Source organism: Necator americanus (assembly GCF_031761385.1).
Source record: "Necator americanus strain Aroian chromosome Unknown Necator_2022.05.29.01.07, whole genome shotgun sequence".
Lineage (NCBI taxonomy): Eukaryota > Metazoa > Nematoda > Chromadorea > Rhabditida > Ancylostomatidae > Necator > Necator americanus.
This window is the reverse complement of record NW_026986548.1, coordinates 46,465-107,412: the sequence shown is the minus strand read 5'-3', so window position 1 is coordinate 107,412 and position 60,948 is coordinate 46,465. Positions and strand designations below refer to the sequence as shown.

The following is a 60,948-nucleotide window of genomic DNA, read 5'->3' as shown; positions in this document are numbered from 1 at the left end:
GTTTTGTTCTGGATTGAGAGATCCTTTCAGATTGCCACGAGAAGAGTTTTGCGTTATAAAATAGAACTAACATAATCTGTGCAATTATTATGGAGATAAAACATTCCTAGAACTTCTCTCTTTCTGTTTTTTCAGCAACCGCAACCACACGATTAGGAAAAGAGTGATTCAGTTCATTTTCTTCAAAAAAAGAAACAAATCTTCCGAACACAAAGAAAAATGGAGCAGCAGAGTTATGTGTGGCCGAAAGAATTAGACGGTTTCGTTGAATTTTCCAGCAAGGCGCCGCCAAATTCGAGCGCATTTCCGTCCGCTCAAAGAAATGCTTCAAGCCGGACGTATGAGGTAAAAACAAGAACATTTCGCTTCTCCAGGGACAACATAACAATGACATGCGGTCTGCTTGCATTCCACGAATCCACCACTATACAGCTGAGCTACGGGATATGCGGCAATCGGTAGTTTTTCACTCCGACCGTGGGAACACTTGTTTCTGCATTGACATCCGTTTATAATAGATTTACTGTTGTTGCGGGAAACGAAACGATGCACTGGAGATGAACTACAGCCTGGGTTAGCTATCCGGATCCTCACGAACACTAGAAAAGTGCGTGTGAAACGAAGGACGAACATCCTCCCACAGCATTTCCCAGGATTTCTACGGATTCCTACAGCTACTGGTCCCACTGGAAGAATTAGAAGCTGATAAAACAACTGCTAGAAGTTGATGAGCCGTACGAATGATTCCTACGCATGTGAGCGAGTTCACAGCAGTACATTCCACAATTTGAATGAGCATGTTCATGTGAAATGCACATGCATGTGGAAATACTGAGTTCGCTAAGAATTTCTTGCTTGTGGTTTGTTGTAGTTTTAGTATTTTATTTGTTCTACTAGCGTATTTCAAGAAATTTCCACTAGGAACTATTTATAGAACACATTTTACGTGGACTATTCGTTGGGCGCCGCAAACTCGTGTCTTTCATTTATTTCTATTTTAAATTTATTAGGGAGTGTATTTTGAAGGGGTGATGCAGTGATTTATGCTTTCGTTCTACACATTGCGCCTCTTTCGAATCCACAGTAATTGGAAAAAAATAATTTTACCGTGATATTCTGAGAGCTTCGAGTGCAGAAAAATATACTTTCTGCAAGGATTTCGCTATGGGCTGGTTGTGAGTAGGGCATCGTCAGGAGATGATGTAAAGTTGATCTCTTCGCCCGGCGGCCAAAACCACCTCAGTATTCATTCGTCGCGTTGAAGTCGAACAACACAACAAAAATCAAATCAGGACGGAGACGAGCAGCAGGATGCTCACTTCCCTTGTTTTGCTGAGCACGCGCGCATGAGTTAAGTAAGCTCGTGGGCACCACCGACATAAACTTTAACACTTTCCCCTCAACACCAATGATCAGAGAGGAGGCGATAGTGTCAGGAACTTCCGCTCTTCGAAAAATGGACAAAATCAGCTACCAACTCTACTCTATCAAAAATCTTCAGAGTCTAAACTTTGATAGAGGAGGGCAAGAGGCAGAAGAGAAAACGGAAAAGATCTGGGCTTATTCATGTAGCTAGAGCGGTGTTTTCCTTAGGAAGAAAATGTGAATTTCAGGAGAAAAAAGATTTTTCTCATACTAGTTCGATTCAGCTCAAAAAGGAGGAATTGTGTACATTCCTGGCCTCGCCAGAAGTTGTAACTATGTTAGGTGATGTAAAGGAAAATATCGTTGCTGAAGAAAATCTTTCTGAAAAAAAATATTTCTAACAAAAAACAAGGAAACATTTTTAGAAACCATAGAATGACAAATACTTCTCCACAGAATCACAAGAAAAGAAAACTACTTCGACTTTAATTAAATCGACATTGGTACTCACAAACTTTCTCACATGATTTAATTCCGTATACGAAACAGTTTTTCCGGAAGAATCGCATACAACTTGGGGTAGCATGGGAAAAATCAAAATTCAGCGCTACGATTTGCGTTCCGGGACCAGGAACTCTGTCACGATAATTTCACGTTCCGAATGATCGAGGACCGGGAACTCTGTCACGATATGGTCATTTCAAAAAGTCCCATCTTTTACAAAAGGAAAATTTTATTGAATGAAATACTTAAACTAAGTAGGCTGTAATTCGCGTGGTTTTAGAAAGAAATGATTTTTTGGATTGGATTGGCATTCAATAGAAACCAATTTCTGAAGACCTTCGACTGATGAACGAACTATAATCGCGTTACAAATTTCGAGAGAAAAAAAATCTGTCAAGATCGCATATGATCAAAACACTTGAATGGTAAGATCGGATTGCGCAGAAGTCTGAGGAAAGTTCATGGCCACCCCTACCCATGACATCACAATATTGTAGTACCACTAGTAAAAAGCACGAGAGAATGAAGATTACGATCTAAGTACGCAGCAAATCCCATGGTCACAAATTAGACGGACTGGTTAGACCATCTGGGAGGACAAATCGGCCACCATGCGCCACGCCTCTCGTCTCCTTCGATGACAAATTCATCCGAATGGAAGCCTGAAAACATATGGTTCAACAAGCAAATATCTTCAAAAAAAGGTAATGGCAACATCGTGAGAACGAACAGCGACTTGAGCAAAAAACTTATCCTATAAGAGAATTTCATGGAAATGAATTTGTGGAGATCCTGGATAGGAACCAAAAATTCCCACTGTGCTGTGCATGTCTAGCGAAAAAAATCGGGGAGAAGAAATAATTCGAGAAAGAAAGGAGAAACGCGAAAACGAGGAGAAGAGAAAGAGGAGGAAGGGAGAATTTTCAGGAAAGAGAAGGCCATCTACATTTTGTTCACGAAATCTTTGAAATCTCAAGGGATGCAAGAAGTGCGCGCAAATTGGGTCAGGTATGCGCTTGCACAAAATAAAGACTAAGAAGAACAAATATGTTTTAAAAGTTGGAACAAAGGAAAAGAGCCGACATCAAAAACTTAAATATTGAAGAACCTGTAGACGTTGAACTTATTACTTACTTACTGACACTCGGACCAATTTTTTTTTTTGAAGAGAAGAGAGAAACCGTACGTTGATTATGAAAATAATAAAAAAAAATAATTCCAAAGTGTTTCCCAAATTCCTCTTAGAAATCTCATCAGTTTGCTTATATCCTCATGTGGTTAACGTTACATATTGGATGTGTTGCGGATTTTGTAGTTAATGTTAATTACCATCGGGTCCGTTATCATCATAGCTGTCTGAAAATAAAAAATGTATGAAAAATCACCCGAAATTACCTTCAAAACTATTAGAACCTTTATTCCGATCTGATTTGTCTTGTTAAGAGAGTCACAGGGGAAACATCAGTAAAGAAGAGTCCAGAAAAAAGGATGCATCCACAGCGGAGCCTCTAACCGTAAAGAAAACTCAGGCAGGAGGTTATCCAACTTTATATCCACCGTGCATTCTCTAGCGAATACGAAGTGGGGAGCAATAGAAAAATTCGAGGAATTTACAAACTTCTTACGCTTTCCCTTCGTGCTCGTTGAACCGTGAAGGTTCGCCCTCCAACTGCGTACGCAGGAGGCGAAAATAGAGTAAAGAAATAACTCGCTCATCACACTTAAACGGTGGAACTTATCGATCGATAGGATATCCTCTAAATTCATTTTCTTAGTTCCCATTTTTAGAGGAAATCAGATGGCATTTCGAATGGTGTTTAGAGTGAGTCAGTGAGCTCCATTTTAGAAGAAGTAGTGAAAAAGTCGAAGCTTAAGAGCTCTCCAAAGACGTGCACCCCCACTATTTGGGACAGGACTTCTAAAGTGCACTACACTACACTATACATATACCGCACTTTACTATGTCACTCCAAAATCCAATAATTCTCACAGATTGTTAATTACACTGGAAGAAACTCTTCCAAGATGTTTTTTCAGCTTCGAAAGAAGCCAAGCGTTCATAAATTTCCGACATGAACACGGTGCAAAGCATTTTGGGCGACCGAGACATAGAGGATCTTTGAAAAGCTGTGGCATTCTGAAAAGTATGAGCTGAAGGTAACAAGAAAGGGGAAAGAGCTCAGCAACCTCCTACGGATACTGTGATGTGAACGAACGTTTTTCACTCTTATCCGAAACGCGATCTCTGAGAAACGGGAATGATTCTTACGCTCTAATGGATCACAACCTTTTTTCTCGTCTCACCATACAACACATAGCCCGAAGAGTAAACAAAATACGATTCCGCAACGCTTGGTAAATAGTAAATGGCATAAAGAGGCTCTCGATGTGATAACGCAATTTTTTTCTTTTGCTCAGGAAACTGGAGAAATGTCAGCTAACAGAAGAGAGAAGAAAACAGAATAGTCCATGTGCAGTTAGCTTTTTATTTCTCACTGTCAGTAATTCCGGTAATTTCAGTTTTCGGTGACCAATCAAGTGCAATCTCATTGCCTGTGGATTTCTGATTATTAGGATAGATCCTTTGAGTAATTCCTACTACTTTCTCCACTTTTTTCTCCCATAGGTTTTTACTTGGGGGTGGGTGTGGTGTAGCGGTTAGAGGTTCCGCTTCCTGCACGATCGATCGGAGGTTCGAATCCGCCCTAGTGCTCACCAAGCCCTTCATCCCTCCGGGGTCGATAAACTGGTAACAGACTTGTCTGGGAGGATAAAAGCACTGACTTGACACATCGGCTAGCCACCGCAAGTCATTGTACAGGCCAGTTACGTGTTCGTAAACCTCAAACGAATTGAAATGAACGTGGAGGCGCATCCCAAGCGAATTGATTAACGCCAGAAACTTTATCCTTTATCCTTTATGCTTTTACTTCAACCTTGGCTGCACGCTTTATTGTTAGCTTCACTAGTAACAGGAAAATAGAGGAATAGAAGCAAAAACACACACTTTTATCTGGTCCAAGAAACAATGAAACGTTCTCACGGCACGGTCATAAGAAGCTTCCCTCAGGTACCAAATACACGTACCATATTCTCAAACAGACCAAAAGAAGAAGAGAAGGGAAAGAAAACTGTTTCGAAGTTCTTTTAATAGGAGGGGGATTTTTACGAAGGAGCTTTTGATGCAAAACTGGCTGTGCAACGATTCAAAGACAAGGAATAAATTACAAAATAGCAGAATATTTCATAAAGATAAAAATGAAACTTAAGCTTCGTCCGTTTCCGTCCCACTTCTTAATAAAGTAGAATAAAAATTAAAGGAGACTCTACGGCTCTCTTATGGCCTTCTGAAAATATCTTATTGATTGAACAAAAAAAAAACAAAGAAATTAGCAGAGAAAAAAACTTCAACTACTTCATCAAAGACATCAGACATCACCGTTGTAAGGCGTAAATGTGAGATTGGGTCCAATAGTGAGGAAAGTCAAAGAGAAGTCCTCCTGGATTTGCAATAAAAAGGGGGAGGCAATTAATGTGAACCCAAGTGTCGCTAATCAAGAGGCAAACACTACAAATTGTAGTTTTAAGGGAAAGAACTTCTAGGAATCTCGTGTTGTTTCCACCATTTTTGTTAATAATTAATGCAATCAGACTAATTGGAGTGAAGATAAAGAGCAAAAAGTTTGTCGTCGCTATTTTTGCCTCGGATTTTAATCCCTCACACAATACGAAGACAGAGAAAAGGCGCACAAAAAGTAGATGATTCGGGAGCATAAGAGGTCGCTGCAGGCGAAACAAAGCCGATCCGTCTGTGATCTGAAAATATCACCCAAGCTCGCTTTGTTGGTGACGAATGACTTGTTTCCAGCTGCGCTACGCATATATCCATTGCATAAATTAACACCACAAGCCAAGCGATGTCGGGCCATTAAGAAATCCTCGGCGAGCGCGCCGCCGAGCTTAAGGGCCATGTCCAAACGCACAGCGCTATTGTTCAAACGGAAGGAGGATAAAGGGACGAACGAGGAGGACGCTACTGGCGAATTCCGACGATTTCCGCTAGTTTCCGAATGATTTTTCATTCCTTTGACGGGTACCTTTCGTAGTTCCAGGAGTAGCAGAGAAAATAATAAAATATAAAATAAAAGAAAATAAAATAAAAATGAACAATAAACAAACAATAGACAATAAACCTACAACGTCGTGGCTTGTCCTCAAAGTTGAATGTGAACATGAATTTCCTGACTGGAAAACAGAACTAGAACAAGAACTGAAGCGAATGCATATTATCCGTTAGAAAAAAGATCTTAAATTTTTACAAGTGATAAAATTAAGTCGTCAAGCAGTTTCCACTTGGTTCATAAACCCTCAACAAAAAAAGTGACAAGTTTCTCTCGTTCTTTTCAGAAAGGCAAACGAACGTAAATATTATAAAATGGACAATGAATCCGACAAACTCAGTGCTTTTTTTGCTTTATTTTGAGAAAAATCAAAAATATGGTTTCCCTGTGGATAGTTTAATGCTTACAGTTTGAAACAACAGATTGAAATAACTAAGAAGAATGAAGATGCAGCAATCATGCGATACAAGCGGAAATCGTCTCAGGAGTTCTCTGAACAGTTCACTGGACGTGCAGTCCTTACGGTGTACTAAAAATAGGAAATTTTCTGATTTCTCATAATACGAATCTGGGAAGATCAATTCGAAAATGAGCAACAAATATTTTTTAGCTATGCAAATAGATCTTCCATTCTTTTTGCAGGTAGACCTATTTTCACAAGTCGTTTCCAAAAGAAGACAGCAACAACGAAAATTTCCGGAAAACTCGTCGTTTCTGCGTTTGGATGTGTTTTTTCAAGTATGGTAAACAACATGTTTTGACTCCGAAAAAAAATATGCATAGAGCTAGAAATTTCAATGAATAGAAAAGTTTGGTTCGATGGGAAACCGGATCCTTCTCGATAAAACAAAACTTCTGCACGCATAATACGCTTCTTGAAAGGGAAAAAAAAACTACTTTAGGGAACTTATCTCCCTTTGAGGCGATCTGACACTCTTTTGAAGTTAAATAAGGATAAAGAGAGTACTGTTCTACATTTTATTCAGAAAATCCTCAGGTTTAGTGCAGTTAGTGTTGCTTGGCAGAAGTAGAGAAGGCTTTACGTATACTCCCATAACAGCCTACAAGTCCATGCAAATAGTTCTTTCCTATCCTCCACAATTTAGGGTCGCAATATTGCAGCAAATTTGCATGAATTTTGCACTAATGCACTCCAGGCTTTTCAGTAGAAGATGAGTGTTGATGATAAAGAGATTTGCTTCCGCTTCATTGGCACTAAATAAACAAACTCTCCGGTTGTCAAGGCGAATTAAAATTTCATCCATCTAAAGTGCACAACCAAATATGGAAAATAAAAATTAGAGAAAAAGTGCTCATCCAGTAAACTCGAAGTTCTACTGTAATTCAAGGAATCCCCATAAAGTTTCAATTTTTTCATCTCGGGACATTTCGAAACATTTCGAGACAGGCAATCGAGAAAAAAGAGGATAAAGAAAAGAAGACGAGAAGGAAGCTTCAGAAGAGAGTTGTATACGACACAGTTCGGTACTTCGACAGAATTGCTAGTTTGGTTCGTGGGCGTCTCGTTTCAGCCAAATCACAGCTACGGTCCAGTCGAAACGTTTTGATTTATGGTGCAATATGGCGTAAGCGGTTACGTGCAAAAGGGCACCGTTTTCCAGCACCCCAGATAATTGCGAGCGTATCAGTGAAGCGTAACTAGAGGTGGGTCCCATCTCGATGCAGTACAGCTAAACAGGGTCCTGTCCCAATGTGTCTACTGTAGCCGAGAAGGTAATGGGATGCAACGCTAAGGTAGTAAGTGAGTTTTCGCCACAAATTTGGCGTCTAACTACAGTTGGAAAGCTGATTTATCAGCAGAAAAAATCACTGAGGAGTGCGTATCACGAAATAGACGCACGGAAACCCAGGAAAAGCTCCGAATTCGAGTTGTAGAATATGGAACCGAGCGTGTCTCCGCTCATCTTCCCCTCTCATCTTCCCCTAAACCGATATGGAAGACGGCGTTCGTTCCTACGAAATCAGTTGCACCGCGCCACGCTTGTGCACGCGCCGCATCCACGTGCAAACGCTCAACAATCAATGAGGTCTCCTCAGAAGCCTATTCAAGTAAAGCCAGTGAACCCAACAAAGAGTAACCACCACAAGGATCAGCGGAGACACGCTCGTTCCCGTAATCTACGATCCGAACTCTACGTTCCCCTGGGGTTTCCGCAGAACGCCAATTCCGGGCTGGGTGGATACGCTCAACCCTTTCCACTACAGTCCACTTAGGCACATGGAACACCAGCAACTCCAGCACCTTTTCGCTACAAATGCCATTTTAATCCCAAGTCACTTATTTTATAAAACAGAAAACACAGTTGCTGCAATGTTATTTATTTAACACCATTACTCGGTAATTTTAATTTATGAAATAGTAACAAAATAAGTTGTTTACATTTTAAAATTTCTCATAGTATGATATATTTGGAAGCAGTCGCTCATATCCATTCATGGTTTCTCAGAACAAATTTCACAAAACTCGCTACTCTCGCGTCGTTCTCCTTTTATTGTCTGTTTGAAGATAGATACATTCTCTTTTCTTTCCTCTCCGTAATATGCGAAGGAAAAAAGAAGGCCAAACAGCGTGTCTCCGCTATGGCGACAGTAGATCTAAAGTTTAATAATTTTTTTAAAATAATTTTATTATTATTAATTTAAAATTAATTTAAATTTGAATGTCGGCGGCGTTACCGCGAAAACGGGTGCAAAGGGTCAAATGCCGTGCACCCGTTGTGACCAGAACTGAAAATAGTGAGGTTTCATTGAAACAAATAACGAAGAAATTGGTTAATTCTTCACCTTTAACCATCAATTCCCCTAAATATGAATCAAGTGATCACCGTATATGATGAGTGTAGAAGTTCTCAGACCAAAAAATTTAGGTCTATAGAATAATTACGTATACGTACGGAATAACTACGTACTATGGAATAACTACATTTACGTATAGGCAGCTATTTGTTAAATTGCATCAAAACTCATTGAAATGTACTATGGCTAATTACCGTTGTAGTGGACATGCTCTGGAGGACATTTGTGAAAGCAGCCGAGAAATGAAATCGAATGAGTCACTCGGCTTCAACAAGCCAGCCAATTTTCGAAATCGGGTTTCGAAATGAAATAGATATTTGGAAAACAGGATATAATGCTAAAAAAACGTTATTACTTCCACTTTCCCGCTAACGATGAAACATCATGTGGAGGAAAAAATTGCTTTGCATCCCAAACAGCACGCCATCAAAGCATTCTCTGATAAGTGGACGTGCTTGCGAAATACAACTGAAGCGCGTACCATCACTCCCGATGATCGCAAAGGTGCGCGGTATGAAATACTCTTCACCGTTATGGTTTTATGGTTATATCGTGGCATAACTACCTGTATCGTCCAAGAGCGCGACAGACGACGCTCGTTTGGACGCTTCTCTCTCTGCATTGTATAATAGAAGCTCCACTGAACCACTATCTTGATCTAGTCAGACAGCGTATCGATACTTCCAAGTCTCTGTCACCCACTCAATAAAACAAACCTGACACAAAGTTCACTTTTAAAAGTTAATAATAGGGGAATCAATGGATGTAGAGGACATGCTGTCTTGAGGTCAAGTATAGTCGGGTCAAAACAATATGGAGATCGATGCTGTCCTGTAAACGGCTTCCCTGAAGCTATGCGATAGCCATGGAATAGAGGTGGGATCGCAGCTATGGGTGCTGGTCCCCTCTCGATCCTAACCGCTGCGCTCCACAGCAGCGCTTCGAGAGCAGCCCCATACACAACTGCACCGAACTACAGGTCGTTTTGTCCAGACTATACTCTTAACATTGAGGTTAAAACTACTTGACTTCCTGCGCAATCGCGTAGGAAGTTATGTTCATAGCGACGTGGTGAATTACTGCAGTACACTCAGTGGCTACCTGTAAGCCCAAAGAAAGGGTGAGCGAGGGTCCTGCCCCGCCATTTCAAGCGCACCCGCCTAAGCAATTGCACCACAAGCCAAGACGCTTTGATCCGACTATCCGACTATATGTATCCGTCACACCTGGACTACATATTCGTATGCAGTTGCGGGACAGTATTCATGCTTTGACGGTCAACCCAAAGCACCCACTCTCGACATCACCATGCTACCTACTCTACAAAAGAAAAGGAGGAATTCCGCTCCTTCGGTAAATATGATCTGCTGATCATGGTACTACATCCACTCAAGACTACTCTAAATGGCCACCGCACATGAACTCCACGTATATCGGATAGAATTGTATCGCAGAGGCATTTACAACATGAAAGAGGTGTTATTCGTGCCCAATCGCCGACACAATGGTACTGAGTATTTTCACCGTAAATAAGGTTTTTTGTTGAGGTTGTGGTAACACAGCACAAAAAGTGTGACAAGTACGGATGACTGCTGTTTCAAAAGGAAAAATCTGTTTTCTAAACTCATTTTACACTATTTATCTGTTAATTCGGACTTCGCGCGATCTCAAAAAGAAGATATAAAGATAAGAGGGACTTTTTCATAGTCATCTTTCGAAAATTCGATCTCAGCAAAAGGGAGTAATAGATTTTGCGCACTTAATTGATACCATAAGTTTTACAACCACGCAGTCGTAGTATTTAACGTATGTTGACGATGTTTACGACATTGGTCAAATGTCTTGGTTGTTCCAATGGAACAGAAACGTAGCAACTGAATTTCTGACTCTTGATCCCTACGAACAAAAACGACACAATGTTGCTCAGTCGGGATCACAGCGTACGATTGAACTGAATGGTGCTTTCAAAGAAAAACCAGCAGAAGAATGCACTTGGAACTTGCTGATAATTTGACTGGTAATTGAAGCAATTACTTTTTGAGGGTTTTCTGGCAAGTGAGAGCAAACCCAAAAAGATTCTTCCAACTTAAGGGCATCACACCACGAATCTGGAGTGGTACGGATTTCTTGTGGAGTATTCGTATGCGGCATCATAGATTAAAGAAAGGGGGCGGGGATGATTCCGTCCATTTCCTCCTAATTTCCGTAAAAAACGACCCGGAAGATACGGCTTCGAGCGTTCCGGCGCGCTATTTTCTACAACGAGTTCGATTGGGGCGCGCCAGCCTTGTGCATGCGCCGCATGATCCCTGGAGTGATCCCTTTAAACAAAAGCCCAACGCTTCTTCTATGCGAGCGAAAAAGATCGTGATGTTTCACGTCCACTGCTGGAGCTACAGCTGACATCATCGACAGTGAGAGTCAAAGGAAGTGCAACGGTATTAAAAAGTTCATGCATCCAAGAGACTAATCAACAGCGTTTGCAAACGTTTGCACACCCGTTTGCTGCAAAAAGACGTTGTTTTCAACCAGTGGTCCATTTCATGTGGAAGGCAAACAAAATGTCGAAGAGGACTATGTACATTTCCCTCTATTTCTTCCTTCTCTCCGAAACAACTGCTCCAACTTGGCAGGACAAGATCCAAAGGAGTGCAACAACTGACAACTGAATTAGAAAAAGTGTGTTGGTGTGCTTAAACGTAAAGTCGCTCATACTGAAGATTTTTCGAAGAAACAGCTTATTGTTTGCCATTTATTTTTATTATACCGCAGTGGTAAGAGATCATCACTGCGAACGCGCGATCAGTAGTTCGGAACCGCTCATAGCCAAAAAGTTTCTGTAACTTGTAACTCATTTTATGCGTATGCCAAAAGTTTTGATCAGAACCCTTCTTAATTTTCTTCCAAGAAGCAGGGAAGAAAAAGTGGTGGGTTCTGTTGCAGGCAGAATCTCCTCCCACTGTGCGATCCTCTACTTCGCTCAGCCCTAGGCCGACCGAGCCTACAATGGAATTCCAATCCAGCGCAATTCTACGGGACGACAAAGCTCGTACAAGATTTATTTAGGACGATAAAAACACTGACTTTATGGTAATTGCCCCACCAAAGTCACTGTACGGATCGCGTCCGAGAGGGATTCGTCATCGCCCAGCACCTTATCATGCATAACTTGGTGTCATTCACAAGGTTCTTTATTTCTTTTCATTTATAATACAGTATCTTGGTCAGCTTTGCTCCGATCAGAAAGCAGGCAGCTTGCTGAATAAACAGATCAGGTGTAGCAATTCAACACAACTCGCTCAGTCGTTGAATCTCAAATGAGAGAAAAGTTCTTACAGTATAGAAAACTAATGGCATGTTTCCGGAACGAATTTATTCCTGCATCTTAGAAAGTTAGTCTACTGGATGTCGTATTTTTGACGCATAGGTTTGACTGCGACTAATCAATTGCCTTTTCACTAATTAGCCGATCTTTCTACTGCTGAGTCCTCATTCACAGTGAAAAAAATCGGTATGCAACTAAAAATGAATTGACCATGTAAGCATTTGGTTCCTGATAATATGATCCGCGTTTGTCTCCGGAAGCCACTTGGTTAGGTGATCAAGCGGTTATGAGCTGCATTACGAAGACGTCGACCACATCTCGTTGAATGTAATAAAATCTAACGTCCCGCGGAACCAAAAAGCTCAGCTCGCAACCGAAAAATTTGCAGAATACAGATTCGTCGTTCACAATGTTCGATATTAATGTTACCCAGGATGGAGGCGAAATCTGGAATCGTGTAATCCTGTACTAGGTAGGTGCAGAAATCGAAATGAAGTTCTAAGGGGTGTGAAATCTTCGACTGCAAGTGAGGGAAAAACCGCAAATTCACCGCATAAATAAAAAGAATTTGAGCAGTAAACACAGGTTCCGCGGCTTTTTGTTGTTTGTTTGTTAAGCATGGGAGGATCAGATGAACAGTCATTTGGACATGCACTGGCGATACCTGAGTGTTTTCTAAAAACGGAGGATTACAGCATATAGTTCATATTATTTCTTCATATATTTCTATATTTGTCACCTCAAAAATTTACAAACCACGTAGCCCAACTTGTCAACTATTCATGGAGAAGTATCTTCTGCAGAAGACTCGCGAGCCTTTTGGTGACGGTGGGAGCATGACATGGAAAAGTGAGCATGGAAGTCAGAAATTCCACTGCATTCGTGCAGTTTTTCAAAAAAAAAATTGAGTAAACGTAAAAAGGAGGCGAAACGCACCGATTCACACTTTCTTCGTTTTCGAGCAACTACGATTAAATGAAAAAAAAATTGGGATTGCATTGCAAACTGTAAAATCCAGGCGTGTTCAACCGGAAGTTGGGAATTCGCCTTCGTAAGAAACAAGACAGAAAGAAGAGAGGGTGTATGCGAGCAGAGAGAGGGGGACAGCAGAAACGTTACATTCACTCGGTTGAACACATCTGGGGCCAACTATATACATAAGATCACACGGTTGTAATGTAAATAAGATGGTCCCTCGACTTCCGATCTCGAAGTCAGAGCTACAGCTGTGTGCTCAGAGTTATGGTTGGATAGAAGAATTTTTAATTAAGTGAATGGCAACAAAGATAGAATTTCTCGTCGTGCTATCTCGGAAACAAACGACAAAAAAACATAACAAATTGCTCCGAACCTGCGCACGGACCTGCAACAGCAACAATAAGTCTACCCTCGCATCTCTTTTGTTCATTGCACGCGACGAGATGAACATCGTTAAATGTGGAGCGATGCGGCGTTTCCTCCCGGAAGAAGCGAAATGACGGCTGGACGTCGGCCACCAAGTGTCCGTCCATAATTCAAGCGGTCATAAACAACGAAGCCGAGCAGTAACTGGGATGAGCTTGTAGTGGTTTGTAGTAATGGCAGTTGTCGGAGGCGATTTCAGCGAACAACAACTTCGTGAAGGGAATGCCAGGCACTTAGCAGTTGGAGAAAACCGCGCTGGTATAGCCGAAGAAATGGAAATCCTTAGAATGAAGAAAATAAAAAAGGTCCAACCTGTTACTAAACGAGTTCTGGGTGTATGGATAGGAGCGCTGGTTATGTAGAGCACAATCATAGAATGTAAGTATGTGGCACTGCAAAAAACTGAAGCTGCGGTATCAATTTACGTCGGCAGCCGAAGTGTTTGCGTTTTCTCTACTACATTGTCATTCCTTATTATTATTATTGAGATTCGTACTACTGGAAAAGCTAGCTGTTCACTGATGTCTGATGATGCACTTTGGTGCGACCATGGGCAGCAAGAGGCGAACCCGACAAAGTCCTAAAATTCAATGCACACAAGAGGTCAGGGAAGTACTTGGACTCAAATCACAGGGACTGCTGAGCAACATCTGAAGCGGTCAACTGTGGGCTCGAAATCTTGGGATTGACCTTAGAAAAGAGCTCGTAATCCTAGAATGTTCTTCTCAACCTTACATTTCCAGGAGTTATAAGACAGTAGGCGAGCGCCAAGTGGTGCCAAGGACAAGCCGTTGCAGAGAGAAATGCAGAGAATGTTTTGAAGAAACACTACGAAGAGCGGGAGTATTGAGATACTGCAAGAAGTGTATGCGGTGTCGTAAAGCGGAATCGTGGTGCCAGCGCGATGATGTCCAGCCGCTGCCGCCCACTCCAAAATGCTCGAATAGAGGACGATTTTACGAGCACCAGCAGAAAACAACTTCCATAGTTGAATTTTGGCGTCCATTCCAGTGTTAGCCGCTGGTTTTAGTTGGAAGCTCTAGTCGTTTCCATAAAAATAGATTTTTGCTTGTAAACACATAGTTTTTAAAATGAAACCTTTTTGAATTGAACATAAAAGCGACATAAAAGGGGTGAAGCACGCTTAGAAAACATTGAGGAGATTTCTAATAAAGATTAGTGGACCACGTACATAAGCATGCATATATACTATATACTATATACTATATATAATATATTATATATTATATATTATATTATATATATATATATATATATATATACCAAGACTAAAAGGAACCTTTGAGTTTTTCAAAAAAAAGGAAAATGTTAAACTGGAATGAAGTCGATTCACTCCTAAAAATTACACCGGGAAATATCCAACTTACAGTCGTTATTAATTCTTTAAAGAACAAAAGAGCGGAGGATATGGAGAGTGATTTTTGCAAAAACTCCAAGACTTTGTAAGACCTTCAAAAAGGGAATGACGAGTTATTAAATGAATTCAATGAGAACCAGAAAGATTTACGAATGAATCTATGTGAAGGACAGTGAGACTATTATTTTTTTTTAAAAATGAAACATTAAAATGTTTCCAGGAACGGAAAAAAAATCTGCTCGAAGTGTTACAATTTATAGCGACAAACAAGGATTTCATGAACGCCACGGGGGATGAATGTGATTTTTTCGAGGTGTTTCTAAATGAGCCCACAAAACGTTCTTTAAACGGAAGCAGCAAAAACATCAAAAAGTTTGTTCAGACAATCACAGAACCCATAAGAACGTGGACCCACTTCCAGCTGCGATTAGACGCGGTAACAGGGTGACGCCTGAGTCTAATGGATGAGGTGAAAGCAAACGCTGTGAAGCAGTGGAGGGATAAACTGCACTTTTTGCTGTTTACTTGTTTATTAGCGAGACATGGACTCATCGCGAATACTTCCCGTATCTGAGCCGAATCCGGTGGAATACTTGTTTAACGCAAAAGAGGTGATGATTGTCGCATGATATGCTACTAATGGGACCTTGCTAAACTTGGGCAGCTTTGTTTATGTTTGTGTGACATACCACAACAGCACACGAATAACACCTGAAAATGTTCAATATTGCTATGAGCTCCAATAGAACTTTCTGGCAGGGTAACAGAAAAAGGTAGCCAGCTTATTGAAGTGTTTCCAATTCTTTCAATTTCGACGGATGTTGAGACGCAAAGACAACCACACAAGGCTTACTTCATAGCTGATATGGAGCATGTGTACATGAAGACTGGAATGGAGAATGGGAGAATATTCATGGAAAGGATTCAGGATCTGTAAGTCGCTGATAGATTTGCTTTGGAGGGCTGAGAGCGCATGAGCGATGGTGATTTTTGTGGTCGAGTAATTTTGACGTTGGAGGTTGCCCCTTAGTGCTACCTTGACGAAAAACAAACTGCATGACTTATGTCTACAATGCCAAGACTTGAAAAAAGGAATATGTGTCCCATTCAAGGAATGGATTGTCTTACAAGGGCATAGATACTTCGAGCATACTTTCGGGCATTCCAGCACACTTGTTTTTACGTCTTAAATGGTCATTGTGAGTGAAAGATACTGCATTTGAGAGATGTCCAAACCACTCCAGAAAAGCTGCTAAAACAACGAAAAAAAAACGTCTACGTACTATTAATGGCTGCCTGCGACCGCTTCTTCACCAGTTTGATTAAACTGGTCTGATCACACATCCAATATTTCTTTGTCCTTGAAAGGAAAAATAAGATAGAAATGAAACCATCGATGCTTTTTTTTTCCAACAGTACCATCCAATATTAGTTGATTTTCTGATACGAATCTGGATAGACTGGTCCTTCGTTGCAAGACCTGGTCGTTTGCCGGATAAATACTTCCAGAGGAAAGTGGGTGAATACATATCTCCCCACATAATGCATCATCCATGTGAGGATTAATTTCTATTGGATAGTTGTATATCCACACCTATGCCCGTCTATCCATCGTGGAGTACCAATCAAGTCATATAAATGTATTCTGTACTGCCACTGAACCTTTGGAATAAAAAGGTACTTCGCTATTTCAGTCTAAAGGGTTGAAGTCGAACTTGGAAAGACAACAGAGGCGATTGGTGCGTTGTTACAACCCGGTAACATATAAAGAATTACCCAAGATAAAACTGGCTAACTCGTACTTCCCTGGATATGAAAACTTAGCCATTTGTGCCTCTTTTGGACGTCCTCACCACTTGAGAATTCATTATTAGTCCTCTCCTTTTCGAATGGAATCGAATGTATATCCGTATAGGCTGTTGTGATCCTATCGCAGGCCTCCATCTATGGACAGAACGTGAAAAATGCTCTCGTGTTTTACCGCGTGGAAGATCCTCGAATTCTAGCACATGTCGCACCGTCATTTATGGAAATCGCTCGGGATTCGCCTCGAGACTTCCAAGAGTTCATCGATGTGGAGGAGAGTATCCTCACATATGTGAGATAAAACGTGAAGCATACGACACCTTGGAAGGTGTTTCTGCGTGTAGGGAGGCATATGGCGCTCGTTGTTTGTGAATACCTCACTGCAAGTGCACATTCCGTAGGAATAATGGCTGTTGGATGAACAGAACAATAGTAAAGGTGCATATGTGCTGCAGTGAAGGAATTGTGTAGGAACTTTTTCTGAAAGGGTGTTGTCCTCAGCGGATAAACCCTCGTAGTTTAGTTTGGGAATATCCTAAGTTCCTCTACGTATAACTTCCAGAGGAAAAACCTTCGAAGATACTGTAACGAGAGAGAATATGACCGAATATCAAAATGTCATTCGATCAAATTCCTTCTCTTCTCACGCTGTCTTCCCAAATGCGAAAATTTGAAGAGTGGCCATTTTCGGTCATTGGCGGTCGGCGACACAAGGACTCGACGACTGAGCTAGCCAATATTGCCGAAAATATTAGGAAATCTCGACGAAAGAGAAGAGGTCGACTGGGACCCGCCTCCCGCATGTGGTCACGTCATCCTCGAAAATTGCGGGCTTTCACGCAGCATATGTTACTTCAAACACAAACACATTGGCGACATCCGAATTTATAAACAGAACAATCATTGGAGCATAGGAAGTGAGTGAGATGCTAGGGAAGATGTACTGATTCAGAATTAAGTTGATGGTATGCGTACAAACAGAATTAAGTTTATGATACGCGTGCAAATATAAAAATCCTATTCAATTCTGAGATGATGAAAATGCTTCGAGCATAATAAAAAAGTAAGAAATAAAAGAATTTGCAGAATTTCCGGATGGTGATTTCATAAAGCCATAATAGTAACAATAATAGTATAGTGAAGAACAAAATGGAGGTTCCTAACAAAGGGGACCTCGAAAAAATTGCATACATTTTATGTGTCATTTTCACGCTTCTCCACTTTTTTCTTGAAACATTCTTTTAAAACTCTCTTTTGAGCTGGATAATCTTTTTATTCGCAACCTACGTTCACAAATGAACATGCATTTGAAAAAAGGAATAAAATGCAAGCTCTCATTTTTTGGATAAACAAGTGTATCTTGGAGCAGTTTTCGTTGCAAGAATGGCCTCTTATGAGCAACCATAATAACTATATTATGGGAAACATCAAAGACGTGGTTCTCATAATGCTTTGTGTAGCCAATAACAAAGTTTCCATCCTCAAAAAGGCTGAAATATGGTCCGTGAAATTGAAAAGGGAACGAGTTTACTGGACTATTTGAAGAAATTTAAGAAACAATAAAGTGAAATGACGTAAAGGGTCTTAATTAACTTAAAGGACTTTGACTAAACGCTAAAGAAGATATATGCGATTTCAATGCAATAAGAAGTGAGTGACATGAAGCTCAGGAGTTGGTAGGAGTGAGGCGCGTGCAAACAAGAATGGTCAAAGTGAATTAAGAGCTTCCAGTCCGTTGCGGTTGCGGACATGAACTGATTCGAGTGGACTGCAGCCACACACGCATCTATGGCCATGCAGTCCACTTCCACTGCAGAAACCAGAATTCAAATCCTGTTTCATTGCGTAGACATCCAGTTCCCGCATTTAACCATATGTTGTGCAATGCCGCCTTGTCGGAACTTAAGTGACCTAACATAAAGGCTGAACAGGCAGAGCTACCGTAATTAAGGGTGCTTCAACAGTGAGCGGTCACTCAGTTGGCAGGTTTCGCATGCGTTGTTCTCACTTCCAAAACTCGCCGATGGAAAAGTTATGGTTATGAGGAAACTAGTTAGTGAAATCGGATTTCACTTTTTACAGGGTTAAACGGAGGCAAATTCAGTGAAAAAAAAACCTGGAAGACAGTTCCAATAGCTCAACAATGAGTAAACAACGAAACACTGGAACTTTTTCCGATAGTGTTTGTGGCAATTGGCGTTTGTATTAAACGATTTTCTTTCACTTCTCGACGAAAGATGCAAATAATGTAGGTGTCGCTCGAAACATTTCCATGAAATCCTCAAATTTCTACGGTAGGATTTCACGTTAGAAGCGTAAGAGGGAATCCTCTCAGTTCTTACCGTTTCCTAACTATTCCTACTTGCGAAGGTTGCTGAAATGTTTCACCTACGTGATGCAAAAATTTCGGTTCTGTTTTGTCTTGTTCTCGCACGAAACTGCATAGAAAACGTTAGGGAGATCATTCTGGTTGGAAGTGACGATTTCAGAACACTGCAACTGACAGCCAGTCCGAATCAAAACAACGAGGCCAAAGTTCGTCGCTGCTGGACAATAGAGTCGTTGTTTATCGGGGCATCGTTGCACGCCGGAATTTTGAGTTAGCCGATTGTCGCGAAAAAACAACTGCTGGATAAGTTTGCCGTAGTCACGCACAAGCGAGGAAATAAGTCTGGCCATCGAAAGAAACTCCGGAAAAGGCAACTATTATTGCTCCGCTCTAGATAACTGCTGTGCGTTTACCGTAATAAACCTGGCGCAGGAAGCACAGAGGTATCAGAGGTCTCAGGAGCTAATGCCGCTGTCTACCTCAAAATTCATGCGCCGCCCACCTGCCACCGTGCCCCTGCCGGATTTCCTTCCGTTCACCTGTTCTCTTTTGAATGGTAGTCCAATTATGTTTTCTCTTCGAAGTTCCTTCATTTGCCAAAAAAAAACCTTTCCGGAATTTTTTTTTCGTCGACTTCTCCTGCATTATGTGCATGAAAATCAAGGGGGTATGGTATTACCGTAATATGGCAAAGGGTCATGCAGAACGACTCCTGCAAATTCTGCCTGGCAGAGAAACTACGCATCATCGCTTTTTTCTTATGTATTTATATTTATTTAAACATCCGTATTTCACAAGCATATTTTGCATTTATTCTCTCATTTTTTAGTGTTCTTTTGTATGATTTCGATCCATAGAGAATCTAACTTCTGTTGATAACTCCTAAAGTTCGGGAATTGTAGAAATAATATGAAATGTGATAAATGCTCGGCGTTCAGTATTAAACGCAGAGGTGCTTGTTGAGTTTCTGGAATTCTTCGTTATCATTTCAGGACTTTCTATGCATCTTCCACGCTCACCTATTCAACGAAGGTCGAGTGTGTGAAATTAGTGCACTGTTGAGAGAATTACGAGCATTTCCCAACGATATGGTCCCGAAATCACGTGGAAAATGAGTCATGTTCAACAAAAGCTGACCCACTCTGCAAACGCATGTCGTCGACGATTCCGAAAGTTCTTCCTGTGCAGAAATATATAACACAAGGATTTTCCGGAGGAAATTTAGGAGGTCTGGTCATGCCTTTTTTGCTTGACTTTCACCTAAACTTAGCAATTTTAGTAGACCTCAAGAAGAAATATGTCAGTTTCTTCTCAGAACTCTTCCCAAAGAATTCCCACTATCCCACAATCTCTGCATAAAAACAACAGGAATGAAACAAACATCAGAATATGAAAGAATTTTGCGAGCTGTGGAAAAGCGAAGCTCGCACACGCCAAAAGGTTCTGTTTTGATGCTTGGGCGCTTCTTCATCGAAATTTTCCTATATTTCAATTCTTCAGCGCTCAAATCCCGTAATGGTTTCGCAATAATTTTTTCTCCAACGATTTGCCTTCTTCGTTTTCTTTAGTTACCTTGATAGGGAAAAATCAAGAAATAGCACATTTTTTAGGAACTGTAGGTCATTTCTTTCATTTCATTTGCGTTAAGGTTCTCGCTTGAATGGAAAAAAGAGTTACGGGGACAATCTAAGAACAGGTTTTAATTATAGTAATTAGCCAGGGTTTTTCCGTTTGAACAGAAGATCTTTGTGACGTAAGCACCCTTGTGAAAAAACACACGAAAACGAAACTTTCACTATTTTTATGGTCATATAATTATAATCATCTCATTTTTTTCTGTGTCTGCGCGTTAATGCCAATATTTTCGTGTTTTCCCCATTGGAATATAAAGAAACTGTTATTATCATGATTTTAATACTGCAAAAAAGTGCACATTTTCTTCCTCTGGAGGACAAACCACCCATTACCGTGTAGAAATTTATTTTTCGAGTGGTTCTGGTTTCAGTAACGTGAAACAACGTCGACAATTTACTAATTTTTACCAGTTTTTTTTTTACTTCTGGGGAAAACCACTGCAAAGTCTACTACAAAGTTTCGGAAATTTTATGAATTTATTTGTTGGGCACTCTACAAGAAGAAAGAAGACCTTGAAAGTGTGATGAGGTGTCGAAAGCGCTAAACGGCATGCATTACTGAGGATATCAGCTGTGCGACGGGACGGGCGGACGGCAGCGGAAACGAAGAGTCACGGCATAAGTGGAAAGCAAACATATCAGCTGAGAAGGCGCAAAAACGCTTCGCATGCAATGTGTCGAAATAGAGTGCGTCTCCATTAGAGCAGCGTGCTCGTTCGATGACGTTTCACATGACCAACAGCTGGGAATGTTGTTTCGTTTGGCTCGTGGACGTGTGTGGAGGGAGGAACACGTATCCCAGAGAGAGAAATGCCGAATTTACAGATATCCAAGCCTAACGACCCAGAAAAAGACTTATCCATTCATCCACATATTGGCAAGCACCCACATGTATTCCCATATGTGTTGAGATAAACAAAAACTAGTGGGGAATTTTCTTCCTATGCATGTTAAAAAATTACTTCATCTATTATTTAAGAACGTTTATTGAAACATTATTATTTATTATAGGTCCCGCGAACTGGATTGAATTACAATCGATTTTGATTACGTTCGATTTGTATTCATTTAATTGTTTTATTATTTAGTTATTCATATTTATTATTAATTTACCTTCACTTTTATGTTTATCATTATTTTATTTCATTTATTATCCTTGTCTTGTCATTCACAAGAAAAGTCTCACTGTTGTTGATACAAGGTGTAAAACGAAAAACTAAACATTTTCCTACAAACGAGGTAAACGTCTAAACAACTTAGTGAATGTATGCACTACTCATTCAGTGAACCAACCCGAGAAAGATACATAATTTCTGAATTTCAGAAATTTCGTATGAGCTGAAGGGTCCAGATGTTATCTGCAAAAAGAAACCTGATATACATATATAACAATTAATATGAAGCTCAAAGGATTTCCATGAAAATTTGATTCTCGAATTCTATTGGGATATCAACAAGACTCTGTTCCAAGCAACTTTTCGTGCAAAAAAGTTGTGATCCAAGCCAGAAAAAGAGGAGAGAGTGCGAATTTTTGCGTGGATACAAAAGGCACCGCACGACTGCACTGAATTAAACAGAAGAAATAAAAACAGTTACTAGTAATCAATTTTTAATAGAAAAGAGAGCACATTTCGTCACGTTGTTCGTTGTTTGTCTGTTTAGCGGGTGACTCTATCAGATCTCACTGAAGACTGAATCTCACGACCCAACTATTAAACATTAGAAAATGTGGCTTTTCTTGAAAAGAAAATCAAAACAGCGCATCCTGTGAACCTTTTATCCTACAATTGTTCTTCCTCTCTTCTTCTAAGGATCGTTAAAAGTGCCGGAGGCAAGATTTGGTTGGCATACTTTTTGCATTTATTCGAACTCTTTTCGACGGGCTTAGTGGTGAAGAATTCTCCACTTCATTGCGTGGATTATGAGATTATATTCCCATATTTGGATAAGGAATCAGAAGAGAATAGCTTCGCATTTCGTGTACTCTCGCCTTCGTAAGTATCTCCGCGCATGCACATTCACACAGATCCCCGTCTCTTCTCCTTTAAACGGTGACCATAGTTGGAAAAGAAGTGAACGTGTTACGAGGCAAAAAGAAGCGAAACCCGCAAAATATGAATCACCATAGTACCTAGAAGCCGCGGCTCCGCTTTGCCTGAAAATCCCATAATCTCCTCTGTTCGCTTTTTTCATTCTTCTGCGCTCTCGAGGACTTTCCCCTTTTCTTCCTTACTCAGAAAGCAAAGAGCAGACGATCCGTAACACTCCAGCTAGAATGCCTAAACAGCCAGCGATTTGAACTGTTACGAATATTGGGAGGAGTGGTCAATGAACTGCAGGATGACCATAGAGCTTCCTAGATTTGAAGGGAAAAATTGTTTCTTCAAGCGCTGGTATCACTGTTTATAAATGCAAAACGAAGGCATAAAGATGATGTCCCGAAATTCTCGTCTCATCGGCTCCTAAAGATTTTTTTTTGATATCTCCAGATATCTATCTTGTTTCTATAGATTTGACTAAGTGGACTCAACTTCCCGTACCAGTGTAAAAAGCTGCTTGGTCGGATACATCTGATGCTCTAGTCTTGATCAATCTGATGCTCTAGTTTCGGTTTCTAGATTTGAAGTGAATGTTTGCCATATCTGTCATTTGTAAAACTACGACGACCCTATCTATATTTACTGCATGATAGAACTCAATATGCTGAACACTTGAATTCTGATCTGTTGAATAGATCGATATCCGTTACTTTTTTTCTAGAAATTTATCTCCATTTTATGGATATTCTATTACTTCACTGACCATGCAGTGCTTGCTGTAAGCGGAAATTAGCTCAAATCGTGCGCGACAAACGGAAAAAGAAGGATAGTGGAAGGAGTGCAAAACAATGCACAGAAATGTGCAAAACAACTGTTATATAGGTCAAAAGCGGCGTATGAGCGCAAAACGGATAATAGTGGAGAGAAAGGAAAATAACTGACGTTGCTGGAACTCGTCTGAGTTATTTTCATGTAAAGATGAAAGCTGCTGGAGACAAGACCGTCCACTGAAATTCATAAGCAGCGAGAAACAGCGTGTATACAAATCACCCTCCTTATCATTGTCGATTTATGAGTGTTTTCAGTCACTTTGCTGAAAAAACCAATACTTCTGGATAAACTCTAAAAGTAGTTTAATGTTTAAGCTTCATTTCTTCCATAATACAAAGCGACAAAAATAGGCCGAAAATGAATGATATTGATGAGTATTTCTGGGATACGGAAAAAGCGGCCCTCGGGCGGTTCCGAACCACCGACCCTGCAGACAAAGTGCTGGCATCTTACCATTACACCATTCCGCCTTCTAACAGTTCAAGCGATTTTATGAAAATGAATAACATTGAAGGATGAAGGATAAAGTCACTGGCGTATCAATCCTCTTGGATGCGCCAACGCATATTACTGGAATTCGGTTTGCTAATCGCTGAGGTTTTGGAACGAGTGTTCGTCTATACTATGACTTGCGGGACCATCAAGTCAGTGTTTTTATCCTCCCAGACAATTCTGGTACCAGTTTATCGACCTCGGAAGGATGAAGGGCTTGGTTTGCACTAGAGCGGTTTTGAACCCTCGACCGTGTGGCTACAACGGACCTCTAACCGACTGCAACACACCCGAAGTTTAATAACAAGTCCTAATAGACCTACATTAAGCATGGCAGCGGCCAGCATTTCAGAAGATTGTAGGTGGGCTCCGCGAGTCAGACAATAGTTTTAGCAGAAAGTCTCCACAGTTTAAGTAATTGGTGGATCAAATGAGGGAGCACCAGACATGAATAACGCTGTGGAACTGAAAATCGTTGGATCGTTGTATCTATTATTATTACAGGAATAATATAGATATAATATAGATAATGCTCTTACTTGCTGTACTGATGTAGTTACTAACAAACTTCTTCAACTTTGGAGCAAAATTTTCTAAACTCGTTACTAGGTCGTCGATTTGCTACATATACCAATCTTCTGTAAATTCTAATTTCTAGGACTGCCAGAGGTTACCGGAAAAGCTGTATTTAGAGATATGCATACAGTTCTTCTTTTTTCTTTTCCGAGAGAATTTAACCAAAAAATCCCACAGTAATTTGCTTATTTGCTGCAGCAGTTCGGTTCGGGTTTATTCAACGGACAATTGTTTGGATTCGCGATTGGCGTGGCAGGGAAAGAGATGCTTAGATTTGAAAAAAGTTTTCTAAGCACGATTCAAAGGAATCTGTTAGTTCCCAGTAATGGGTTCGAAGGGAGAATGAAGTAAAATTAACGTTTTTTGAAAAGATCCGGATATTTGTAGATGGGTCTTCTGTTTCTGTGTCTTAAACAAACAGCGTGAAGAGAAAGTAAGGACACATTGATGTTTGCACTTGTTTTTATTTATACCATATGTACATAAGGATCGGAGAAATGGTGCGCCCGCCAAGCACATGAAAATTTGATCCTTTCCATTGCAACAATTAGATAAAACCCGTCGATGAATGAAAACGTTGTTTCAGAGGTTTTTGCATGATTATTGAATCGGTGTTCTCTGAATCCATTCTTTTGATAGCTTTCCCATTGCAGCTCCATTCTCCAAGTATTGTACACATGAGAAATTTATTTGAAGCGGAAAATATGCCCGTTAGCAACCACTACCATTTCTTTTCAGCGAATTATTTCTATTCGCTAATTCAATCGACCATGAATCACACGAAAACGCAAGAAAGCTTGCCGAGAACACGAGGGACACATTTCAGCCTTCATCAGGAATAAACGAAGCGTGCTACAAGGAATTCATCAACTACAAAGTTCTGTATGTCTTGAGATTTGAGGAATAGAAGAAACCGCAGTACAGGAACGAAATGCGAGCTCGAAGAGAGGTGTTAAGGCAAACGGTAATGCTTTTGTTTGCCGGACTTCTTGGCCTGGTCACTCAACGGTGACGATAAATGTGCGAACACTGTGTATTGTTTACGCGAAGTCCACGGCCCAGCAATTTATTTGTTTAAAAAATGACTACTGCAAGGAAAGGAGGTTTTTTTTGTCTGGAAAGCATTCGAACAGATTCCTTAGCAAGTAGTTAGAGTATGTTACTATTTTTATGACATCGTAAAAGCATCACTTTTCTTGTGTTCGCCTAGATATTTAAAAGATTTTCGAGAAAATCGGAGAACTTTTAGAAAGTGCGTGAGTTCCTTTGCATTCGAACACGTCACGAGGAATTTTCCTAGGAGGCATTCCTGTTGTTCAATATGCCGCAGATTTTTTCTAGTGTGCGTCATCTCTGGGAAGACGAAATCGAATAAAAAACTGAGACCACATGGGGCTCCTCTCTAAGAAACGAGTAATTATCTAGAAAAAAGTAAACACAAGTGCTAGAAACGTGTCAGAGACGTTAGGGGCAGCTAGGGGTATTTTTCAAATTTTTCTTCGCGTAGATAACTAGCTGTCTCAAACATTACATATAAATCTTGTATCCTGCCAAAGTCTAACATTAGTCGTTTTTCTAGTAAATTTCTCCGTTTTTTCCCGCTTCGCTAACCGCAACCATTGCAATATTTTCCCTCAGTAACATTCGTTTAGCTAATTTGACCTGCAACTTCTCAACTTCGAGTGGTTGTGGTAATTGCTCCTCATGAATCAAAAGGAGATTGTTCCAAGAAAAGAATCTTTTTTCCTAGCTTCTTTTTGTTTCTAATTCTGAGTACTAGTTTACTTTTATCTTTATAAGTAGCTGTGTACTATTTAATTTTCAAAATGATTAACTGCAACGTCACGGAGCGGATGAAAAGAAGTCTTTTTTTTTCATTTTTCACCACGAGTTCAACAATTTTTGCTGTATTGACTTCCCAATAGTTTGCTATTTTAAAATCCTAAAAATCTGCTGCGAGGATAAATAATGGCTACTCTATGTATGTTCTGAGTTGATCTTTGTCATCTTCAGAGAATGACTGTGATGAAGTGTTTCCGATTTTTTCTTGTTTGCTTTAGTGTAGTCGCTGAAAGTCAAGCGCCTGTAATTAGAGATCAACATGAGAGAAATGTGAACACAGCCTAGATAAGAGTAAGAAAATCTCTGCTCACCTACATGATTAGAAAACCAAAATTGTTGAGCGACAGACAAAAATTGTGGCAAAACGAGAATAGTGCAAAAAGTTATTCCTGTTTAAATTGGAGGAAAAGGAAGACGTTTCAGATTCACAGGGAAAGAAAAAGAAATCCACAGTTTATGTCTGAAATGATAACCCCTTCCGGACAGGTACGTAGACCAAAAATAGAAGAAACCAAAAAAAAAAAAACAATATAGTGACTGTTCTGATCCCAACAAAACTGTTTAGTAGTGGAAGTGTAGGCAAGAAGTGTCGCTTGAATCCAAGAAAAAAATCGTCGCTCATAAATATTTATACTCTTCATTGCAAGCGTACATCTTAAACCAAGCCTCTTTACTTCTGATCCCACTTCGTTTCTTTAATGATTCTACTGAGTTGCTGCTTTTTCTCACTGGATCATCCACTGATCAGAATTGGTGCACAATGTAATTCTGTCTTTCCGAAGGCATCACGAAGTTGACGACAAAGTTGGGATCTCACCACGAACAGGGATAGGGGTGTTGTACACGAATGCAAGAGTAGTTACACTAAATACCCACCCGCAATACAAAAAGACAACGTGCGATAGAACGATTGCAATCCACAGCGCGTCTAGGATTTAGCATTTTTTGGCGTTGTAACGTGAACGGAGTTGCTGGCGTACTACCACGTAACAAGGTGCATCGTAGGGAAGACCGGTGCAACCAGAACTGTTTCTCACGCTTTGTTTTCTGAATTACCAGCCAGAATTCAGATTGATCACACCTTTACTTCTGAACGACACCCTATTCTCAAAGATGCAATTTATGGCTGGCGGTGAAACCGCTTTCTATTCTTGGAGAGACCCAAACCGCCTACTTCGTGAGATGCCGTCTTTAAGTGAGTCACCCCAGTCTTCAGGAATGTCTTAGTGGATGCTGCAAATTACGTCAAATGACGAAATGTGCGGCCATTTGAGCAATTTCGAGGCGGTGCACTGCAAAAACAGCAGAACCCGTTGCTACGCGAAATAGGACACGGTTAATTGAATTCTGTGTTGACATAGTGCATAAAAGCTCTCCTCTATTTTATTCTGACAGACGTTGTCGTTGTCGTTGAGATCGAGACACTCACAGCACAGTATTCTTTTGGACATATCTATTTGAATAAATCCGAGGGAACGGCAGCTGGGAAGGAAGGAGTTTTGTGAGGGCAACCGGGAAAATTCTCAGAAAGTTGTAGAAAATAGAAATCTCTAGATTTATAGCGCTAAATCCCTCACTATTGCTAGGAAGATTCAACAGTTGTTCCAGCTGTTTGCTCCGTTTCATTCAGAAATTTCCCCAACAACTTTTTTCTTCGGATATTTTATGTCTCATTCTTGCGTCGGCTTCTTGTTAACGATCAGACTATTCAAACGCTTGTAGTTTTCTTCTTGTCACATTTCTTAAACATGCAGCTGCAGGTTGTTTTCGATTCAAAAATGGCGAATTTAGTTGCTCAAAAGAACATGCGGGAAGTTTTGCACAAGACTTTAAAAACACATCCAATAAACTTCTAGAATGCGCTTATAAATAAAATATAATAATATTAATATAATAATATAATGGGGAAAACTGAATTCTTGAGGTATATTTGAAATCAGCAGCTCATTTGCTTTCGAATTGTATTTTCAAAATTTGAAATGTTGCCCACTCCCAAGAATTTCGACGGCTTGCGACGGATTTTGGGACAGAGGTTATTAGCGGCGTAGTATTGTGTGGATGGGAACGTCAATCAATTTTCCGGGAGCAATGCTGAGCTCTTTATGTAGAAACTTCCTTTGAATCCCATTAAAATGATTCCTGGGAGGCCTAATGATTTAAAACAAAAGAAGTTTGTGAAAGGCCACCGTTACCAACAGCTGCGGTTGTTCTAAACTCTCCCCAACATTCAGAATAGCAAAAAATGTCAATGTGTTAAGACGGACCTAGTTCACAAGTCTGCAAAACAGTAATTTGCATCCGTACTCACAAAGAGCATTAAAAAAAAACTCTGAAAAGAGAAAAACTTTGGGTTTTTTTTTCCTTCTGGGAGACATCGAGCACTTCAACAGCTGTCTTCAGCTGTAATTGTACAAAAAAAAAATTTACAACATCACTTTTTCTCCCCGACTAAAACCTGAACACAAAACTCATTGTCGCTGACTTTTTCTGGAAGTTACTCAACAGTATCGATTGCAAGATCTCAAACTATTTTTATAAGGAAGAGGTTATAACGTGGGGATTTCGCTAGTTCTCCTATTTCTAAGGTTTCTAAGTTTGTGGGCAGTTTCAAAAAAATGAGAGAGAAGAGAATCTACTTTTAAAAATAAACGAAATGAGATGAAACACAGTTAAGAAATAGAAATCATCCAATTCTTCTAATATAGCAGGAAGTAACGGAGAATCAAGAAGGAATGCACTGAAAAGAGAAAATCACAGAAACTGATATCTACAGAAATAACTTTATAAATTCTGATGAACGTATAAATAAACGCTTTGAGTGGATTTTCTGAAGCGCCAACATTAATTCTCTCAAAAATTAATTGTGAGCATATTTTAAAGCTAGCGGTCTTTATTACTATTTGACCTATTGATTGAGGACATCCTAGGGCCATTTCAAAAAATAGCAAACAGGATCGAAACAGGGGAACACGATATATAAATATGCTCGTAAAAGAATGTATTTAGAAAATGAACGCTGAAAAAGCCAGATACACGAGCAAAACACAGCTCAGTTCAAGAAAAGTTACAAGAAAATGTGAAACAAATTCTTTGTAACTGCTTGTTTCACTGAAGTAAACCAAAACCAAAGAAGAAAAACAATGTCAGGGTAGCATCGTTGTCCGGCGATAGATTAAAAATCCTAGAGTACATCGAGAACGAGTTGCTGTCGAACAGGAGTTTGAGGATCGATTTTATGCAGCGAAATCGGATACGGTTTATGAAAACAACGAGTGCCATGGCTAGGTAAGCATGTTTTTCAACTGCTAATTATATGCACGGATAGGTGAGGAACCAAAGAACGAAAGGAGGGAGCGCTCGCCTCTTTTCACCTTGTTTTAAGCCTGTGACCTCGCTGTAATCGATTGAGCACCAGATCAGTTGCATGACTCTATCAGTTTTTGTTTCGGGGCTCTATTTGTCTCACAAAGAAATACTTCAGAACTTAGAGTACAACTTACCACTTTTCCTTAGCATCAAATAAGCATTTAGGAAGTTAAAGTAGGATTTACTGCTTTTTTCCCCAGTATTCTTTTAAGGTATATTTCAGTTCAGTTTTCAGCCTCAGAGGATGTTTTCAGGTTCCTTCGCTTTTGTCTGGAAACCTTGCTGGAAAATTCCATACCTCTGCTAATTTTCCCTCTCCCCCCTGAACGAACCAAATTTGCCATCTACTGAGGACATTCTGGAAGACAAAACTTTTGAAACGATAGGGCAACTGTGCAGCTGTGTATGCACTCCTTCCCTCCTCTGAAAAACAGTCGACGACCCGATCTGCCTTCACCCTGACCCGAGTAATGATCTGTCCTTCTCAAAGCGAGCTCACACCTAATCCCACTCACTCCAGCTATCTTCGCTACCTCAAGAAGCTTATCTCTTCCATTCTACTTTTTGCATCACATTTGCTATCACATATCTTCAAGAAATAACTGGACCTAAAAATGGGCCTCTCGAGAATGGAGAAACTATGTAGAGGTGCTATCCAAGACAACGAAAACTATTCCATTCTTGTTACTTTCAGTTTATTTCTCGCATATATACATATACAGGTTCTGGAAATAAATATGTAGTGTTGTTGGAAATTTTTAGCAACTTGTGAATAGTCGTTTGAAGTAATCCGAAAACATCCTAGTGTTATATCGTACATAGTTCAAAGAAGCTTCCAGAGCCTACGGCCTCTTCTCAGAAGTTTCAGAGTTGTATTAAAAATACTGTAGCAATCGAGAATACTCTTTCTTCAAATCAGTATTTTTAATGATAATCAAGAAAGGAGAAAATGTCCACTAATTTACAGAAACTCCAGCTTGCAAGCATCAAAAAAGACTGCTGATATTTTTAAAGGTCAAATGAGTGTTAGAGTAAGGGCTAACCAGATGTTCTTCTCTAGTTTCACCATAAGAAGAACTAAACACATCCTGTCTGAAGTAGGCACTGGCTACAGGGTGGTACATTTATTCCTGACCCCGAGTAATTCTAGTTAATCCGAATGTTCTTTTGTCTTGAAACCTCGGCATATTCTGTTTGTGTTTTGTTATGGTGTGCCTGCGAGGTTTTTAGATAGAACCTTTATTTGCCTGACGTTTCGGCTTTTTCGTCGTCTTCAGAGGCCTAAATAGAGGATAACTGGAGCAATGCTACGTTTATCCCATCAAGTGTCACACTGCTCTGGGTCAGTGTTTCGATAATCGTTCAGGGTAGTGAAAACAGAAACCCATTTTCATTGAAAATGGTCTTACGTGTTGCTCCACCGGATGTGGCGCGGCTGGTTGCACGCACTTGACAAGCATTCATTCCTATTATTCATTGAAGGGTTTCTTTTAAGAATACAAAACGCCTTCAACGTCTTCCTTGCCGATATTTCTGTTTCGTGAGGCAGTATAACGCATTTCACATCGTAATCGTTTCCGTTGTGGGCCTCATGTCTATGCCTTCCTAGTGGTGTTATCAAACTTTTTCGTAGCTTTTCTGCCAAGTGTTCATTGATCCTCACTCCAAAATTCCCCAACGTAAGTTGCATTGCATATCAAGCACTCAATCTCATACATATATTACCAAATTTTTGCGCAGTCGCCTGTTTTTCCGTAAAGACAAATAACACATCTTCCACAGATGCAGTATCTATCATATAGTCTGTTTCTAACAAGCTGGCTTTTGATGTTTGCATTTGGGATATTCACCAATATCACGTCATCTTGTAATTGTGCTTGGATAATGCTTCGCTGAACAGCGGCACTGACACTGTCAGAGATAAAAGGAATACGAAGAGAAATTTTGTTTTCGCGCGGAACATTGCTGTTTACAGTGCGAGTTCTTCGGTAATGCGGTCGTACTGTATGGCCTTTAGCACATGCAATTTTCGAGGATAGTCTTCGTGATTCGTGTCGTTCTTGGTTGCCAGTGTATACTTCACTAGCGGTTTTGAACATATTACGAATCACTGCGCGTTTTACTGCAGTCGGATGTGCAGATTTGGCGTGCAATATGATGTTCCTGCAACTTTCTTTGCGATACCACTTTACTCTAATAATGCCGTTTGAAGTACTTAATTGTGTGTTGAGGTAAGGAAACCATCCTTCTTTTGGGGTTTCTCGTGTGAGTCTTATATATTGCGATTGTTGGTTGAGTATTCGGAAACACTCGTCCATTTCGAACTGTGTTGATGTTATGATGCAACAGTCGTCAATATATCTGCAATACATCAATGGTCTACGCGAAAGCACTGGTTCTTCGATTCTGCTCATGAAGCAGATCGCCGGTACTGGTGCTACTCTTTGACCCATTGCTAGCCCTCTCAGTTGCGCGAAATAATTTCCTGACCACCTAAAGATATTACAATTCAGGCATTCCTTGATAAGTGTTATTATGTAGATTTACTTAGCCCATATGTTTCCAAGTTGTTACCATATAAATCTATTATCTCAGAGCTTGCAGCGCCTCACTCTTTTTTACATTCGTGTAGGGTGGGGTTACATCAAAGGACTCTATAACGCAGTTGCTCTCAACTCTCGCACTGCGTAATCGCTCAAGGAAATGGTGCGTGTTCGACAAATGAGATGGTATTTTAGGCAAAATTTGACTTACGATTTCGTTAAGGAACCACGAAATTCGATCCGTTGGTCCTTCCACACAACTTATTATTGGTCGGATTTTGAATGTTGCCGCTGTTGTTGAGTTGATCTCATCGAGTTTAAGCTTATGCGTTTTGATTAGGCTATAGGACACAGGACAGGTCGGTTTGTCAAGCTTGAGGCGGCTTACAAATCGTTCGTCAAGACCAGCAGATTTTCCTATGGACATCCATACATGATTCAAGCGTTTGCACTGCACAAGGAATTCTTTCTCTCTATGCGGCAATAGATAGTTTTATCTTGCAAGTGAAGATTTGTTATTTCACGACCAAGAGCCTGTGACATGACTACGAATTCCCCACCCTTATCGCTTACTGAAAGGCGTATTTTCCCTCTTCTAGTCATTTCCCGGATTTCCGTGAAACCCTGCCATTGCTCGCGCGTGAGATTGTTAAGGGTGAGTCGTCTATGATGGTTATAATCGGACAACACCCCAAATAGCAGAATCCTAAATTTTGTATCTGTTTCGCGAGCTGGTTCGGGTTCTTTATGAGTGCTTTCGCGTAGACCAATAATGTATTGCAGATATATTGACGACTGTTGCATCATAACATCAACACAGTCCGAAATGGACGAGTGTTTCCGAATACTCAACCAACAATCGCAATATATAAGACTCACACGAGAAACCCTAAAAGAAGGATGGCTTCCTTACCTCAACGCGCAAATAAGTACTTCAAATGGCATTATTAGAGTAAAGTGGTATGGCAAAGAAAGTTGCAAGAACATCATATTGCACGCCAAATCTGCACATTTGACTGCAGTAAAACGCGCAGTGATTCGTAATATGTTCAAAACCGCTAGTGAAGTATACACTGGCAACCAAGAACGACACGAATCACGAAGACTATCCTCGAAAATTGCATGTGCTAAAGGCCATACAGTACGACCGCATTACCGAAGAACTCGCACTGTAAACAGCAATGTTCCGCGCGAAAACAAAATTTCTCTTCGTATTCCTTTTATCTCTGACAGTGTCAGTGCCGCTGTTCAGCGAAGCATTATCCAAGCACAATTACAAGATGACGTGATATTGGTGAATATCCCAAATGCAAACATCAAAAGCCAGCTTGTTAGAAACAGACTATATGATAGATACTGCATCTGTGGAAGATGTGTTATTTGTCCTTACGGAAAAACAGGCGACTGCGCAAAAATTTGGTAATATATGTATGAGATTGAGTGCTTGATATGCAATGCAACTTACGTTGGGGAATTTTGGAGTGAGGATCAATGAACACTTGGCAGAAAAGCTACGAAAAAGTTTGATAACACCACTAGGAAGGCATAGACATGAGGCCCACAACGGAAACGATTACGATGTGAAATGCATTATACTGCCTCACGAAACAGAAATATCGGCAAGGAAGACGTAGGAGGCGTTTTGAATTCTCAAAAGAAACCCTTCAATGAATAATAGGAATGAATGCCTGTCGATAACGAATGAGTTCTTGCCACTTGTACCGCTCTGTGACCTATAACCGCCTGATATTCTGTGTGTAGATCAAATCATCTATATCGTCGCTGGTGATCTACATGCAGTAATACTCATCCGCTGGTACACTGAGTGACAAGTGCGTGCAACCAGCCGCGCCACACCCGGTGGAGCAACACGTAAGATCATTTTCAATGTAAATGGGTTTCTGTTTTCACTACCCTGAACGATTATCGAAACACTGACCCAGGGTAGTGTGGCACCTGATGGGATAAGCGTAGCATTGCTCCAGTCATCCTCAATTTAGGCCTGGAAGACGGCGAAAAAGCCGAAACATCAGGCAAATAAAGGTTCCATCTAGTTAATCCCTCATATGACATAGTTTGGATGATAACGCGACAATTTCCAGAGGACAGGGAAATCCAATTCTATCTCCAGACAACTGCAAGATTTCAGAAAAATTATTAGCAAAATTGATTTTTTTAAGGAAAAAAACGAGCCAGCAACGTTTATGGAATCAAACGATAATAAGAGCCGCAACAGTATGGACACTACTGCAGCTGCGGGTTCTCTTCAACTCGTAAAAAAAATGATGCAAGAATAAATGCAACAAAAACAGTCCAGCTGCATAGGCAAAAACAATGGGACACTAAGTTAGAGAAATAATTTGGAAGCCATAAGTTGTAGGTAAAATACAAAAAAAATAAAAAGAAAAAATGACGTGGTAGAAAGAAATGGAAGTGAACTAAAGGAAGAAGGACTCTTCAAAATGAAAATACAAAAAGTCACATGTGATGGCTAGTACACATAACATTGATATTTTAAACTCTCATGATTCCTTGAGTAGATCTCATGATCGTATACGGATAGCACACGGATCGCTGATTACCTCAGAGAAAACTAAGAGATGAGGACGTCGAAGACGCTACGCTGAGAGTGCAGTGGGTGGATGCGGCCCGCGGTGGCGGTGGTGGTCAGCGGAACAGCCGCTGAGCAGATCCATCATGTTGATGGCGGCAATCAAATGCGACCGTGTGGAGTCCACGAAGAAACGGTTCTCTATTACTTCAGAGCTAATCGTTTCTAATGGAAACAATAAACGAATGCCGTTATTTATGAGGTTAGAAAGGAGACCGTCAACCTCAACTCGACCAAAAAATCCCAATCACTGCACTGATTCTCTCTACCTTCTGTCCGCTTTTAAAAGTAAGTAGAAATTCCTCAACGCGTCGGCTACAATGACAAATTATTTTGAAAAAAAATGACGGTTGCATCTACGGAGACATCACATGTACTACCGGAAATAATTCAACTTTGCACATAACAAGTTGCGCTACATCACACTTTGTACAAAACAAAACTTTCTGTCCCCGTCGCGTCGAGAACGCTCGAACTCGCTCACCGTTCCCTTAACACCATAGGTTTAAACTTGGGCAGCAATGCAGCTATAGGTGGACGAAACTGCTGACCGCTCGATCCTTCAAGAAAGAGAACTCGGAGTGATCGAAGCGCTCCTCAGAGAGGACGGCCCGTCCTCTGATCCAAATTACTTCACACCTTAGTACAGTCATAAAATTTATACACGTGCACGGTATAAAGTGCATCGAGAGCGCGTTTACGATTTGCCGTCGTGCTGAAAGGTGAACCTACGACCTCGATAAATGAGATTGCAATCGGACCCATGTATATTCGGCTGCGTATCTGGCAATCTCTCATATTAGAGGAGCTGTAGTGAATCGATCGGAATGAAAACAGAAAAGGACATTTGTAGGAAATGAAAGATTTCACATGAAGTATGCAATATTTTCGGGATCAAAGGTGATGGTTGCACATATTTCCTCTAATTTTAGTTTCTTCCATTTGAAGCACCCATCCACAACCAAGCAACAAATGAGCGTTTCAAACAATTCATGGCTGCTGTAGATGGATGAGTCGGTAAATCTTGATCGCTAGTAAAATAACACGGTTGAGGAATGCTTGTGGAGCTGTTACCTTCGATTGATCCGAAAACATTCCAAGATAAACCGTCGTAGATGTTACCCTAGTTGCCTAAATATGTTATGTATGCGTATTTATAGAGCACACTTATAGCTAGCGTACTTCTCTCATCGAGTACTGTTCATGCTAGGCCACCGATCCAGGCCAATTAGCAAAAGTTGGGTACCGCGATCAGGAACTCTTCCGATCACCTGGAGTAGCAATAGGAAAACGCAATCAACCTTAGCGGTACCAATTACCTCCACGAAGACCAGACTGGATTGGAATTCCGTGCATATATCCATGCCTATCAACAGCGGAATGCTGTTCAGATATTCCATCGCTTTTATGCGTATTAGTGAATCACGCGACACGAATTTACATATTTACCAACAATTCATGAATATTAATGTGGCTATCAGTTTTTTCTTCTCAAAATGGGAAGATCTAGTATTAATGATTTCGGAAATGACTGTAATTTTAAGCTTTACCAATGTTGCACGATGCGCTAACTTTTGCCCTTCATAAAACACAACTCCTTTTTAATTGTAATATTCCGTTCGAAATCTTTAATTCTTACCCACTAATCTAAATTAGTGCCTGACGATATAATCATGCAATGAACACAATTCAAATTTTAAAAAAGCGTTGGAATAAGAGTTTGTAAATGAAGTGTAATTTGGAGCGAAATCCACTCTTCAGAATGCTCACTGGACTAAACACAGAATTTAAACAATACAGAAGTCCTTGTCTACCTATTACTAAAATTCCCTAAGCATATCACAGAAATGTGCTTTTCCTTTTTAAAGTGGACAGGAAAAAAAGAAAAAAGAACGCGCACGGACCGACCTTTTCTGCTTCTTTTATCGCTAAACCAAATAATTTGACGAGCTATTCAGTAATGGATGAGTGTAGTGTAGCGATTAGAGGTTCCGTTGCCTGCACCATCGATCGGAGGTTCGAATCCGCCCTAGTGCTCACCAAGCCCTTCAACCCTCCAGGTTGATAAATTGGTACCAGACGTGGCTGGGAGGATAAACACCGATTTGACACGAGTAACCCCCGCAAGTCATTGTTAGGCCAGTTACCGTTCGTAGACCTTAAACGATTCTGGATTGAAGTGAACGTGGGGCGCATCCCAAGCGGATTGATCAACACCAGGAACTTCATCCTTTATCGTTTTCTTCAACATTACTCCGATCATTTCCACTAAAGATTAAAAAAAATCTAACCGGTGGTAAGTTTAGATGAGGATTACCATCATCGCATTCATTTCTGCATCATTTCTGCTGAAAGTTATATGATCATAACGGAATGTAGCTGGAGCTCAAAACGCTGTAACAGATCGGATTTGAAGATCAACATGAAGCTTTCATTGAGATTATTTGCTGCTTATCTGGTGGTTTGGATTTCAACTTATGCATTAACATCGGTGAAAATCAACTCGAACCGGCTGACCTGCCTAGGATCGGTAGTGGAGCATGTTTGTTATTGGAACGAGGTCGTATCATAAGTGAGTTAAAGGCAACATTTCACGAAAATGACGTAGTCATGACAAAGTTAAGCCAAATATATGGAGTTTAGTGCATAGATCACGGGTATGCAGACCTCTAATCGTCCTGAACAACGGCGTGAGATTAGCGTTGGTCCCTACGAGGTACGTGGAAGCGCCCTACCATCGGCATATCGGCTTTACTTGAGGGTGGTTAGGACGTACTTCGTAGGAACTAAAGCCGTCTTCGACGCCGAAATATTCGGAATGATTGGGGAAAATTGAACATAGCCATACTCACTATTTGTAATTTGGAAAACAAACTCCGTATTGTCACGCAGAGACCCCACATCATCAAAACAGTTAATAACGTGACATGATGTCTCCAGCGCACACACTACAGCGTACGTACTGCTTACAATTTCATAGATTGTTGGTTACACGTATAAGACCGCTCCCCAACCTGGGGATCAAGTTGGCGGCGGGTGGCGAAACGAGATACGGCCACGGAAGACAGCCGGCTTCCTTCCCCGAACGAAGTATTAGGGGAAGGATTTGCTACAACTGCCAACTTTAGGCCCTGGGTTAGGAAATATAGCTATTGCAACGCAAGCAAACTGTCCTCCAGATAAAATTTTCTTTTCCGTCAAATTTTGGGAATCTTTATTCCTTTAGATGGATTCCTTTAGATCGCTCTGGCAGGAGATGGTCCTCGAATCCGGGCAGAGCAAAGTGAACGTGGAAGCAAAATACATTCTACCTTTTGAGGAGTTTGGACGCGAACTGAGTCATCCCTCATCACTGAGCTGCTATGCGACTGTGAACTTGCGCATTCGTAAAGTGTGTTCGCGGCGAAAATGAGTAGCAAATTAATTTTCTGGCAACCTACTACTTTTCGCTATATTTCCTATCGTATTCATACTCGAGCCAGTAATTTCTTAATTTCCAAAGTCTGAAAGGAAGAATTAATTGCAGCATGCTATGGCTTCGCGCAGAATAGTCGAACAAATGCAATTGCCGCGTTTCTAGCAAGCTAAATATGGTGCGATGGAACTTATCGACAATGTCATGGTTAATTTTACTTTATTGGGCTTAAGCTTTACCGGCCATTTCATCTAAAAGAACATTGCTTCGTGCATAGTTTTGCTTCACTTACAATCTAATTGTTTCGCTATTACTGTATCCTTATGAAACAAAAGCATTCTCTTGCTTATTGGCTACTTTGCACATCCTAAAGGTTAAAGTCAAACGGAGTGGTAGTTAATAGGACTGCTTTGGGGCCTCGATCAGCAGACAAGCAGTGCAAACAACCAACCACGACACTGTTGATAACGTTATATTCCCTGCAGCGGTTAGAGGTTCCGCTTCCTGCACGATCGATCGGAGGCTCGAATCCGCCCTAGCTCAAATCAAGCCTCTTGTCTCCCGGTTGATAAATTGGTGCCAGACCTGTTTGGGAGGATAAAAACACTGACTTGACACATTGGGTAGCCCCCGCAAGTCATTGTATAGGCCAGTTACATGTTCGTGAACCTCAAACGACCCTGAATTGAAGTGTACGTGTTGGCGCATCCCAAGCGGATTGATTAACGCCAGACACTTTATCCTTTATCATTTTTTCCTTTTGTGAAGTAAGGCCTCTCTACTGAGAAGACTATTCTCTGTCTATACTTAGGCTGTCAAGATTTTCTCCATTTGAAGAAGCAACATTGGAGCCCAGTTAATCCGAAGTGGATTTCAGTGAGACTGAAAACCTTGAAGGCATCACTCCACGAATCTGAGGTGATCGATGTCGATGTCGCGCGTGCGCAATGCTGGCGCCCTTCAATCGAACTCGTTGTAGAAAGTAACGCGCCAGAACGCTCGAAGCCGTATCTTCCGGACCGTTTTTTACGGCAACTGGGAAGAAATGAACGGAATCACACTCCTCTCCATAATCTACTATCCCTTATAAGAATACTCCACCTGAATTCCGTACCACCTCAGATTCGTAGAGTGATGCCTTTAAGATTTTATTGACGCCCATCATCATTTGGACTGAGCATGAATACAACAAGAAATACTTGCAAAAAAGTAAGTTTTCAAAAAGCAAAGTCGGTTCTGATCAACACTGCAGACGAATTTCATGAAGGTGCAATGTAATGTAGAGTTTATGTTGAAACAATAAAAGCTGCAGGGCTTACACAAACAAATACTGCTCGACTAATGTACGGTCTCTCTACCTGTCTGGTTCTTCACGTTCTTATATATATTCAAAAACTCACCGAATGGTTTTGCTTTAAACAATCTTAAAAATTTCGAAATTCCATCTATAACGAACGGGTTTGGAGACTCACGTAATGTCACGGCTGTTTAATAGGGCCACTACTTGAAGGCATCACCCCACTGGCGTTGCAACACCAACCGCATTTGAGCTACTCAACAAACACTATCACTGTCTCAGCTCCTTTGGGTGCGCCATCAGAAAGGTCGTGCCGTTCTTGTGCGAATGCATAAAGCCCTTTATCTTCTCTGAACTAAGCTATATTACAGGCAGCTGAGAGGCTTCGCGATCGGGATTTGTGACTGTTGCATTGTGTGCTCTATCCAAGCCAAAAAGGACGACCTACTCAGTCAACATTCACCATACGTACGGCCCACCCACAAAAGACCAGCTACCAATTCAGAATGTTTGTGCACATTTCCCTGGCAGAAAATGGCGAACCACGAGATTCCGAAATTCGTAACAGTAAGAATATGAAGGCTCATTGTCTATCTGCGCAGCCCAGAGAACCAAACGGCAATAGTGGCGAAAATATTTAAGAAGTTGGCTGTAAACAGCTCCTCGCGTTATTAGTTAAACACACAAAACCAATAAATGAATAATATTTTTCTAAATCATTTGCGCTATTAACAGTGTATATTTGATGTCTGCATGTGGTCATGCTTTGTTTATGCGTGTTACTGCGTGAATGTTTTGAGGTACTTGTGAGGTTTTTGAGGTGAAAAAAGCCGAGTTACATTTTTTACACAACTCTATCACAATAAAGATAACATTTTCAATTGTATCACTTCAATCGTACAACCGTGAAAGTACCCTAAAAGAGATCATTCCTATGCATTACCTAAGCACAATAATCTGAAACAAATCAAAAACGAGCTTAGACTAGGAAATTCGTCGGAGGTCAATATCAGGAACCGTATCAAAGAATGGCTGGGAAGATTAGTACCGTATTCGTCATCTTAATACCAGTTCTTAATTGTACTTGATGTTCCGCGCTTTCGCTGACAATGCTTTCACTGTACACACAGTGAAAAGCGTTGAAAGAAGAAATGCAGCACCGATTTCAATATTTATCGACGAGTTCCACGCAGAAGGTGCACAGTCGTAGTGGGCGGCGTCACACAGGTTCCAGGCCACCATAATGATGCAAAGATGAAATAGCTGAAATCAGAGCCGTAATTACCTTCTCTGCCCTTATAGGCCACATCACATCATGAAATCTTCGATGTTTGGATTTTTAGTAGTACGAGCGGTCAGGGAAAGGTGAGCATACTGAGTCTGCATCGCAAAGCCTACATTCTCCACGAGAACCCCAGACATTCGCGATTCCATAAAATACTGTCTTTAAAACAAAAAAAAAGTTTTAGAATTTACCCCGAATACCCAATTAATGCTGATAAAACTAAACAGTAACAGATATGGCAGACTACGCGAATTCGAGTCTCTGAAGAGGTCTGAAGTATAATTGTTCTTTGCACGTTCGGGATACCTGTCTAAATGAGGGGGCAAGAATTGACTCTTAACTTTCTGTGGCTGCCATGGGACGATGGTATCCCGTTTTTCTCCGATTTACGGGGAAAATCCTCTTATTATTAATTGCGACATTTCTACCTTCCAAAAACTACTTAGAAATGCAATTTGTACCACTTGTGAGTAAACAGATCATCCGCCAAGAAGAACCCCCAGAAGCAAGAAACAAATTCGATCTACCCATTATTTTCGGTTCACTATCTCGTTCAGGAACGAAATATTTTTTTTTATTCTCCTGCTACAACCGCACTTAGCACCAAGCCCACCAACCTGATGTCCATAACCGAAAATATCAAAAAGACCAGGAGCAAATCGTTCAGGAACTTTTGCTCCCATAAAGATTCCACTGAATAAAAGCCAGCTAAAAGCATTGCTATGCAAGTGAAGAGAGTTGTCTGCTGACGAATCTTCTGCCTAAAACTTTATTGAATGAAACTCTGCAGTAACTTTAACTCACTCTAGTTAAAGTTCCCACCGCAATAAAATAAATAGACATCTTAAACAGTTTGGTCTTATTCAGAACTTCCTACAGCACTTTCCTCCTTATTTAATTTTATAAAGTACTTTGAAAGGATCCTTTCGTATCGCCTTGAAAAACTAAACTTCTCTCACTGTTGCTTTGTTTCTCCTTACGAGTACTGCTCAAAAGCGGGTCTTCTAGACATAGTACTAGTACTGTTTCCAAAAATTTGCGATGTGATACAAGCACTAAAAGTACTATTCAGTGTCACTGGCCGTAGTTACCTATTATTGGAATTCTTCTCACAGTGGTCAGAAAAAAGCAATAAAATGGAGTGGGACGGATCCGGCAGCGCTGAGTTCGTGCGCCGGCGCCAGCAAGCTGTAAAATAGGGTGAGATGGGTCCTGCAGCATCGATTTGGTGTGTCGTAGTGCGGTGGTACCGTGATATAACTCTAAGTGAATTAGATGAGACGTTGTGAACTGTTTCATAGTCGTGAAAATTCCATATGGTGCGTTCTACCTCTATGCATTCTACATGCGTAGTCCCCCAAACGTTTCCTTCATCAGGTTGATCAGTCTCTTCCCTCAGAAACTGGAAACACGCATACAAACAACTGCTTAAGTAGTAGCCAACAGTTTACGTTATCTGTGGTAGAACCTTAACTTTCTCTGTACTAGATGACGACGTTTCACGATAACACATTGTTCTGTGCTAATGGATGGGGAAAACAGGAGAAAAATCAATAGTTCGAATAATCTCCTGAAAATGTGGTGTTGTCGAATGGAATAAACGAATAGAAAAAAATAAATGTAAAATCACGTTCGAGTATTCTCCAAGTGTAGCATTGACGGATTTAGAGGGAAAACTATGATGTCTTTCATCTTAAAATTCCCAAAAAAACGAGAACGTTGTTGGAACAATTTTATTTCACAGAAAATGCCACTACTTTTAATTTCTTTTGATCAGTGAAGGCGTGTGAAGCAAGCGCCACGAGAAGTCCTGACTCCGGCTTTATCCGAAGGTTCAGACTGGTAATGAATATAAGAGAATAACTGAGGCATGATGAAAACACTTGAAAAATAACTTTAATTAGAATTGAGTTAAGCACTGGCTAGTAATCAGCCTGCTGAAATTAGAGGAAATTATTCAGACGAATCCTCCAGCACCGTTACTGTTCTTTTCGTAAAGTCAAGCGGTGAAGAGGAAACATACCATGTATCTACTCAACAGGGGTAGATGGACCCAGAGAGCCAGTAGCAGACAAGTTGCCATCCGAACTTCTAGTCTCCACGGCCAATCGGGCCGGCATACAAAAAGATAACAGGCAGAGAGGAATTGAAGAACTAGTACGATAAACAGCAAAGACGGAAGATAAGCCTAAACGAGTGAGTAGCAAAATAAAAACACGTTTTCAATACAGTTAACCAGTTGCAAAAATTTGATCTAAGTCCTTGTGACTTTTTTCTTCGAAATTATCTCAAACCCGAAGTTTTCAAACATTGCCCTTAGTCCTTGGACCAAGTAAAAGAGTTCATCCAAGAAGAAATTGGAGAATTTCTTCTGACATGCTACTGAGAGTGATTTCAAAAAAAACTTATAAGAACGTCTTCAAATGAAAATCAGCCTTCAATGGCATCATGACGATATAAATCTACTTCGGCATCTTTCGCAACGTGAAATTTCAGTTATGTATACTCTGGAGGCTTGTTTGTGCCTAGGAGCCTTGAGGAAATTACGGGCTCACCGAGTTTCCTCATTTTTTGAAGCATCACTGCGCTGAATTCTGGAAACTTTCCTGTTCATATTTGTTTGTCATGACATGTGGTTCCATAGCGTCTTTCCTTCACCATGTATCGTATGTTAGGGTGATCAGATTGCACGACATATAGATTTTGACACAATTTTGCGACCTATTTCTTGAAATAGAAGAAATGAAGTGTGAGAAGAGCACCCAAGAATGTCCCAAGGATGTTAGTTGACATCCCTTATAGTGTGATGGGATGCTATACTATTTTCTAGCTATTGCGATTGCGGCTGTGATAGAACCTTCGCGAGCTTCAGACTCGAGCGGATTTGAGGTCCCACCGCATCACTGTAAGCGCTACCGCTTTAGCAATTTCACTCCAATTCGGCTTCTTTTGTAAGCTCTAATGTTCCAAGCTTGCGGATGAAATAATTCGTGTGCAGACAGTTACTGATGTTTGTGTCAAGGAACTTCGATTCACAATGAATTCAGGAATTCGGGACCGCAATTCGCTGTGCAAACATCTTCGTCATCTTCTCGTCTGCTTTAGACTCCCCCAAGATCATTTTGCGAAAGTGTTCCATTCTTTTTCATTCATTTCTTTTTTCTTAGAAGTTTATCGGATTCGTCAGTGGTGCGGAGCCGACTTCAGAAGAGTTTGCATGGATGCATCAAATCGAGAATCTCGTTTCCAGAAACGCAACGCATACCAGACAAATCCATTTCACAAGTTCAACATAAAATGTAGAAATTTAGAACATTGGACTCATTTTCTCATGGCACTGTCCTTCCAGTTTCCCATAGATTGAGTTAAAATCTTCCAATTATTTTTTAGCTGTTTCTTTTTTATTGTTATACATATTATGTCGTATGTTGTTTGAAGGGAAGTTAGCCGCGCCGAAACTGCGCGAAGACTGGTGCAGTTGCGTAAGTAGCGAAGTGGAATTGGTTTTTGCGACCGATATGGGACCCCCGCTGGCTCCACTCATCTCTTCGGTCCTAACAGAATCAGCTATGGTCCCACCTCGATTGCAATCCCTGTCTCTATCGCGCCGCTTTGAGCGCATCCGCTCGCACAGCTATACCAAGAGTTCGTTTTGACCTGACCATATGGAATAACTGGCGCATGGTATGCTGATATTGATATTCTATATGATATTCTACAGTGCAACGACAGAAATTCGTATACCAGGCGGACAACGTTGATCATGTCTGTGCTGCAACTATATCGTTGAAGACCTATTGAACATCCGAATAGAGCAATTCCAGAAAAGTCGACAAGGAACCAAAAAATGTGATCATGTGGAGATCGCGAATGCTGGAACAGATTAGTATGAAAAAGGAAAAATAAAAACTGCACGAGAAACACAGGAAAATTCGATTCACTTCAAAGGCAGCGTACAACGAAATTGACGATGTTGAGATCTCAGCACAAATAGATATGTACGGGGGGTGTAGTTTACGACTAGGAGCGTAATCAGTGTCTTGTATTCCGAAACAAAATGCGTGAGAAACTTCCCCAGGTTGGGCCGGTGTTCCCAACGATGCACCTTTTTACGCGTGGTAGCATAGAAGCAACTCGTGCAACATCAGCAGTCCATGTAATATAATTCAAATAAACAGCAGACGCCCAAACATGTGCACAACCGCGGACGCGTTGCAGACTGCCGTCCTTCTACTTTCCGTAATAAGCTGCATCAGAGGACACCGGGCAGGCAAGAGTCGTCCACACGTCTTTTTCTGGACCACTAGCGAGAAATGACTGCATTTATGCTTTTATTCGTAAACTACACCCCTCCCCTGTCTATTCGTGGTGAGATTTGCAACACCGTCGGTTTCATGGTGTGCTACCATTAGAAGTGGTTGTGTCTTTTCGTATGCACCAAGTAGTGTTTCTTCTTTGCCCTCAATGGAATGTGCATCGTTGCTTACAGTAATCCACTAACCAGTAAATGGGCAAGTGTTGATCCTAGAAGAAGCGTAGCAATACCCGTATATAGTACAAGCACAGGAAGTCGTGGTGATGGCGAGAATACTTCAGGGAAGAAATAGAATAGAATTAAACAAACAGCGGGAACAAAGTGCGTCCAGACGTTGATCTGGAACAGAACAATTCAGTACGAGGATTTTCTGTTCCTTTTTTTGAGGAAGGGTTGGAGGATGAAAACTACGACTAACCAGTTCATTGTGCGAACGAAAGGCCGATTTGTAATAGTAATGGACCGGCTGGTACAACGGACGATATCCCTTCACAATGTGGTGCCTCTTCAGGAGTTGTGGGACCTCCGTGTGCGTCAGCATTTGCAGTCTGTAACCAGTGTTGCTTACTGTATGGGAAGAAATAAAGATCTTTCGTAGGCGATGTGCAGAAATGGATTCGAACATATTGAGCAGAAATTTGCTGCAAAAATGGGAGCAGATCTCAGAGTTTCGTCTATGTCCACACTCTACTGAAAGATAATTTCAACCGTAAACTCTCCGTCGACAAAAAATTAAAACACAATGTTTGTCCTCCATACGCCAAGCGGCAGTTGTAAAAGTCCACGACACACTATCAAGAAGCGCAGTTGGCAAGAGGTTCGCCTGCGACTGCATGGTCGATGGTTCGAAAATCGTTTTAGTGGCAACCGTTCTTTTCATAGATCCGGGGTCGATAAATTTAAACCAGACTTGTCTGGGAGGGAAAAAAGGCACATGGGCTCGCCATTCAAATCATTGTAGGCCTGCAGACCGTTCACAAATCTCTGCAAATAGAAGTCGAACTCGTAGATGCACCCCGAAAGGAATCGATAAACGCCGAGCACGTAGCTTTTATCCTTCATGGAGAAAAGATGCACATTAAACGATCTTAAAAGAACAAAGCAGCTGTCCAACATCTGACACTTGTTAGCATCTGTTTCTGAAACTGACAAATATCTCCAGACTACGAAAAAAGAATTTTCATTCACAGAAATATTTACATGGAAAGGATATAAAACCTATATGGACTGAGAGATTCGATGTTATGAATAGGAGCTATACGTAAGAAGAATGCAGAGTGTATAGAACGCAACAAAATGAACAGGAATGAGAAAGGACACGCAAAGACTCGCGTGAGTCCTATCAAGTCAGGCTGAAACAGTTTTACGTTCCTAAGTGCAATAAGGCTGCAAAGGAAAGCTTCCTAATAAGAACGGTGCTTACGAGGAGAAAAGAACACAATTTTCCTTATCAATCCATCAAATTAGCAGTACCGCAAGGAGGAGAAGTTATTGCACATAAGCCTGCATGTTCGAAAATAAGAAGAAGTGCTCACGAGACGCCTGTGCTTTCGTAAGTCGAAAAAAATCAGAGGTTTTGCGGTTTTCACTTCTTTTCTAGATACAGCTTTCCAAGTCATGAGCGAACGTTGAGACGACTTCAGCTCATTGTAAGGTGAACTGTTCAGAACAGCAAGTAATCCAGTGGTAAGTATTTGTATATACCGATAAAGAGTTTGGAGTCGACAAAAAAGTTCTTTCCCCACATGGTTATTGATTAGTTTTCCATTTAAAAAGATTACCCGATAGAAGATTACAAAACCGCAATTCTGAAAATTGAAGTGGTTACGTATCTGAGACATTCGCGAAGCAAACAAGAATATTTCTGAGGAAACGGGAAGTTCTTCATTTATCCGACCATATGCGAACGGGATCAAATTTCAAGCCAGCTACACAGCCAGCAGTTTATTCATTCTTTCGGTGTTCATGGACCCTTTTTTTTATTTTGCTAGGACTCGTTGCAATCCTTCCAGTATGATTATAAATTAGAGAAGAAAGTAGATAAATAGGTTGTAAAGGCTTATGACGCTCCAAGATCTCTAAAAAAAACTCCTAGGATGAATTTCAATACGTTCCGTAAGCGAAACAAGCGAATGAAACACATCACACAAACTCCAAGTGTGCGAGTAAACGCCGAGGTAGAAAATGCGCAAACCCGAATAAGACCACATGTCAAGAAAGGTAGTCAACAAAGGAAATTACCTCTTAACCATTGAAATCGCAAACGCCGCGTCCTCACAAAGCGAACCAAAGCAAATACGAAATGAAACACTTCAGTGGACGACTTTGGCACTGACGAGGAAAAAAGCATGTAGATTACAGTAGTAATCGTCGAAGATACGTTTGAACTGTTAAGCGTCTGTTATTTAACTTTACTGCAAAAATTCTATAATTCAGATTTTACATTTGATTACTATTTTTAAAGGGGCCTTTTATTTTACAAAGAAATTCTAGCATTAGCTTCTTCATTCCAGAATGTCAACGCAGCTTCTTAGGAAACATCGCACTAGTTTTAGTTGCTAGCAGCTTTTGCTGAGCAGAGCACTTTTGTTAAAGTTGGATTTTTTTGTTTTGTGTGCTATTGTTCATTTTCCATATCAACAGTTTTATTGCACTCAATGTCCAAATCCGACTTTCTGCAGCGTTCGCGATGACAACTATGCACATATGTGAGCATATTTATTTTATTATTCATTTTTGAGCAAATTTCACATCTGCAATCTGGTTGCATATTTTCTGCAGCAAAGTTCAATTTTGAATGCACTTCGGCGCATAGTGTTCCGTTCCACGAAAGCTACCGAGATATCATGGTAGAAAGTCATTGCGACCCTCTTACTTGATACGTTCTTCATTCTCACTAGCGTGCCAGGATTTACTGGTCAGTTTGAAACGACGTATGAAGTCATATTTTCTGTGGTGTTGAGTTACATAGCAACATTGGCTTCGAGGGATCACGATCGCTCAAAATCAAAATCTGTCGACGACGCTTACACGAGCGTAAAACTGAACCACTACAAGCTCAAACTACGGAAGAAATAAATTGTCGCGTGTGCACACTTTTGCAAAAATTTCGAAGTCTTGTTCGGGAATTCTACATCCTTAGAGTTGGGCTATTCTGAGTGTGCTAGGACCTGAAATGAAGGTGTGCTTCCAAGCCCCCGTTCATAATCAATGAGGCTAAATAAAAATTCTTGACAGGTTCGAAGCGCAGCTGTTGCACATGTGAGTTTATTTCAGAACTTGACTAAAGTAAACAATCAAACAACTTACTCCTGCTTCTGTTCCACCATCAAACTCGACCACCAAGCACAAAAAAGTTTTGTTTCAAACTAAGAGCACTCCGATAAGAGTAGATGGACGAGCATAACATGATAAAGTTCATTTTCGCGATGAAATGAGTGGGGAGCGGTGACTGTTGGCGGGAAGTATGAACTGCAGCAAACGAAAAAAACCCTCTCCTCGCAAAATCAACTTCATGCTATTTGCTCTGCTTTCTTGAATCTGTGTTGTACACATCTTGAGCTGAGAATGTATAGGAACCCATGAGAAAGTTGCATGTCTGAGGTCATTTCCATCTTCAGCGCTTTTTTCGGTGCTTAGAAAGGGAGAGTCGAAGAACTAATCTCCCTCTTAGTTTTGATTCCTCGAATACAAAAGGTTTCGGAATGATAATAGCTTTATGCAGTGGCCTCCTCTTTTCAGGCTTCAACAAAAGCGTTCTTGTAAAATAGAACTTGCTTAACTTTCCCACTTGGGATATGATTTACTTTTAGATTTTTTATTCGACGACAACAACTTTATCTCAACTTTTCAATCTAACCCAGCGAGAAACTATTCTCAGGTTTGAGGAGAAGATCGTGGGAAAGTCTGCGAAAGACCGGAATTGGAAGCTTTGTCTCCGTCTTCAGAGGTTGTTTAAACCTTTCTTTATATAATTTCCTTTCTTCCTAATCCACATCTCTATTATTTGGTCTGGATGTACATACCAAGCGGCCTTCTTTTCGTTTACAAAGAATTGCAGAGTTAGTGCAAGTAGTTCAAAAGAGTTTATAGTCTTTCTTCGATAATCCGGTTTTTTTTTTCGAATTTCATCATTTACAAATCGAACTGCAAGTGATAGAAAATGGCAGTGAAATGTCCCGCAAAATTTCCAAAGAAATGTTTGAAAAACAGTCCACACTGAACTTCCGATACTCAAACTTTTATCGGATATTCCGTTAGGTGGAACTATGAGCGGATGAATCCCAGAAACCCACTCTCCACCACTCAAGTAACCAAGGTACGCACATTCGTACTTTTCTAAGTCCTTCTAGCAAAGTCAGTCCATGAATGGAGAATGAAAAAGAATGCAGCAAAGCTAGAAGTGAGGAAAAACTATTCTTTGTGACAGTGTACAAGATGTCCTTTTATCTCCTTCCTTTGCTCCGTTAGAGCTAATAGACAAATTGAATTTAATCCTTTTCAATTGGAAGATGAGTCATGGACCTGAGTTCAAAAATTTCAAAAATTGATAATTATTATCTCACAGTCTGAATGTCCGGCTAAAGCCGGACTTCAGACTTTCGGTGGTTTTAGCTTCGCTCCCATTCACTGATCAATGAAAGTTAATAGTAGTAGTGTTTTCTGTAAAATTAGATTTTTTTAAACAATGCTTTCCTTCTCTTCTTTATATTATAAATTAAGGCGAAAGATTACGGAGCGTTTCTTCTAAACGCGTCAATTCTACATTTGGAGAATATTCAACCATCAGCGACAAACACTCCTTTGATGCCAGATTAATGTAAATACTATTTGAAAGCATTACTCAAAGTATGGGTATTCTTCCTGATTTCCCCTAATAGTTATCATAGAATGTTTTAACATAAAATGGCGTGAAAGACATCATCCTACTGATAAAGATAACGTTCCACGTCAGATCACGTAAACATCTTGCTACTATTTAAGCAGCTGTTTGCATGAGCGTTTCCACTTTCTGAGAACGGCATGCTACGAACGTGAGGCGAACGAAGAAGGAAATAGGCACGCGGAGGAGTCATAAAGATGAAAAGCAAAGCGTGCTGTGACCACTGCTATCAAACGGCTGCAACCATCTATCTTTTGCGTCATGCACACGAAGTTATTGCGCACCAATCCGACGCCGGTGGACCCGTCGCAGCCCCTTATATAAGTTTCTGGCGCCGGTGGACCCGTCGCATCCTCTTCTATAGGTGTCTGGCGCCAGTGGACCCGTCGCACCCCATATTATGGCTACCTGGCGCCGGTGGACCCGTCGCACCTCCTTCTATAGGTGCCTGGCGTCGGCGCGCCAATCCGGCGCCGCGGTACCCGTCGCACCCCTTTTTTCGAATTTCGTGAGACACACACACACATATACACACACACACACACACACACACACACACACACACACACACACACACACACACACACACACACACACACACACACACACACACACACACACACACACACACACGTGACAGAATAAGCCCGTTATTATATATCATGATTGTTATCAGAAATAACAATTACAATCCTCCGCTGTTTTGAAAGATTGCCTGTCAGTCTTTGGAAGCTGCATGTCAGGCCTTTTCTGGTAGACAGACAGCTGCACATTCAGCAACTCCGGTGCTGTGTTGAAGAGTGTTAAAATCGGAGTCTAGCACGAATGACGTGCACAGACGGTTCACTTCCCAATAAGAACCAAAAGCAGAATCCCAGTTAGTGTTTTGGAAGGTTCACATTCCACATTTGTCAGTGTATGTCACAGCTTACGACGCGAAAAGTCAATCAAATTGCTTTCTTCAAACGCAGCTTTTGAGGTTTGAATAGAAAAGGAGCAAGAAGTGTAGTCGATCGGTTCACCAGCCAGGATCTCGGCGTTTATGAGTGAATTTTGAATACACAGTGGAACACACGATAAGAACAGAAACATAAGCAGAGGCTAACCCTATTCAACATAACATCCTGGTCTTCTTCATCACTGAAACTCTGTCTCCGTTAGAAAAGCGAGAAAAAAGATGAAATATATGTGATGTGGGAAAAAATATGAGGGGGGATCAATCTTTCGCTTTGCACACAGTGGCTTTTGTCCTGAAAAGAATCTATGGGAGCCCGAAAATCCCATGAGGCTAACGTCAATGTTTGAAATACAAACTGCAACAATTCCAGAAAGCCCTTTTCCGCACACGACAAAATCTTCTGAAACACAAAGAGGAGAATCCTAGGAGCGAATGAGTAAGAATAGCAAAGAAAACAGCTGTTCGTAGAGTTCTTGGAATTTCAGAAACGCCACCAACGTCATTGTTTGTTCGATGATGTCCTATGATGTCATATAGTCGCAGTATTACCAACGTTACAGAGAATAAACAACGCTTGGAGAATACTCAATGGAAGCTTCCAAAAAATTAGTTTGTTCTGACGTCCTGTTCTGCTTTTAAAACGGTAAGAACTGGATAATTCGACACAGTCATTTCTTTAGTTACGCAGTAAAGAGAAACACGTACTGCTGCTGCGAAGCCAGTGAACTTATGACGCAGTTATGTGGATTAAATCTTTTCGCACAAAGCAAAGAAATCGATGGAGCACCATTTAGCAGCATCTATTAATTTTTTATGAACTGTGAACGAGGTTGTTAACTGATTTTCTCGGCTGACGTTTCGGCAAATCTCCATTTTCAGCGCTTGAAATGGTTGATTCGACCTTCTAATCCATCGAATCTCTTCTAAACTAGACAGTCCAGCCTCTAAGCCTTCTTTTCAATCACTGAAGTAGTGGCTCATCCGAATACTCACTCTAGATTTGAGAAGGTCAGCGGTGACCGTTGTCTAACCGATCGCGAGATCTATTGATTCGGATGTTACTTAAAAACTCAAGGTAGGTACGAGTTCCCATGTAAACCAGATGCATTCTCTCTTGCAAATTCGTTCTAGGTCCCTACTGCAAAATTCCAGCGTTGATTTCAAAATTGGCTCCGTCGTGGTTTTATGTTCTATGGGCGCCTAGAGTGTCATGAGTTACTCCGGCCCTACATGTGCTGATTGATACGAAAGCGCAGGCACCTCATCAATCTCCTCGTCTGGCTGTGGGGCTAATCACACAGGCTAGTGCTGTGGAGGTCGTGTCACTCTGGTTTTCCCGAACCAGGTGAAGCTTCAAACTGTTCGGTGGTACTCCAACTACCGAACTGGCCAACTAAACCTGGTCTCATCACACACGCCCTAGTGGCAGTGCTCATTTCATCAGGATTGCAGGGGAAATAGAGAGGCATCTATCCGTAAGAAGAGTTTCCACTTGTCGGGCTCGCACACCTCGATTTCGTCTTGTTCCAGTTAAGCAGGAGTTGTATCCAATAGCAAAGTAGTCTCCTGGGCTAGAGTTGAGGATCTCCTCTCTCAAATCCATTGCAAACGTCTTTTGCCGTTCGCAACGTGTCGATGGCTACAGCTTTCGTCGATTGGAATGCATGAGCAGAGAGTTTATATGTGCTGTTTCTAAGACGACACTGATTTTCGTTATAAAAAGTGTCTGGGTCTGGTATTTGAGGTTACCAAGAATGTCCATGCGTCCACAATTTTCGTATTGAGAATCCTTCCAGTAATGCGGTCACTTCTACTGCACATTTGCACAGGAGGTATTCGTGGTCAAGAAGAAGTGGATTTTAGAAAACAGGCATTACAGATCTACAATAAAAGATGGAAGAAGGTTGTAAAAAGGAATGAGAGTATATTTTACATTTTGGAAAGTTTCACTCGTCTTAATTTAAAAAAAAAAAACAGAGAGATTACTTTCAGTGTGTGTACCGCGCGTGACTACCAGTTTATTCGAACATCAAAACATTCGACACATGAATAATTTCAATTCTTCCAAAATTTTACTTTAAAAAAATGTTTTTTTTTTGAAGAAAAATAAAACGCATGCATCGCTAGCCGCTAGTACGTGAATTGTTTTATATGTTCAATACGTTTCCTTTGTTTTCTAGTTCTTTTCAAATCAAGTTGTTGTCCACCACATTTAAGTATTCGAGATCCGAAAACAACAGTAGAAGAAGTAAAAACATTGGGACAGTGGCAAATAAAAATAATTTCCCATCATGCCGTCGAATGTCAACAAACTCTCTCAGCGTAATCGCATCGAATTAGGAAACTCCACAAACGTTGTTGATGCAGACGCTGCGAACTCGATCGACAACGACAAGTGGAATGACGTTTTAGAATTTCTACCCAATCTTCGGTCACTAACAGTGGGAGCAGAACTGGCACTCAGATTTATCAGAAACATCCAGGTTAATCGGGAGTCCTGCATACCAACTTCGCGAGCTCATCCGACACCTCTAACGCAGTTGTTGCAACGTTACATAGTTCAAGTGATAGGAACTAAAAAAAAAAGGAGTGCAATACCAAATGCCACCAAGACTAACAAACAACAGAGCCATCTCATGCTGACGAAGGCTGCCAAGTAACTAAAAAAAGAGGAAAACAAGGAAACTGGAAAATAAATGAAGTGTAAAATGTTTGTGAAAAGAAAAACTAATGAACGCCTCAATTCGAACCATCACGAGTACTACTTTGAAATTGTGGATAATCTAAAACTGATAGTTCGAACTGCTTTGGAAAAAAAAGTCCTAGAATTTCAATGTTATACTATATAGCAAAGCACAGAAATCTAACATGGCGTCTAAGTCGATTCTGCAAAGAATTATACCCGTTAGACAACGGCCGGACATTTGAGTTGATTTACTCTTGAAGAAGGGTCACAAGAAAACCATTGTGAAATAGAATGTAAAAATACGCTGATTCTTTATCGGTTCAACCGATATCTCCAAGATGACTGGGTTTTCACAATGTTCATTGAGAAATTCTCCTTCTAGCGGTTATTGTTAACCTAAAGTTTTGTCTTTTTTATTTTGTTCCATGTTTAGAAAAAATCACTTCGTTGAATGCTTCGTTGAAACTTGCAAAGGCACTTAACTCCGCAAATACATACGCACGATACTGAAACTTATTCAGAAGAAATCAATCATAGTAAGGCATAAGACACACCTTTAAGGTCATGATCATTGTAATTCCTCTGTAAATCTACTTGTAGCCGGATCTAGAAGTTGCGTGAATCACTCATTCCTCGCTTTCTGCTTCCAGAAAGAAAGGTTAATCGCGTGAATCGAGTTTGAAAAAGAAAGAAAGAAGGAAGGAAAAGAGTGTGAGAAATATAGAATATGAAAGTGGAGAAGTTGCTGAGTTGACGGGCTCCAAAGACTGTACAACAGAAACCCTTGTAACCCACATAACGTACGTCTATTTTAAACACCCGTAAAAAACGCTCATGAATGGTTTATGCTGAGGATTCTCGTCTTAGAATGTCCACTACTGCTTTGAATAATGTGTATAAGACCAGAGTAATAGGCTTGGTGCTCATAGCCACCGTAGGAGAATGTTGGTAATTTCAAGCAGTTCATGAAAAATTCACGAGTAGAGAAGACATTCCGTTTCCATAGAAATTTTCGGTGCGGACGTGGATCCCGCCTCCAGTTTCTCAAGAAAAATAGTTAAGCAATGCAGAAGGCATGTCAAATATGAAATGGGGATGAATTAATGCAAGACAGCAATTTTTCACCATCCCACGAAAATTATGTGCTTTGGCGAAAAAATTGAAGCATGTGCCACCAGTTATAGCTGCCATCTGTACTCTGTTAGTTTGCTACTTCGTGTGCAGTAACATGCTGAGGGGACAAACAAGGTCAAGTACTCTAGGAACTCTCAGTCCTGAATAATCATATGGAAGTAATATCTCGTTAAAAATCTTCTTAAAAATTTAAATTCGTTGTGCTTTCTCTTTCAGCAAAATCTTCGTCCGCAATTACTAAAGATGAGGCAACAGATCAGATAGGAAGTATTATTAACCTTTCTTGGTGGTTCACTTAAAAATTGTAACAAAACGATTTTTTAAGAAGCGCAGAAGTTCTTGTTTGTTTTCAAGATCCTAACAGAACGTTCTTATTACTTGCTAGCATACCCCAGACCAACTCTTCGCTATGTTAGCACAAAGTGTGAAGTTCTCTACACATTCCATCGTATGCATAGAAATACCTACATAATACGTATAGAAGGCGTCGAATACGTTTAACCGGGGACTAGCAAATCGCCTTCGACGGTGGCAGAACATGAAGAAGGGAAAATGTGTGCGAAGCGGACGGAAAACGCGAATTGCGGCGGAAGCGTCACGATAGCGCGATTAAAAGGTTCGACGTTCTGGATCTCTGCATGAGTAGGTATAATCTCATTCAATGAGTTGGTGCATGGAGTATAAATTTTGTCAAAGGACTGAATCTCCGTCTTGAGACACATTTGTTGCTCATTGAAGAAGCTCACTAGGTTGTTTCAAACATAACGGAAGGAAATATACTCAGAGACAGATTAACCGATGAAGAAATAGCTCATCAAGAGAGTTCTGCACCACTTGTCTCAGCAGTTGCCACCAACAAGAAAGCTGAACAGACGAACAAACAAAATCGGCGGCTCACCGTCACCAATACACAGTAGAATTGGTCTCCACCTTGTTTTGTTTTACCAAGAAAGAGTGTCACGACTAAAAATTCTCTAGCAAATAAAACATAATTGTTCCACTTTATAATTCCTCATCAATTTTTTGTTAACAATAACTATCATTAGCTGCTGTTCATTGGAAGACATTTGCAAGTGTGTTGAGCGAGTAAAGACAGGACCCACCACAACCACGATGGAAATTTACAGAGCAATTCCGGCTTTTTTTGGAGATTCGTGTGATGCATTGTTTTATGTTTCTCTACACGAATTTTCAACTTCTTCCTTCTTTTTTCAACACAAGTTAGTTTGTCGCTCAGGTTGCGAAATCTGCAATTTCAATTCTTTGTTCCGTTCCACTAATGCATTCTTTTCGAGAGTGACGTTTCGACTGAGTTCTTCAGCACTTTCCGCCGCAGCCGAACAAGCTTGCTCTTATTGAATATTGAAGTCAAAGGCTGAACTCAATAGGTCGCTAGCCGCCGGTGAATTCATCCAATTCCAAAGCATATCCAAATTTTGGCATTTTCTATGCTTGTTTTCTCCTTGGACAACGACAGAGAAGAAAGTATAATCTCATTCAAAACGAAAAAAGTACAAAGAGGACTGCGGAGGTTGAGAGGACGGGTGAGTTTGTTAAGAGGGTAGCCTGAACACGAAGGCGCACTGACTGCATCTGGTTCATCACGTCATCTCAAAGCAACTACGCGATCGATCATCTAGTCCAAAACATTAAAAATCTATCTTTTCCTTTTTTTGGATGGACATCAGAGCAGGTTGGTTTGAGTGAAACTTCATGGTCTTTAAAGCCATTCTCTTCTATAAGATAATAGACTTAACCTTTATGGAAGGCGACCGATAACTCATTTGATGAACAAAAAATGTCAACATAAATTAAACGCAGTTTGGACGAGTTGTTGGGGGAATCTTTGCGAGATCTTTTTTGACTTGTTTACAGCCTTCTAAAAACTTCGTAAGACACTTCCTCAGAACAAAGCATATACTATGAATATATATGAACATATAACAACAGAGCTAACATAGAAAATCAATTTCTCGCCGTTACAGTGGCTTAATCAGAAGATAATCGCTCGTGCGATTCCAAGGAGACCACCATCAATGGGGCAGCAAGGAAACCAATAATAAGCTTGAAAGAGATGATAGCACAAATCGGTCAATTTACTTCGATGTTAAGAAATTTCACGAAATCGCGATATTGCCTGAAAATCAGAGGCGGATGGGGAATTCCCTTTACAGACGTACAGTCACTGTCAAACGTGTTGAACCGGAAGAACGCGGTGGGGTTTCGATTGGAGCGCGGCAGAGGGAGAAAGGAGCGTGCGTTAAGCAGGAAAAGAATAAGAAAAAGCACCGCGGCAGATAAGCCGCCACCATCTGGTTGAACACACCGAGTGTTGACTGTACATTCAGAAATTTCTACACATTTGTTCTCAGGAAATATTCACGTCTGAGCAAACAGAATTGAACTGAATAAGCGGTAAAATGAAAGGTTTAGAGCTAGTACCCTTTCCGCGTTAACCAGATACCACCGTTGGCATGATTCCCCGCCCCGTGAGGCATTCTACTGAAAAAATGTGATGTTCTCGTTGTGGGTGTCGAAGGAAAAACTTCAAGAAGAGGTGCATGAGCATAACTCTTGCGACCTTTAGTCATTGAAACGTAGAGGTCAGCGAAAACGTTATGCAAAATGCGCTGCTGCTTCTGGAGGCTGAGAAGAGGCTAACTGGGTGAGGCTAAATTTGTGGCAATTCTCAAATTAGCCCGCGTTCGTTGCCTGCCAGTTCCGTCAACAACGAAAAGACGCCTTCTAGAGCAGTCCTTTACCTCTCGAATCTAAGTAGACTACTTGAGGAGAGTAGGATAGGAAGATAACTACTTCTCTCTATGATACAACAAGTAATTTGAAGTTTTAACTCGAATCAACTTGGGCTGGATCACCGGTCAAGGAACTATGTTATGGATATAAGAAAGGCATAAGAATCTTATTTATATTAACTATGAATCCTAACTACAAAGATTCGTCGTTCTTTTCTTGAAAATAAGTATCTACGTAGTAGCTTGGAATTCCGTCCAAGCACCTTTCAGCTGGAATCATAATAAAATTACTTCTTAGATGAATTCTCCATGAGAAAATTTTAAAAATAAGTTTACAAAAATGCATAAAATCTGGAATGAAAATACATAGAAGTAAAGAACTTGAAGACGTGTTTCTCGCATATACGTCTGAGAATCACAGTTTAATGAAGTACGCCATAGATCTTCAGAAGCAGCTTAACGGATTCATGGCTGATGAAGAGTGGTACGATCACACACTTCCGGTATCGCGCATAAAGGGAAAATCCACTGTTCAAACTCAGGAGAACCTTTGATATTTGATATTGTTGATATTTTCAGGATAATTAGGGTTCGGAATGTAGTTTACAAATGTATATGGAAAATACGAAATAATTCCTACAAATTTTGGAATTGGAGTGCCCAAAAACGCCGCAGGAATCAATTTTACCACCCACCCAATTACTTTAGTCAACTAACTAAACTTTAAGCAACTCTTTACACGCGTAATCCATCAAATTTATTCCACTCAATGCGATTTAATTCAATAAATTTCATGGATGTGAAGTGTTGCCTCGACGCGGATTCTTGTACCTCGAGAAATGCTGATATCTCTATTTCTGAATTTGCGAACGATGAAAAACATAGTGTCAAGGATTTTCCCGTAAGCAGATCCGCAAGTATTCCATGCATCGTTTGACTACCCACTTTAGTCACTCTATTACAAACGCGCTGGCTGAACAGAAAGCTTTTAAAAATAGCCTATTTTCGAGTTCGTATATCATTTCCTTGCAAGACCTTAATGTGTTCTAGTTCACGATGAATTCCGCTTACCAAGACAGAATTCCATTCCGTTCATTTTACATGCCGTAGTCCGTTTGCGTTGATCTCTGAAACACCCATAAATTGCTGCGTTTTCCCTGTTGTGATGGCGCTGCTGTATCGTCATATATCTGGTCCACAATGAAGAGTGTGAGGCAACGCACGCAGCTTCGGTCACACGCAACGAGAAATCCAAGGCTTTTCAACTAATGAGCCTTTGAAATATGGTAATTCCATTTGTGTAATCTCAACAATTGAATCTAAATTAAGTCTAATTAAGTTTACTTTCCGTTTTTCAGTTGTTGTTTTGACGGAAGAATGGTTATGAGCCACTGTCAAATTGCGAATGCGAATGCTCATTCCCGCCTTGTTCTTGCAATTTTTCATGTTTTTTTTTCTCAGGAATATGGTTGTAATTGGTGTGGTGTCTTATGCTTCTTGGGGTGCCAACACATTAGAAGTGAGAGAAACCCAATCTCTCAGTTCGCCCAAACAGTCGAACCGTTTCTGCTCAAAACGCGAAAATACACTATTAACGTCCAAAATCAATTATGCGACTTTTCTTACTTGTACTAAAAAGAAATCCAAAGTTGTGATAAGTTTGCTGGATTCTTGTTTAACAGCATGAAATTACTTTCCAAGGGATATGAGTTTTCTAAACTCTTGCTCTTCATGGTGTTCTTACAATCTTACATAGTGTAGAGAATTTCCTCCTAAAATCCAAGTAATTCCTTTTGAAATGCAATAATTGCACCTGATTGATGATATTTCAGTTCAAATTTATGTTAGAAATAAGAGTGAAGCTCAACAGCGACAAAGTTAACTCGAGGACAGAGTTACCGCCACCCCTACTACATACATCGTAATTCGTCTGCATAGTGCAGCTACAGCTGGTTGAAAGTTAGCGTTTGTGCTCGCTCTTGGACTCTGTTGGACTGGCCCCAATCGAGTCACGGAGCAAGAGGAGCACTACTCGAGTGCAGCCGCTCACACGATTGCACTACAAGTCAGGTCACCTTGCTCTAACATTATATATAGCTCAACGTTTTCTCGGAAAGTTCGGAAAGAAGTAGTCCTTCTTATCAGCGTTAATCTCAAAGATAGGGAAGAATGACGCGAGCTCACAAATTTACTTATTGCGTTGACGCATAAGTAATGGCTCTTTTTTAATTGAACAGAAAAAAAGAGTGGTAAGCGTTATGAAACAGAATTAGAAGAATTAGAAACAGCAGATTAGAATAAGAATTTCTTTCTTTAATAAATTAGTGTTTTTGATTTTTTACGCTGATTTAATGTTTCTTAATTTCAAGGTCAGTACTATTTTCATTAATTGACACGATTCTCTCCAGATGCGCATTTCCAGAACATGCATTTCCATAATTCATCTATTGGGGCCTATAATCATGATTTCCGTCAGACAAAGCCATTTATGCTTCACATCTCCGGCAAACCAATAACACTTGCCCCTACAAATACCAGCTCCAAAATTACCGCAATAGTCCTCTCGATAGAAGTTTTATTTACCAGTCAGTTGGTAATTTTTAAACAGTGTCAAATGGCAAAACAGGATGATGACATATGAGCTAATGTACTAAACAAACAATAGCCCTTTTTTATATATTCGTGCAATTTTCGAGAAGATCGCCTCGTAAATGGGTTGAAACTTCGACAAGGCCTCACCGAACAACTGAGTTCAATTAATTGTTGAATTATTTATTCAAGCTTATTGACGCGCAAATTGCGTGGAAAATGGATGGAGTAAAGTTATTCGTATGACTACGGTGGCCAATTCTGACTGACGTTACGAGAGTGGGCGAAATCCCAATCCCCACGATTCGGCTGTTTCGCACGCTATATGAAATCGGTGTCGTCTCCCCGGAACCAAATATCCTGCAAATCTATGCTATCCAGCGAGGCCATAAGAACCACATTATCTTCTCTTGGGATCCAACGCCATTAAATATAATTGCATATTCGGTCTGGTTTATTTTCTCAGCAAGAAATGCTGCCCAAGCGAGCTATTTTTCCATAAGTCATTTTTTGTTTTTAGGAAATCTAGGAAGTAAAAAAAAAGCGAAAAGGTAAAGGAAAAGCCCAAAATTTCTATAAATGCTGAAAAATTTAATGTTACCTGTAAATATAATATTATACTTGTTGTAATCCTGCAAAATCCTGAGTTCG

At 40.6% G+C, this 60,948-nt stretch overlaps 3 protein-coding genes across 5 annotated transcripts; 1 reads left to right on the top strand and 2 right to left on the bottom strand.

Moving 5' to 3' along the window:
* Nucleotides 1-15,456: 15,456 nt before the first annotated feature.
* Nucleotides 15,457-17,021, top strand: RB195_026453 (uncharacterized protein; the record flags this gene model as incomplete). The annotated part of the gene is made up of 2 exons (XM_064176942.1): nucleotides 15,457-15,525; nucleotides 16,830-17,021. 2 exons carry the CDS (start codon nucleotides 15,457-15,459, stop codon nucleotides 17,019-17,021), a joined length of 261 nt encoding a protein of 86 aa, XP_064070895.1.
* Nucleotides 17,022-39,948: 22,927 nt separating this feature from the next.
* RB195_026451 (uncharacterized protein) lies at nucleotides 39,949-48,624 on the bottom strand (the record flags this gene model as incomplete). 3 transcript variants are annotated; one of them, XM_064176906.1, is made up of 9 exons in its annotated part: nucleotides 39,949-40,045; nucleotides 40,713-40,755; nucleotides 40,856-40,958; nucleotides 41,598-41,741; nucleotides 43,004-43,168; nucleotides 44,725-44,853; nucleotides 45,482-45,634; nucleotides 45,714-45,843; nucleotides 48,605-48,624. In XM_064176906.1, the coding sequence occupies 9 exons, from the start codon at nucleotides 48,622-48,624 to the stop codon at nucleotides 39,949-39,951; spliced, it is 984 nt and encodes a 327-aa protein (XP_064070891.1). The 3 variants fall into 3 exon arrangements, with proteins under 3 accessions (XP_064070891.1, XP_064070894.1, XP_064070892.1); XM_064176904.1 differs by lacking the exons at nucleotides 39,949-40,045; nucleotides 40,713-40,755; nucleotides 40,856-40,958; nucleotides 41,598-41,741; nucleotides 48,605-48,624 and adding an exon at nucleotides 42,903-42,917 and having other exon boundaries at nucleotides 45,714-45,836; XM_064176905.1 differs by lacking the exons at nucleotides 39,949-40,045; nucleotides 40,713-40,755; nucleotides 43,004-43,168; ... (2 more) ...; nucleotides 45,714-45,843; nucleotides 48,605-48,624 and adding an exon at nucleotides 41,803-41,823 and having other exon boundaries at nucleotides 40,770-40,958.
* Nucleotides 42,099-42,493, bottom strand: RB195_026452 (uncharacterized protein; the record flags this gene model as incomplete). The annotated part of the gene is made up of 3 exons (XM_064176925.1): nucleotides 42,099-42,242; nucleotides 42,311-42,382; nucleotides 42,449-42,493. 3 exons carry the CDS (start codon nucleotides 42,491-42,493, stop codon nucleotides 42,099-42,101), a joined length of 261 nt encoding a protein of 86 aa, XP_064070893.1.
* Nucleotides 48,625-60,948: the final 12,324 nt, after the last annotated feature.